We start from the raw sequence: 58,844 nt of genomic DNA on the forward strand, positions 1-58,844 counted from the left end.
GGAGGCAGAGAGAGTTTTTAAAATCATTAAGATAGTTTATGTTACACTTAGAGCCAAAAGTGAGAACAATTCAGTAAAAATAATTTAAAAAATAAGAATTGGGGGAAGAAATGATTGTTGAAAAATTATATGAATTCTTTACTAAGGAAATTAAGGCAAATAAATGAAATACCCGATGGTTGACTGCACATCAGTCTCCCAGGAGCATCTACAGAGGCGCTCCAACCTAATCTGGAAAATTATTTCTGCCCTAATCTGAGACAGGGGGCACTATACCAGGACTCATCTAAACATTGGTTCTAAAAGACCGAGGGAAGCCAAGGCTGGGGAGCAGCAAAAACAGATGAGGGGCCACTCTTGTAGTTGTGCTTCCAAGGATGCCGAAAGGACTCAGGAGCCTGACTCTGCCAAAGGGCACACAGTCCAAGTGTGGAAGGCAACATGAGAAGGTTCTCAGAACATTCTATTCTCTGGGTTTGGGAGACTGATCGTTTTTAAGAAATATTTGTAAGCTGTCAGATATCAGATATCCTGTTATAATGATGATAACTCAATAGATTTGGTGTGCTTCAAGGAGGAGGTAAGAACCCGACTTATATAGTGAATTATACAACTTGTTACATTTCTCCAAAGTACCTTCCTACTTTGACTCTGATAGACTTTTTTGTTTTGTGTCACGAAAACTGATTTCATGTGTCCAAATTTTAGAGGCAACTTTAGAGGCAACATAAAATATGTCTGAAACTTCTTTGCATAGTCGCATTTTATGTTTTAATTAAAGAGCTTATTTTTCTTCTCCTTGATCTTATAATAGATTGCCAGGTTATCTTTTTCAGATTCCCAGGTTACCTTTTTTGGTAATGTTTATTTATGATGCCATGTAATCTTAGTGTTAGGGAACCTTGCTAGCACAATGGTTAAGCTTCTGGCTGCAAATCAAAGGTTGGCAGTTTGAACTCACCATCTGTGAGCAGGTGAAAAGGCAGAGCGGTCTTCTCCCATACGTATTCCACCCTAGACCACCACCTAGGATGGTACAGTTCTGTCCTATGGGGTCACTAGGGGAGAAAGCACTGTCCACAACAGATGGCAAGAAAAATATTAGTTCTTTTGACAATTTCTCCGTATTCTTTGAGGGTATGAACATATTTGTGTTTTACATTTCATATAGTCAAAGACTGTAGGTTTCTTATGAGTTTCTGATAGATGTCTTAAACTGTCGATGACGAATCATTGTAAACGTGAAGTAGAGATTTTGAGCAGGTTTCTATTTAAACAAATGCAGGTAATATTTAAGTTGAATGAACATAGTATTAAAGATGTAGAAAACAAGCATGTCTACTTGTTTTTAAGTTCCTGAACTTGAACTCTTCATTAACTAATCAAAGACTCTCTGGGGCATTACTGCAGCTTACATTAATGAGGGTGTGGCAAACTCTTACAGATTAATGGGTACTTTGGGTCATTTATCTCTAAACCACACAGAGTGCTTTCAACAAGGTTTTGACTTACTTAACCAATAAAAGGTACAGAAAACTGTAGGTGGCAGGAGGGCATTTTACTGCATCACACAGGTCCCTTGGCGTGTTCCTTCTAAGGCAGTTCTGCATGTTCTACTGTAAAACAGAGCGGGGATCGGTACAAGCATCATGGACTGAGGCTTAGTGACCACAGACTTGAGTCACAGGACACAAGGCCTGTGTACCTTTGGCCAAAGCCCTCAACTTCTTAAGGTCTCACAATTCTCCATCTGAGGATGAATAGTTAGACATGATGGAGACTTCCTGTACTGTGGAAACCCTATGATTCTATCATCATCTCTGCTCAGCTCGTGAATATTATTTTTATACCTTTGCTTGGAGAATCTAAAGATTTGGGGATGCTATAGAGTCTACTCCTTTCATTAGGAAAGAATGCCATCAAGCAGCTTTAAAGGGCCTATGTTTTATGGAGTCAGAACAGCCACGCAACTTTGATCACTTGAGAAATCTTGTCCACATATGGGAGCATTTATGCTGTGTGTAAGCTTTCAATCCTTCAATTAATTACTCTGAATCTCAGAAAGTTAAAAAAAAATACTTAGGCATATAAATGTTTTGCCAGTGCAAGTCCAAAACCAGCAACAAATTTTTAAATGTATGAAAAATTAACCACTTACCAATTTACTTTCCACATATCAATATGTTAATTCTGGCATGTAGAATAAAAATTTGTTTTCATTCATTTTATGGACAATTTCTACAAGTATCGACTGATAGAGACACAAACCCCACTTTATCTAATTGGACTTTTTATTTGTACTAAACAGAGCACATTGGATAGCAGAGAGCTTAGTTTCTATACTGCTTGTTACAGAAACCACTGATCTCATCATACCAAGATTTCATATAGGTGGACGCAAATCTTAATTCTATTATTTTAATGTACAAATGGCTGGGTCATTGCACAATGTATCTTAAGCCAAATGGACACATTTACAGTTTTGTCTTCAAACCCCTGCAAAGCTCCTGATGGGAACTTCGCCTAAAAAAGTTTTATAACCCAAAAGAGGCCTAAAATTATTACTAAATCATGGCGTGTAACTTTATTATCATTTTCTCAATAATATCTATCTATAGAGTTGTAGGATTTAAAATATATATATTTTGTCCTAAAAAGACATCATGAATTGATTCTTCTCAATTTCTAAAAGATACGTCTTGGTTTTAGAAATTTGGGGAGTACTGAATACATAGGGTAATGCTTCTTTCTCACCCTTAAATAGCCAGGGAGTGGTCTAACAAATACGTGGGGCTGTAAGTCAAGTAAGACATGGGAAAGAGGAGTCAGAGAGGTCATTAAAAATAACTAGGTTTATTATGCTCACAGTTCCCAGAAACAAGGAAGTATAAAAAGCCACGCTGCCAGGCTCCACTGGGGTTTGTACTGGGTGGGCGGAGGATGGGGATCAGGGGAGTTAACAACAGTTTGGAATTATAGAAGAAGGTTTATGTGTGGCAAATGGATTGGGACTACCTGGGTTATGAAGGCATCCTGGGAGTTGGGCATTTTGATTAATCCCTGGGTGCTGAGGGGGCATAGGTACCATCCTGAGTTCCTGGGTCCCTTTTCTTAGGTGAATAATGGCATGGGAGCATAGAAACCTGACAAAAGGAGTGATTGGAGCATGGTCTCCATCCGCTGTTTGAAAAGGCCAATAGATCAGCCTCCAGACACGACTTCAAAACTGGGTCAGGAGAGCACTTAATGCCATGGGTGTTGCAGGAAGGGGCTCCGACTAGAGCAAGGACTCCTTGTTTGAGTCACAGCATGGTTTCCCCTTCCCTTTCCCAAGTGGAATTCCCCACTCAGGGACCGCAGCTCTGATGACAGGGTGTGTGGAAGGAGTGACGGGAGTGAAACCTGCAGGGACTGCATGCATGAGAAATGCCTGTCTTTTCTTTCTGTGCAGAAAATTATAAGGCTGAACTAAAGTGCCATCACTTGATAGACCTTCAATTATAAATAAAAAAGTGGTATAATTAGTCTTGAACCTGGCATCTCTATGAGGGTGGCATTTGCTTTACTCGATTATTTTTATAAGTATTTTTCAGCAGAGAACTGCTTATTAATAAGTTGGTCCTAGGGGTGCAAATAGCTTCAAAAACTGACATCAAAAAGGTATGTTGTGGAGAGGAAAAGTCAACTTGTTCAGTAGCTAATACTTTAAATACTGTTCACCTGTGAGAAAGTAACAAGTATTCTAACATTGAGAAAGGGCATACAATAATTAGATCTCATATGCTTCATATAAGATCCTCACATTCTTTCTCAGAGCAAGGATTTAAAGAGAAAACGAGGCTCAAAATGTTTCCGCAATTTCCTAAAGGTTACATGGAAATAGAGTATCAAATACCTATTATCTCCCTTAGAACATACACTTCGTGATCTGTAGGAATGTAGAGAGAGAGAACAGAGCCTGTCACATATTTATGAATGAAACTTTTTGAATGAATATATGTATTTAGTTTCCAACTCATCTCTCTTATCCCGTCACGTCACTATATAATTCCTGCTTACACACTGACCTGGCTGTAATTATTGGGTGCTGCTGAGACAGCTCCCACACAGAATGACCAGTGTACAACAGAACAAAACCCTGCCCGCTCCCATGCCAGCCTCGCCATTGTTCTTATGTGTGAGCGCATTGTGACAACCACTGTACCCATCTATCTTTTCAAGGGTGTTCGGGATGTCTTTTCCAGAGACTAGTCTCTCCTGATGACATGTCCAGAGTATGTAAGATGACGCTTCACCATCCTCCCTTTAAAGAGCATTCTGGCTGTATGTTCAGGACACTACACATCTCTCCAGGTTGCTTTTGCGCCCTCAAAAGCACATTTTTCTAACTCCCCTTTGCTAGTACTCTCCATTATGGTGGCTGATTTAGCCACTTGCATTTTGTGTGGCTATCTTTCACTAGACTCTCAGACCAAGTCACAGAACACAGTGATGCCTAGCCCACGGTGTGCTCTAAAAAGTAACTCTGATGGACAACCGGTTTCCAAGGGCCCATAGCTATTCTTCACAGCTTGCATAACACTCAGACAGTTGGGCTACTTTGTACAATTCATGGGAAGATAGTGTTTCTTCCCAAACACTCATGCATCGGTGTTCCTTGGACTGTGAAGTGCTTCCTGGCAATGTTTGATATATCTTGGATCCAGGGATTCAAATAAAAAAGAAAAGCATTGTCCCTCCCTGCAGAGCTCCTTCAGGGGGATCTGCATATAAAGTGAGGCATTTGAGAGGGCCTGGTGTTTGTCGCCCTCCTTCAGCTCAGTCAGCTGAGCTGCAAGTGGAAATGTCAGAAAGGTGTCTTCGGAGGCTGAGCTGCAAGTGGAAATGTCAGAAAGGTGTCTTCGGAGGCCCCATCTGCTCAATCTAAGTTCTGCTAGAGAACAAAGTCCTGCTGGTCTGACAGGGCCATGGCCATGGTCTTGAAAACAAACTGTGTCGAGTATGAGAAAATGACACGTAGCTTAGGCTCAAGAATCCCTAGGGTTCTCTTCAGTCTGAGAGCAACCTTTTAGAAGTCATGAACAAGGTCAAAAGAACTTAGCACACACACATACACACAAAGAAAGATAACTTAAGTAGAACTTATATAGCACACACACATACACATACATACAAAGAGAGATAACTTTATATATAAAGAGAGAGAGAGAGCACTGGGAGCACAGTCAGTTAAGCATTGGGCTTCTAACCACACAAGGTCAGCAGTTCAAGGCCACCAGCAGCTCTCTGGGAGAAAGGTTTGACTGCTTCTGTAAAGGTTTAGAGTTTTGGAAATCTCAGGGAACAGCCTTATGCTGTCCTACGATGTCACTACAACTTGGAACTGACTTGATAGCTGGGCAGAGGGAGATGGTATTTTGCAAATTAATCTGTGTATATGAAGCTAATTTTTCTCTGCCAACTCTCATTTTAAAGGGGAAAAATGTCCCTCTCCCAGGGCAGACACACTTGGCTGCACGACAATACCAAAGAAGGGCCACTGCTGTTGTGTCAGCTCCTACAGGACAGGGTAGAACTTCCCTGGGAGGTTTCCAGGAGGGGAACTCTTCCTAGGAGTAAAAAGTCTTGTCTTGGCCCCCGGGAGCAGCTAGTGACTTCAAACTGCTGACCTGGAGACCCACAGCCCAACAGGCAATCACTGCACCGCCGGCCCTCCTTTGAGAGGCTTTAGAGACTTACAGTAATAGACATTTTAATAAAGGAGAATGTCCACACATATACATAGTTTTGTTAGACAGAAGTTTGGTACACTGCTTAATAAAAGTAGGAAAATACTTTTAAAAGAATACAAAGTTTCAAAATATGTTCAAGTAGAATGAACCTGTGAAGACTATGACTTATTGAATGGCCATCGGACATAAGAGTTCAAAGAGAAATCAAGGTGAACTCCTGGTTGTTACAGAGGAACTATTCATCTTGATTTTAATTAAATAGATGGCATTGTGTATCTAATGACTATGCTATTTAGAGTCTGTTGGCTGCATTTAATTGTGTCACAGAGTTTTTTTAGATGCCAATATTTACAGAATTCTATAATGTCATCCTCTGAAACATCACATGTATATTATGGCATTTTTTAGACACCACTATGGAAAAATGGAGAAAGCACATAGTTGCACAATTTTTTTTTTTTAGGCTTTCATGAGTAAATGCTTGGAAGACCACTGTCAAATAGTATTAGGGGTAATCAGGAGAAACGCCTACATTTCTCTAGTGCCATGACTACCATTATATGAAGTACAAGCAAAATCATAACCAGGAGTGAAATAATATCAGCTGATACAAAAGAAGCGGTAGGTACTGAGCCAATAAACCGGTCGGTAGAACGGTGACTTGGGTCCACTCTCACGTCGCTGAGTAGACATAATCCTATCCTGGCAGACCATTTGCACGCAGGGAGAAACAAGGGTGACAATGCTTACCACTGATACCTGGAAATGACTGACGCATTCTCTGGTAGAACTATGAACAGAATCCCAGTTAGGACTTGCTATAATTTCTTTGGGGTTAAAATTAAGTTATTGAGTTGATTACAGCTTTGAGATTCTGCAGCTACACTCGTCCTTACTGATTGTGGGGGTGGGGGGTGAGCAACACAGTGCAGCTATTTGTGATTCTCTGTCAGACACCGCACAAGTAACAAACACATAGTTGGCGCCCTGGTAGGGTAGTGGTCACCAGTTGGGCTGTGAGCTGAAGAGTAGGCTGTTGAAAACCACCGGCAGTTCCAAGAAAGAACAATGGGGCTTTCTATTCTCTTAAAACATTACAGTCTTGGGAACCCACGGGGGCAGTTCTACCCTGTCCTATAGGGTTGCTATGAGTTGACTCCGTGGCAGTGAGTGGTAAGACATCATAGAACCTGAACATAGGTGATGAGGTAGCCACGGAAAAAGAGAGAATGCAAACATTAGGAAATAAGTGATAGGATGTACAGATGGTAGTAAAGTAACCCCTAGGGGAGAAAGAACTAGATGATTCAGCAGGTACTGGTACTAGAAGCAGAGAATTCAGCAAAAGGCTTGCATATTTTATTTGATGACTCAAGTCAAATGGTGACTCAGGGATTTTATTTGTTTAATGTCAATGTGTTTCTAAATTTTGGGATAGATAGAAAGGATGAAGATGTGAAGCTGGTCCAAACAAGATTGTTATTTCCTGTAGAAGGAAATGAAGCTATTCAAGGTAATAGGTCAGGAAAAGAAGTGTGAAGGGCAGAACACAGACTCTGGTGGCTATTTGCTGACATTGACGGAGGGGGCAGAAGACAGATAACTAAAGCAAGGACTCTCTACCAGGCCAAGGCTCAGGAGAAATTGAGAGACCAGGGCTGGGGTGCAGAGCAGATTCTGTCAGTAGGAGAAGGGTAAGAAAAGGGACAAGCAAGAAGTGTTGGTGGTGATGAAGTTAGTGGTATGTAGTTGTGGCAGAAGTTGGTCATGAGCCAAGGTTCCGAAAGAGGAGATTAGATACGGTGGTGGAAGTGAAGTAGCGAGAAAGGAGACCGAATGGTATGTTTGGCAAAGAGGGAAGCTTTAATCGTTTAAATGTAGTAGCAAGACGAAGGCACATAGGAACCAAGAAGGCGGTGGCATCCTCCAATAAGCAGGTAACATGCTGCTTTTGAGAAGGTAGAACTAATCATCTTTGTTCAAGTTTTAAGACACAAGGAGGTCAAAGGAATGTGAGACCGGTGATAAGATCGAGGTTCCCCAGTGGCACGGTTGTTCAGCCCTTGACCAAATGGGCATGTTGACAGTTTGACTCACTGGCCACTCCTCCCAGGTAGAAGACGTGGGTGTCTGTCTCCATCAATAGTTGCTGGTGTTGTGAAGGAACCTCGAGTCAGTTCTAACTCCTGTCTACAACAGAAGCAGACACTGCTCAGGCTTGTACCACCCTCACGACTCTTGTCAGGGCTGAGCCCATGGCTGCGGCCACCCGGTCAATCCATCTTGTCCAAGGGCACCCTCTTGGTCCTTGCCCTTCTACTTTGCCAAGCATGGCGTTTTTCTCCAGGGAACGGTCTCTCCTCATAACCTGTCCAAGGCACGTAGATGAGCTTTGCTATCCTGTGTCCAAGACACATGCTGCCTGTGCTTCTCTTAAGACACACTGGTTTGCTTGGATCGGTCCACGGTACTTTCAATAGCCTTTGGAGCACCATCATTCAAATGCACCGACTCTTTGTCAGTCTTTCTTATTCAATGTCTACCTTTCGCCTGCATATGAGGTGATGGAAATGCCATGACTTAGGGCCAATGTAGTTCTCAAGTGTCACCCTTCTCTTTAACACTTTAAAGATCTCTCATGCGTCCATGCAATACGTCCTTTGATTTCTTGGCTGCTGCTCCCAGGAGCATCGATGAAATCTTTGATTACTTCCATCTTTTCCAAGCAAGATGAAATCTTTGATAACTTCCATCTTTTCTCCATGTATCATGGGCCACCTGTACAGGAAACCATGTGTGGCAGGTCCACTCTGTCATTTAGGGTTAGTGTGATTTAGAATCACCTCAATGGCAACAGGTCTGACGGGGACCGAAGGGTTAGTGATTTCATGAAATATTTTTATAAGTAATATCTTATTATGTTTCAGGTGAAAGTTCACATATCAAATTAGACTTCCCCTTTACAATTTTTAAACACATTGTTCTGTGTATGGGTGACAATTTTTATAAGGTATCGGCATTACCCTCACTTTATTTATCTTCTGTTACACTATTTCCATTGATCTAAATTCTCTTTCCCTCTTTGCTTTTTGGTAAAGGTTGACCATTTTGCCTCTCACAGTCAATTGTTTAAGGATTATTATATCACTCATGGGTGATATTTAGTTTATAATCTGTTCTATTATTTGGCTGAATGGTGATTAGGAGAAAGAATTTCAATTCCAAAGCTGATATATATATATATATATATATATTGACAACCATGTTCAAATGACCAATTTAGAAGCAAAGAGAAGAAGGTTTATGGTGGAAGTAGACAGAGGAGATGAAAGGGAAAAGTCAGGGGGAAAGGAGGAAAAATTATAATCAAGTGGTGGGGGGGTGGATGAAAGATTAGAAATGGCTGAATCAAAATTACAGGTACAAGAGTTCAACGGACCTGATCATATGGAAGATTATTTCTTGGTCTTCTTCAAAGGAGCAGGTTGTTCATCAGAACCTCCCTGCCCTAGTATTCAGCTTTGTGCTTTCCTTTTTCCCTCCCCCCGCTCCCCTTCTCTTTGTTACTCTCTTCCTCTGGTTCCGTTCGTTCTCACAGGCTTTGCTGAAAGCACAGTCCAAACTCCTTCATCCCAAACACAAAGCACTTCATGATCTGACATTGCAAACTTCGTCTCCATACTCTTCACATTGCCTCCACCTTTCAATGCACACGATCATTCACTCCTCCCTGATGATCTCGAGTGCCTTTGCGTCTCTGGACAGGTTTGACTCTGGTGGAAAAGTCTTTCCCCACCAATGGTTTCTCTCAAAACAAACTCCCCCTGCAGAATCCTTCCAAACCCCTCCTCTTCTTGGAGGTCTCAAAATTTAACTTTGATCATTTCAATTATCTGCCCACCCTTTCCACTGAACACACTGTTACCTCAGTTACAGCAGTTATCCCAACTGACATGCTTTAAAGTTGTATGTTTATCTTCCTTCATGGTTTAAAAGCCTTTGTAAGGTAAAAGTCTCTACTGTTCATTTTTAGTACCCACATTTCCCACAAAATTAACAAACTATATATATATATTTAAGAACTTTGGTGTCTATCCACAAAAGATAGGCAGGATAAGCAATCCCAAAGAGACAGCAACTCGACTGATGGTCCCAGAGCAGGTGGGGGTGGGGGTCAGCATGGGAGGGAAGGAGGTGGGGAGGGGAGCATGAGCCATTGATGGCATGGACAGGGATGAAAAATAAAGGTTCTAAAATAGATGATGAGGAGGGTGGAGCACTTTGGGTCATGTTTAATCAATAGAAATGTATCCAAGAGAAATTGCTGAGAGGTGAATGATGGGTAAACATGATAGTGGGGCAGAAGGAAAGAAGAAAAAATATATATTTATGGATATATAGAGAGATGCATATATGTAAAGATGTAAAGATAGGTGTATTTGTGTGTGTCTGTGTGTGTGTGTGTAAATACAACAAGGAAGCAGATGGACTTTGGACCTCTACTTAAATCTTACCTCAGGACAAAAATGGTTTATGCTTACAATGTGGCACTACATGTAGACTGGTCACCTTCACTACACAAACACTGAAGACAAATGGGTGCATAAGCCAATGTGGTGAAGAACGTGGATGGTGCCCATCTATTAAAAGATATAGCATCTGGGGTCTTAAAGTCTTGAAGTTAAACAAATGGCCATCTATCAGGAAAGCAACAAAGCCCATGTTGAAGAAGCACACAGCCTGTGTGATCATGAAGTGTTGATGAGATTAGGTATCAGGTGAAAAATAAGCAACCAAATTCATGTGAAGGAGTGTGATATAGTGGAGACCCAAAACCCACCTGTTAAATAATTAGTCCCTCACAGAAGGGCCAAAAGGAAGGGATAATATATCCAGGGTACGGTATAGCACTGATGAAACATGTAACTATCCTCTAGTTCTTTAACATTTCTTCACCCTACTATTATGATTTCAGTTCTACCTCATTAACCTTGTTAGACTTGCATATGGTCATTGGTAAAATTAAGATCATTCAATTCTAGAAAACCAATATAGGTAAGCCCCCAGAAAAAGTAATAGGAGTAACGGTTTCCTGAGGGTACAGAAAGAGAGGGTGCAGAGGGAGAGAAGGGGAAGCTGATAGCAATGATCACTGTATAACCTCACCCAAGGGGAATGAACAACAGGATTATAGGTGAATGGATATATTAGACAGTGTAAGATATGGCTCTTGATAGATAGATATAGATATAAATAATAATATAAAGCTAATTCTGTGCTTTCTTTAACAGGTGGTGCTGGAAGTTAACAGTGAATTTATTGTTGAGGTAATGTATAATAAAATTATTTTCTAAATGCAAAATCAAATGAAAAAATTAATTTTGTAATGCATCATATATCAAGATTCAGAATGCATATCACCATAGTCATTCAGATAAAAGTTAGAGAAATAACCTCCACTTAACTAAAATTGTAATAGTAAGACCTTCAGACTTCTAATTCCCCTGCTTGTACAGTAGTTTTTGACAATTTCATCATTTAGCAACTCTTACATCTCTAGCTATCCTAGCCGTTTATTGATGTGTGTCCCAACCTATTGCAAAGCAAAGGAAGCAAGATAAAGACTTAGAATAAAAAAGAAAGAGAATTTCTTACATTAGTAAGACAGATAATTCATGCTTTATCCATAGGAAAAGATAGAAAATCCTAAATATGAAAATATATATGTGCTCATAATTAAATAGAACAGAGAATCTGGTTCCTATTAGAGTAGTATCAGAAAAGAAATCTACCGAACTCTTTGGGAGGGCTTTTTTGTTATTGTTGTTAAACAATCATTATGATCACCTTAAATCATTTGAAAAAACAAAATTATTATTGTTGACAAGAAGAGAGCATGTGTGTTGTATTTCAGAACTTTCGTATCATTATTTCAAAGGGTGGGTTCCATTCGCATGGGACCTCTGCTCTGCCCAGGTGGGTTTAAAATAAAGCCTGAGCTTCAACATGCTATCAGTGTACTTGGCAAGCGCATCAGCACTTACACATACACGTATGTGATGGCCGTGCACGTCGTGACATTTCTAAACTCTTTCATAGTGAGAATTCATAGACAACCTCCAACGGCAGCATATAAACCTACCATGGGAAAACGTATCTCCAGCAGAGATGCACATGTGCAACACTGAGAAGCCATATCAGTGGCTATGAGATGATTGTAGGCGTCATCGATTCAGCCAGTACTTTATCTTGCAAGGATTTACTTGGATGCTAACGCTCTGTGGTGTCCTCACGAACAACACAACTTTTGTTTTGTGTGGCATGTGCTCACATGAGACGCCAGCAATCTTTTAAACTCTAGAAGCTGTGAAGTCTAGTCATGTCTCAATGAGAAATAAGGTAGGCAAGGCGAAGCTAGTTTAAAGAAGAAAAATTACAACAAATTGCACAGTATTACATATATCCTTATTACCTTTATATATAACTAATCACATTTGTTTCAACAAAATCAAGTAGTTAGAAGTGAAATCATTTAAAAAAAAAATAGCTAATCTGGGGATGGCCAGGCTACATTTTTCTTCAGTAGTAGATTAGTTAAAAGATTTTATTGGTTGATGTCTAATATCATTGTTTCTTCTGGGTATATCTACAATGTTAAATTAATATGATTATGCGCTATAAGAAAAAAAATCCTAAGACTATAAGAACTTTATTTTTTTTCTAAAGGTGAAAGAATTAGACATGGAAAATGGTACAACCACATGGCAAACTGTCAGAAGACAAAAAAGGGAGTGGATCAAGTTTGCTGCAGCTTGTAGAGAAGGAGAAGACAACTCAAAGAGGAATCCAATTGCCAAAGTAAGTGATGAAACAAGGGGGAATTTCCTAAGTGCAGGACCGGAAAGCACACCCCACTCTAGAATGGTTCTGAAAGATGGGGTGTAGTCATTTGTTCATGTTGCTGAAGTATAAATGTTATTAAAAGTTCTTACGAGGTCCTCACATCCAAAATCTAAGAAACTCCTAAAAGATCTTCACAAAGATAGAGAAATTAGAAATAAAGAAAGAGAGTTAAAAGAAACAGGTAATAAACAAAGATATGAAAACTTCTTAGACATAACCAAATACCTTGGAGGAATGAGTTTCTGGTTTCAGGGGACACTAAGGTCAATTGGCATGACCTAGTCCACAAAGACAATGTTCTACATCCTACTCGGGTGAGTACTGACTGGAGTCTTAAAAACGTTTGAGTATCCATGTAAGGTGCAATGATTAGTCTCTCCCTGTCTGGAAGGAAGAGAATAAATATAATTGAATATGCATGGAAACAGTTGCTCCAATGGAGGAATGGACCATGCAGACTTCAGTCTCCACAACCTGAGACAAGCTTATCACTACCAACTGCCCTGAAACAGATCCAGAGTCCTGGAGAGAGCGGGAGACAAACGTGGAACTATACTCAAAATCTTTAAATGACCAGATTTGCCCGTTCAGGTAGAAATTGGTAGAACCTCTAAGACTATGCCCTTTAATTACCATTCATATATGGAAATTAATCCCATGAGTCAATTTTTAGCCAAAGAATAATCAAGTCTGTTAGGGGAACAACACTTTAGGGAGGTATGCAGATCTTAAAACTGAAACAACAACAACAAACTTAAACTGATCCATGTAGCTTGCACATTCACAGCTCAACCTGTTCTTTTGGGGCACATTGACCTGGACCACTAGTACATCAACAGTATCTTTTTTTATGATAGAGTGGGCAAATAGAATTTCCTCCTTGCATGAAAGGAGTACAGGGGGGTGCCAAAGAAAAAAACCTGTAAAAAAGTTTCCCTGGGTGGATCTTCAAAGTACACATTTCTTCCTGCTAGACCAGCATCGAACAACTCACTCTGATTTAGTGCACCCAGTGGCTTCGACTGGGAAGTTTCTCTCTGGTCACTGAATTTTTTTGTCGCTCAATTTAAGAGAATAGCATGCCGCTGTGAAATTTTGTTTCCTGCTCAGGAAAAATGCTGCAGAAACTGTGGTGGTGATCAACACAGCTTACAAGGGCAGCACTTTGAAAAAAGCTTAAGTATACAAGAGGTTTTCTCATTTCAAAAAGATAAAATGTTAACTGATGACAAACTGGGTTCTTGACATCAGTCAACTTCCCGAATGGACAAAAATTCATACACTTGTGCTGAAAGACTGACAACGGACCATTGAAGAGATGAAGAAGTTATCCAGACTATCTTGGAGCTTAGTTCAGCAAATTTTAACAGAAGGGTTGCTGTAAAATTTGTGCCTTGGGTTCTGACTGTCCAGCAAAAAGTGCCTGGACTGGAAACATGCCATGCTTTGAAAGAACAGCTCCAAAGGGACCCAAACTTTTTTTCCCAAGGTCATTACTGGTGAGAAGACATGGTGTTATTGTTATGATCCCGAAAGCAAACATCAATCAAGCCAGTGGAAGACTCCATCATCACCTCCCTACCCCTACCCCCCAAAAAAGCTCTTCAAATGGAATAAATGATCAAGGTCAAGAGGATGCTCATTTGTGGGTTTTTCATGTGAGGGGGATAGTATATTTAGAGTTCGTTCCACCAAGCCAGACTGTTAATCGAGCCTTTGATTTAGAGGTTCTGAAAAGATTGTGTAACAGTGTGCAAAAGAAAAGGTCTAATTTGTGGCAGACGGGGGACTGGTTTTGTAATACTCTAGGAACAAAGAGATAGTCTCTCTCAGAAGGTCTCAAAATTTTTTAAATCTTTAAAATTTCTATTGTTTCCATGCAAGTCACAGTCATGATTTATTGTTATTGCACTCATAGTGCATATTTTATTTAAACATTTTTACTTGGGGGGTTTCCTGGATTATTGTCTATATAAAAATTATCTTTGGATTAGAATGGAGCTTTGGAAACTTGGTCACACAACAGTTAAGCACTGCATTACTAACAAAAACTTTAGTAGTTCAAATCCACCCAGTAGCTCTGCAGGAAAGAGACCTGTTTGTCTGCTCCCATAGAGATTACAGTCAGGAAACCCTTCAAAAAGTTCAATTCCGTTATCTGAAGCCCCTATCAATTGGAATTGGCAGCTATGATAAAAACAATGAAAGTGCAAATTTCCAGATGTTTTTCTTTAATTATAGGTACTCAAGTAACAAACCATGACATTTAACTGAATGCATTAATCTTCCATTTATAAGTGAAATTTAAAATTTTGAAATTAAATTAAATTGAGATTAAATTTATGAATAATGAATATAAACTATAAAATAAAATCCAAATGACAGACTTTTGTCATAAAATCTATTTGACAGAGCAATATGGTGGGTTTTGATTTATAAAAATATTACCCATACTTACAAACACTCTATTTCCTTATGTAATCCACCATTTTAACTGAATCTCAAGTCGAAGCAAGGTAATATGAATATGACATAATTTTTAAAATAGTATTGGCTGCGATCTCTTCTGTCAAATTCTTTCTCTTTTGTCAAATTCTTTCTCTTTATGCAATAACATCAGAGAATTAATTATGTCTTGTTTGTTAACAACAAATCTAGCATCAAGGAATTGGAATGAGCTATATGTAATTTACCTCCTATATTCCCTACAGTAACCCTATGAGACTTTACAGTACAATTCTAACTCAGAGAGATTATATAAGCACTATCATAGCCATTTTAAGTTGGTGCTTGGTGGAGTTAAGCAAATTTTCCAAGGTGGAGTTAAGCAAATTTTCCAAGGTCACCTAAGGACTAAATCATGGTACCTGGTTCTATTCCAAGTGCATCTGGCTATGATGAGGTACACTCTCTACCCTATTGTCTAACATTCGTGGTGAGCTGGAAATCAGGTCACAATCTTAGCGATTTTCCATGCAGATTCGATCAGACTGTGAAGTGAACCAGAAGATTACATATCGCATCTCTGGGGTGGGCATCGACCGACCACCTTATGGAGTATTCACCATTAATCCGCGGACTGGGGAAATTAACATCACTTCAGTGGTGGATAGAGAGATAACTCCAATTTTTTTGGTAAGTCACAGAAGTATATTTTAATTTATTCATATTAGTGTTCTTCCTTTTAAAAAGACGTATTATCTCAGGAGAATTACTTGATTTGTATAAAACCAAGCAAAACCTTGAAGGAATGGAAAGAATGTGGACGTGTAAGATTTTATACGTTAGGACCTCTGGTGTGCACGTCATTGAATGGTTTGGTCATATATACATTACTAGATGGGAATAGAGTGGGGTTTACAGAAAATGTGTCTGCACATTCCCTTCTATATTTCATTTCTGTTGGCTGAGAAAGACATTCTTCCCCTAACTTCCCACAGATCTACTGCCGGGCTTTAAATTCACGGGGTGAAGACTTAGAAAGACCTCTTGAACTTAGAGTCAAAGTGATGGACATAAATGACAATCCACCAGTCTTTACCCAAAATGTCTACACAGCCAGTATTGAAGAAAACTGCGATGCGAGTAAGTCCGATGGCAATCATACTAGTAAAGCTAGTCTGAGCGATGACAGAGACGTCACTGGCAGCCTCGCTAGAGCTCCTCCTTGGAGGGCAGTTTCTGAACAAGTGCATTAGCCATGCTTCTTTCGGTTTGCAGGGTATCCCTGGTTCTCTGTACGAAGATTTTAAAAATTATTTTTATTATTTGAAGCCTGGCTAGGAAGCAAAGAACACCAGGGAACTATTCCAGCTGGAAAACATGCCATGTGGACTAGTGTTCTTGGGGAGTTGCCTATTTTTTGTTCCTATAAGTAATTGAAAGCCTTTTTCTGTGAAGACAGAAAAAACTTCTTTTCAATAATTATATATGTGTGGCTGTTGAGTAAAGTGGTGTTATTCTACAATGCTTTCTGGATACATGGAAATAAAGAATATAGATGCTCAATAAACAATTTCAATGTTAAATTTACTTAAACTATAGTTTATCTTAAGCCTCGTTTTTAAGAATATCCATAGCAAGACCTTGCCGATAACAAGCTGACAATATTGGTTTTCCTCGGCTTTATGTTGATACAGAGAGGCTATTGAGCTGCTTTTTTTTTTTCACATATTGAAAATCACTAAATTTTGCTACTAATTTATCCTATGGCTAAGAGGATATTATCTGTACAACATCTTTCATAGAAATGCAAGAATTAAATGATTAAGGGATGCAAGCACACTTTACACGGCTATGCAAACCACAATTGTTTTTTAAACAATGGTGTCCTTGAAACTTGTGGTAGGTAATGCATTCTCGTGGAGAACTAGAACAGAGAGAAAAGAGAAGGCCAACTAGTTGCCTTCCTGTGTTGGATGTTTGCTGAGCTAATTCTAACACAGCCCCCAAACATTCTCCATCCCCGTCTTCATGTTTAGACACACTGGTAGTAAAGTTAAGCGCCACAGATGCAGATGAAGACAACCACCTGAATTCTAAAATCGCCTACAAGATCATCTCGCAGGAGCCTGCAGGGGCACCCATGTTCATTCTGAACAGATACACGGGAGAAGTCCGCACGATGTCCAGTTTTCTTGACAGAGAGGTAAAGCCCTTGATGAATGAAAGATAAGAAATAAAAGATCCCAATTTTAAAAAGGGATGATGAAATTATCTGTGGGCGTGCTTACTCTAATGTAAAGGAAGGAAGGAGAGAATGAAACTGATTCTTCAATGAAAATTTAATTCAATCTCAATTTCACTTGAGATGTGCACATATAAAACATAAGAGCGTCGGAATGTGTCACATTTTATTCAACACAGGACCAAACTCTTATGATTCTTTTTCATCCCAACTCAGGAACACAGCATGTATACTCTCTTTGTGAGTGGATCAGATCGGGATGGTGCCCCAGATGGGTTGTCTGCCAACTGTGACTGTCGAATCAAGGTTTTAGACGTCAACGATAATTTCCCCACCTTGGAGAAAACGGCAGTAAGTGTCTACTCCTAGAATCCATCCTCGTGGGTAAGGGGCAAGAGTCCCCTTGTTTTCCTGCTAGTTGGTGATCTTGGCTCTGTTACATATCTGGAAGTACTCAGCTTTACTTTATAGATTCTTATTTATAATCTTAGAAAGTTGAATGTGTTCGTCATCGCACGTACTCTGGGTATGTTATCAGGAGAGATCCGTCCCGGGGGGAACATCATGATTGGTAGAGTGAAAAGAGAGGAAGACGCTCAATGAGATGGGTTGGCCCAGTGACTGCAACAATGACGTCAAGCATAACAACAATTGCGAATAGGGCACAGAACCAAGCAGTGTTTCGCTCTGTTACACATGAGGCTTCCATGAGTCAGAGCCAACTCAATAAGCGTCAAGCATAACAACCTTGATTTTGCTCGTTTGTCTTTGAGAAGCGATTCTCTACAAATGCTCTCTGTAAAAGCTGTTGATATCTGCACAGACTCGAATCTCCTTGTTGATATTGTTAAGTGCCATTGAGTTGGTTCCCATAAGAACCCTCTGCACAACAGAACAAACATTGCCACGTCCTGCACCATCCCCATATTGTTCCTATGCCTGGGCCTGTTGTTGCAGCCACTATGTCAATCCATCTCCTTAAAGGCCTTCCTCTCTTTTGCTCCCTTTCCACTATACCAAGCATGATGCCCTTCTCCAGGGACTGGTCTCTCCTGACAACATGTCTAAAGTATGTAAGATGAAGTCTTGCCATTCTTATCTCTGGAGCATCCTTGTCTAAGTGCTCTGGCCATACTTCTTCCCAGAGAGAACCGTTGTCCTTTTAGCAATCCATGGTACTTTCAATATTCTTCACCAGCACCACAGATCTAATGCATCAATTCTTCTTCGGTCTACTTTATTCAATGTCCAATTTTCAATGCACGTGAGGCAATTGAAAATACCATGGCTTGGGTAACAAACCCTAGTCTTTTAAGTAACATCTTGCCTTTCAATGCTCTGAAGAGGTCTTATGAGCAGATATACCTAATGCAACATGTCTTTTGATCTCTTGACTTCTGCTTCCATGAGCACTAATTGTGGATTGAAGCAAGACACAGTGCTGGACAACTTCACCCTTTTCTCCATTTTGCCAGGATGTTACCCATTGGTCCAGTTGTGAGGATTTGGGTCTTCTTTACATTGAGTGGTAATCCATACTGAAGACTCAAATCCTTGATTTGTATCAGCAGGTGTGTCAGGGCCTTTCAGAAAGCAAAATGTTATTATCCGCATACCACCAATTTGTGGAAATGTGTTCATACACCTCTGAGAACACTGTCACACCACCAGTGCACATTTTTTATGCCTGATGGTTTGACAAATTAATTCCAACAGCATTCTCAACTTCCATTTTCCTCTTTAGATGAAAAGAACCATAAACCCCGGCCCAGGGCAAATCAGGGCCTGCCATCAATTTTAGTTTAAAAAAAAAAAAAGTTGGGCTTTAGCCATGCTCATTTCTAATGCTGGTGTTATTGGTTATTTTCTTACACTGCTGTCTGTGGAGAGTTTTCTGCTACGATAGTAGACTTAACAACAGGGAGAGGGACACTCTGTCCCATAAAGCCTAGTACATTTACTATCTGACTCTGCTCTGAAAAAGTCGAATCTTTCACCTAAAAGGAGAGAGTAACTTAAAGAAACATAATTTCATATAGAGCTCATGCAAATGAGTTTGATTAACTTATATGCATTTTTGTCTTACACTTATTATTAAATTTATGGCCTTTATTAATAACGATGGGGAAAGAAGAGGCTTTCTACTCCCGTAATGAGTTATAGCCTCAGAAAACCCCAGGGGCAGGTCTACCCTGTCGAATAGGGTCCCTAGGAGTCAAAATCAACTCAATGGCAGGGAGTTTGGTTTTGGTTTAAAATAATTGTTGATTTGAGTATTTTAAATGATAACTATGCATTAATAACATCATTTCTGTTTTGAAAAACCTCTGATTATAAAATTATTATTTTAGTACTCAGCAAGTATTGAAGAAAACTGTTTAAATTCAGAACTGATGCGATTGAAAGCAATTGATCTGGATGAAGAAGGCACTGCCAATTGGTTGGCAGAATATTTAATTCTCTCTGGAAATGATGGAAATTGGTTCGATATTCAAACAGACCCACAAACTAATGAAGGCATTTTGAAAGTTGTCAAGGTACAGTATGAGAGCTGCCAAATTTTCTTCCAAGAAGTTTTAAGTCACTCTAAGAGGCAGAATCTGTCTTTAAAAATAACTCTCTAACCATGAAAAGTCTTTATAACGGCATTGGTTTAAGGAATCGTGCTGCCCAAATCTGAGCTCCCAGCCCCGCAACTCTATCAGAGACATAGAAGGCTGCTTTGCTCTCTCCGTTCTCAAAATCAGGTTGAGAAGACAAGACAGACGCCCCAAATCAGATACTGATAGGAGAAATACAACACATGGAATAGTGCTATAGGTGTTATAAAACAAAACAAGCAAATTACCAAATGGATGAGACATAAAATAATTAATGAGATAAGAAAAGCTTCATGCAATAAAGGGGATTGAAACAAGAGGCAAATATTTTTTCATTGGAATTAGCACGGGCACTGAGGTGAGACACCATCAAGCCTGTGCAGTGCCGGGAGAACACGCGTGTAGGGCGGTAGCAGGGATGAAAACAATCAGATGCCAGAAAGAACCTGGAGGATTGGACTCCTGCTGGGAACCCAGCCCTTAACCCAATGCTACTGCTGGCTCCCTCTCCATCGGGCTTTTGGCTAAACTTTTTAAAACCCTTTTCTTAGCTTGAGGACATTGCTCCCAACCCCCACTCCCAATGGAATTTAATTTTCCTTTAGCTTCTATATGCTTTTGCTTCTTGGGCTACAATAATACCTAATAAATTGACAAATCAGTGGCAAACCTGAAAACTATTAAGGCAATGGGAACATTACAGCAACGAGCTAAATTATTAAATTTTCTCAAATAAAATTCTCAAACAATACAAATGGCATTTAGAGCTATGAAAACCTATGCCCTAATGAAATAATACAAGTAGAAGTGGTTTTTAAGGTTTTTTTTAAATCAGTTTGTAGCTGTTATTTATAATGATACTTTTTATGTTAAGAATTAAATTTGCTATTTAGATCCTTAAAAAAAAAAAGAAAATATATGCCCATAGCTACACACAGAGAGAGATTCAAATATTTTGTTTGACATACACTGTGAATTGTGCTTATTGATCTTAGTGACTACTTTTTTCTATCCACACCTTCCAGTCCTTACCTAATGCAAATATATCATTTCTATCTTGAGTCTTTCTACATGGTTGCTTTTTTCTGTTGTGTAGATAAATCCAAAGCATTACTGTTTGTCCGCAAAATACAACAGCCATGAGTGTTGACATCATGCCATGTGTTAATGTGTGTGGTGGTTGTTAAAATTAGGGAACCTACGCATGTATACTTTTTAAGATTGCCCTTCAAATAATTTCCAGATTTTTAAAATTCCTAATGGGCACGCAAGGACAGCAAGCATAGACACTGTACTTTCCATTTGAGAAGCATTGCTCAGGGTCAGGAAGCCACAAACTATGACCTGCAGGTCCAGTCTGCTCCGTCACTTGTGTCTGTAACCAAAGTTTTATTCGAACATTTACTCATGTATGTGTTGTCTATAGCTGCATCGACACTCCAGTTGCAGAGTTGAATGTTTGTAACAGAGACAAAATAGGGCACAGAAATCACAATATATGTACTATCTGGCCTTTAACAGAAAAAGATGTCAAACACTAATACCGATCAAGAAAAGCACCGGGATATTAAGAATAAAAGTAACACTGGGAGTTCAGTGTAGGGAAGATTAACGGTAAGGAAATAAGATATTGATCAAGTTAAAAATATGATCTAAGGTGACAGCAGTGAAAATGGAAACGAAGGAATGGGTAGAAGAGCCAGTGTCTAACAGAGCATGGATAGGAGGGCAGGGATCACAAGAGGTCACCTACCACGAGAGCAAATGCTGACTATTCAGTCACATTTTTATCTCAGGGATCAGAATTCTTTTCAATCTTGCTTTTTTTTATATTTATTTTTTTCTAATCATTTTATTAGGGGCTCATACAACTCTTATCACAATCCATACATACATCAATTGTATAAAGCGCATTTGTACATTCATTGCCCTCATCATTCTCAAAACATTTCCTCTCCACGTAAGCCCCCGGCATCAGGCCCTCATTTTTTCCCCTCCTTCCCCACTCCCCCCTCTCTCATGAGCCCTTGATAATTTATAAATTATTATTTTGTCATATCTTGCCCTGTCTGACGTCTCCCTCCACCCACTTTTCTGTTGTCCGTCCCCCAGGGAGAGGTCACATATAGTTCCTTGTAATCGGTTCCCTCTTTCCTACCCACTCTCCCTCTACCCTCCCAGTATCACCACTCACACCACTGGTCCTGTAGGGATCATCCGCCCTGGATTCCCTGTATTTCCAGTTCCTAACTGTACCAGTGTACATCCTCTGGTCTAGCCAGACTTGCAAGGTCAAATCCGAGTCATGGTAGTGGGAGCGGGGAGGAAACATTTAGGAACTAGAAGAAAGTTGTATTTTTCATTGTTGCTACATCACACACTGACTGGCTCGTCTCCTCCCCGAGACCCCTCTGCAAGGGGATCTCCAGTGGCCTACTAATGGGCTTTGGGTCTCTACTCCACACCCCACACCCCCTTCATTGTGGTAAGATTTTATCCCTTCGACACCTCGTGGTTGCATCGGCTGGTGTGCTTCTTCCATGTGGGCTTTGTTGCTTCTGAGCTTGATGGTCACTTGATTACCTTCAAGCCTTTAAGACCCCAGACACTATACTTTTTGATAGGCAGGCACCATCAGCTTTCTTCGCCACATTTGCTTATGCACCCATTTGTCTTCAGTGATCCCTGCATTTTGGTTGACGCTCAAACGAGAAGCAGAATACAGTCCTTATCAGTCTTTTTACCATTTAATCACTGAGCTTTGCATCTTGCCTTGTAATATGTAGCTGTTCTTTGTGATCTGCTTTCAAAACTACTGAAGTACTAAGACCTTTGTGCATCAACAATGTGTTCTAAATATCTTTGTATCTCTAACACCTGTTGTAATTTCAGAATGTCACATAGACTCACAAAACATTGAAGGTGGTGTTGCTGATAAGATTATCTGACACCAGTGGTATAGATGTGGGAGGCATGGGGCTTGATGTAGTTCATGACTTCCATATAAAAATGTTCTTTAATTGGTAAATGTTAATATTGCAAGCAATGTATTCTCTATGATGTGATGTTTAGTCTGTGATGAGTAAGGGCCTTTGAAACATAAACTTACTTTATGGGGGAAATGATTGGCATGTCAAGCTCATGAAAAACTGGTCCAAGTAATATCAGATATTTTAGAAATAAATTATATATTTGATGGATGGCAATTTTTCAAGTGCCTTAGGCTAGCAGGGGAAAAGTATGTTTAAAAATACCAAAATGACCCAGAAAGTGTAATTAATATTAAATTTAAAGTCTTAGTGATAGATAGCAAGAAGAGGTATCTATTTTAGAAAATATTTTCATTTCCTCTGCTTTCAGTCTATTTTGATTCATAGCAACCCGATAAGACAAAGTGGCGCTATTCCATAGGGTTTCAGAAACCCCATCTCCAGGAAGCAGATACCCACACCTTTCCCCCTAGAGAGCCTGGTGGGTTTGAACCCCCAGCTTTGCTGTTAGAAGCTAAACACTTGAACCACTATACTACCACTGGTCCGCCAGTCATAGGCGATAGACTAAGTCTTATAGAACTCTATTGTTAGCTTGAGGATATAACCAAGAATTCACAGTTAAATTTAAATGTATTCATAACTGAGATGGGCTGAGAATATGCTGGTGAGTGAGACATGCTCCCAGTTCTTAAGAAACTTACTGTCTAACAAGAGAGACTCTGAGAAAATTCAAGACTTTCTATGAATGTCAATAAGAAATTTTTTGTGATATTTACTGGATAATGTACATAGAAGTACTAATAAGGTAGTCACAAAACACTAACTATTGTACCCTGGGCTTTCCACCTATCTCATTTAATTGTCCCATTGTTGGGAAGAAAATATTTTGATTCCTTTTTTACAGAAAATATTACTGGGAATCAAAGGCAAATTGGCTTGTCTAAGTTCACACAGAAGGCTAATGCCAAAGACAAGATTCAACTCACATCTCTCTAATGCCAAAATCACCCTTAACTGCCGCCCCGCAGTGCATCCCCATGTAATCAGGGACCAGCAAAACAGGTTTCAAACAGGGACTCGCACCCTCCGAATCTGTTCACCTCCACAAGCTCCTTCCCCACCTTCTGTGCTTTTGTAGTCCATTCAGCTCCATGGATACTAGAAAATATCCCTTCCTGGAAAGGAGGGCCTGCACAAACCAGCAGATAGTTGACCATTTGTTCTGTCATGGAAAAATATCCATCTGCAATCCATCCTTCTTTTACATGGACGTTTCTAATGTCCTCTTTCTTACTTTTAAAATGAACTAATGATCTCACCTCCCTGGCCCAGAACCCAGGTGATGCAGTGGTTACGTGTTGGGCTATTAGTGCAAGGTCAGCAGCTCAAAACCACCAGCTACTCCAAGGGAGAAAGATAGGGCTTCCTACTCCCCTAAAGAGTTCCACTATGCAAACCCACAGAACCAGTTCTACACTGTCAGCACCGATTCAAAAGCAGTGAGTTTTGAGTTGTTGACTAACACCACCACCCCAAGAATTAACAGTGTTGTATTAAATTGAAAAAAATCAATGTATGGTTCTAACAGCTTACCTTTGATACTAAAATGATCTGAAGCAAAAGATCAGCAAGAGTCAAATCCACTTCTGAAGGGGCCATCTTCATCCCCTCCTGAGCCTCATGCCAAAGCCTAACACACACAGGTTTCCACTCATTCCTGGGTTTCCAGCCTCTCTATCCAACTCCAAGAAGAGACACTATCAGACACAGCGCTCTCCCTATGACGCTGAAATCTGAGCACAATCAGAAAACCTTGGCAGATGGGTTCCACTGGCAAAGAAGAAATGAATGACTTTCTTTCTTCATCTTTCTCTCTGCTGGAGGGCCGTTCCCCACAGACTGACCCTCAGTCAACTTCCTTGTCCTAGATCTTATGAATAGGGAATGTATACAATTGTATGCCCACAGTCACATAGCTCCATCGCTGCCAATTCAAGAGGGCGGGAACTATTCTGACAAGCAAACGGCACATTTGCATGTATGCACAAGAGAACCTCATGAGATTTCTCTAATGACCAGAATGGATATTCTCTTTCTTTCTTTTTTCATTTACTTGAGATTTTAGAAAGTGAAAACTCCATTTTGAGTGCATACTTCCTTTCCAGCGCTGTGCCAGGTGTTATGTGGCCTGGGGTAGGGGACACATGTGCAAAAGAAATACCAATGCTGAGCTCAAGGGTTTTAGCTAAAATTCAGGTCAGGCATATTAAGGCAGCCCCAAACAAAACACCAAGCAAGTCCCAGCAAAATGTTCTGTCATGTCAACGCTTCTGAAGAATGTGGCTCTAAAACCTCAAAAACAGTCCTGACATCATGGGGTTTCCCTGGGAGGCCGAGATATAGCCCAGTCTTACTGATGCCCCTGCTAATCTTGGCCTCTGTTGTTGATAAGTGTGTTGCAAGAGGTGCTTCCATTAACCCCCAGAGACATTATCCAGTGCTCGGCTTGTTTACAACTGCTTTTGAACTTGTGTCTTTTCATGTCACCACATCCATCACTCTGGGTTAAAAGGCAGCACTCATCTTTTATCCAGGACGCCCATTTCAGGGGGACTTTTCCCTGAGAGTGGTATTGATTTATGTGATTGTGTCCTGAGACCGAGTCGTCTAGTCCACCAAGCCCAGCGCAATGAAATTATAGCGCAGGGCTGACTGTAATCATCATGAATTCTCCTTCAGAAGTTGTTTGCATCGTTTTTAAAAATAATTACAGGTCAGCTTACATCATATATGCTGGCTCCTCTCGTCTCCTGATTATACTTTTGAGAGATTCTCAGATGTGAACTCCACAAGGAAATCTGGGCCTTATTTGCTAATGCATTTCCTAGTTGTGAATATATTTTTTTTAATGTATGCCGTTTATTTTTCCTGAAAACCTCATTCTGGAAGAACTGTCGTTCGTTATTCCGGGGTTTCATATAAGAAACTTAAAACGTCCACAATCTGAGTTGAATATAAAGTCATAGACACAAATGACCTTTATGCCCAGTCAGAACAGCAGATACGAAGAATAACATGTCGGAAACACCCAATGCACTAATCCTGTTTCGTGAATTTGAAATCTGAACGGCACAGCCTCGGGGCTTCATTTGTCTTGGAAACTTTAGATTACTTGCTTGTTGTGACTTCTCCTTCTAGCATGACTGCTCTTTCAAGGGGTGTTCTGTGTTCTCTCGCCCCACCCCCACCATTTCAGATGCTGGATTATGAACAAATGCCCAATATTCAGCTCAGTATCGGGGTTAAAAACCAGGCTGAATTTCACCACTCAGTGGCCTCTCAGTTCCGAATGCACTCTACTCCTGTGCGGATTCAGGTTGTTAATGTCAGAGAAGGGCCCACATTCCATCCAAGCTCCATGACCTTCAGTGTGCGAGAAGGATTAAGGGGAGACTCCTTACTGAATTATGTGCTTGGCACATACACCGCTGTGGACTTGGACACAGGAAACCCAGCAACGAATGTCAGGTACTAAAGCAGAGTTCTGCTCAGTGCAGCAGACAGTATATAATTCATGTGTTATATACTACGTTCAGAGTTTTGTTTTCCTCTTCTTGTTGGTTTTCTGATCTACTTTAGGAGGCACTTATATCGTTTGCCTTTTCTTAAACTTTGAACTGTTTTAAAAGCTGTAAATGCTCTGAGTGGATAGGAAGAATAAGTTGGTCCTGGAAGTCATTATAAACATCAAAAAACCACCTACAGTTACCCTGGGGGGTCTCTTTGATCTTTAGTGACCATCTGTACTATGCTGGACTGGGCTGATTAAGTCAAATTGTAAACAGTAAGATATCATAAAAGATGAGTCACTGCTTATTCGTTTTACCTGTGACTTTGGGCTAATTTCAATGCTCTGATTCACCTGAAAGAGGAGAAAGATAATGGAAGAAGCTAAAACACAGGTGTTTCTGGGGTCTTATGAGCATAAAGAGAGAGAGCTAGACTTGAGATCGAGAGGTAGGTATTTATTTCAGGCACTAGGACATAGATCATACATGAATTAGATCTATGTAAGAACTACCTTACATAGCTGGGAAAGAACTATCATGAACGATATAGGTCATCTGTCTCTCCTTCCCTTCCCTCTATTTCTCCCCAATAATCTTTGGAGTGAACAAAATCTACTGACTTAGATATTACAATGATATTAACAATTTTAACATTCAGTCAGCTGGAAAGTTGGCAGACTTCAAAAGCTTTATGAAATCTTTCAGTATGGAATGGAGGAAAGGCCATGTGAGATAAATGGTACCATTGTGCTGAAATGGTACCTCGGGTAAAGACCAGCTCTTTCAACAAAGTGAAGAAGCAGCACTTTCCATTCATCAGAGGTAGCAAGACCCACATACACAAGCTGAACAGAGGACACCATGGCCCTGAGCAGGCCCACAACAAAGCGCTCTGGGCTGACACGGCTAAAATCTAGGACATGTGAAAATGAACAAATAACAGTCCCTCGATATTGTGATGATTTAATCAATAGACACGAAATAAATGCATACATTTATACTGAGAATTATAATAGCCAAAGGAGTAAGAATTATGACATTTCTAAACTCTTTTGTGAACATGTGTATTAATATGTTCAATGGAGTATATAATTACACATATTTTTTTATAAGCCAAGATAATTCTCACATAAGGCATGAAGGCACATCGCTAAGTTCAACATACTATAGCTCTTATGTGATGTTAAATGACCAACTTTCACAAAATCCTAATGAAGAATTTATTTATTTCAAAACAGATATATCATAGGACATGATGCAGGCAGCTGGTTAAAAGTTGATTCAAGGACTGGTGAAATACAATTTTCTAGGGAATTGGACAAGAAATCAAAATATGTTACCAATGGAATATACACAGCAGAAATCCTGGCTATCGATGGTAAGAAAGCTCACTGTCAACATTTAAAGAAAAGCTTTACTTTATAAAATAATACATTCTTATTTTGTTGGTAGTGAATTGGCTGAAATAAGATAAGACATTTAGTGGTGTTATAGGGACTTATGGAGAGTTCTAAACATCTTGGATCAAGAATCAAATTTATTACATTTAGCACCATCATTTATTCTCAAGCTATAATTTGTTTGGCCTACTTCCAAAAAGAATTGTATGTGGCATACAATAAAATGATTCTGAAGTGTAACAGTTAAAACAGACACAGTATCGATAAAATGTGGTTTCTGTTTAAGACCTCATCTCCTGCGGATGGCTGACCGGGCTTAGGGAGTGTCGGGCATCTTCCCTTACACTTCGTATGGCACAGGGTCGGTGGGGAGACGGTATAGTTATTTCAGAGCCAGGATGGTTGCTCAGATGTACTATGTAAAGTAAACAATGGATACGGCCCAAGAAAACACGCGGTTGTCCCAAACATAAGATCCAAAGCCAATGAAAAGTATGAGACACTGAACTGACCTAAATCGAACCACCTCTCATGTGGGAATATTGATTTGTACTTCTTGGTGAGGAGCAACAGGAATTTGTTTATTTGTCTATAGTTAATGATTCTCTGAGCAATGTCTGAAAACCCAGCCGCTGGAGAACCAAACAACAGAGAAAGGTCAGTCACCAGGAAAGAATGGAAAAACTAGGTAGCTCAGTTACATACACAGCTCATACAAAATACATACCACAGGATTGCAATGGGTTTATTTCTGAGCTTTCTGGTAGCCAAAGAAAGAGAATGTAACAATGAAAAGCTTAAGATTTAGAACAAAAGCAAAAAATAAACACATGATGATGCCCAGGACATTCGATTCTATATATGTTGGTCTTGGTCTTCATCCTGTGGGTATAACTTTTAATAGCTACTTTAATTGTATAACCATTCACCCAGACACTCATGATGTTTTACTGCGTGGTAGATTTGTTTACATGTGTTCATATCCTAGAAGGACTATTTGAAGAATGAATTCTAACCCTTTTGAGCACACATGATATTTGTATATTGGCCATATATGAATTCCATTAAAAACCAGAGTAAAAGCTAGTCATTTAGAGTGAATGAAGGGTGGAAGGGAAAGTACTTTCAAAACGAACTGAGAGAAAGCTGAAATCAAGGGTCAAAGTTTATTAAACTGGGCACAGGATCTGCCTAGCACAAAGCCATCCAATGATCAGATGAGCTAGACAAAGGGGGCGTGGCCATGAAGTGAGAGGCAAAGCAAGACAGCAAATGCCACAGGGGCAAACGCTGTCAACCACAGCCTAAGGGGCTGGCTGCCACATGGCAGGATTAAAAAGTCGCAAAAGCTCAAAACATTTCAAATAAAACCATCTATGGGATAATCTGATTCTTCCTTAAAGAGAGCCCACATGAAAGGGACACTTTAGTACCAAAGTCAAGTGCTAGATCAAATCTAAGTTGCACAAAATCATGTCAGAGATGTTTAGGCTCTCGTTTCCTCTTATTCCATTCATTCCATTAGCATTCATTATATAAATGACTATTAATTTGACTTTTAGAAATCACCTGTAAAGTGTGCTTTAATTATTTTTAAAATGACATAATAAAATACCCTAGAGATAATGTTCAAATAAAAAAAAACATGAAGACTCCTTGCAATTTAAAAATAAAAATAAGCAGACAAAAACAAACAAAACTTTACTCACACTAAATTTAAAAAGTAGAAATAGAGACTACAAACCAGAACTCCTGGTTTTGGTCCTGTTACCTTTAGAATAAACCATATTAAACTAACAATTGTCTCAGATCAACTAAGGAGAAAATGCTAATTGATTTATACTTCTTTTCAGAAATGCATTTCAAGGAAGTATTCAAAATAAACAGAAGAATCGGAACAACATGCATACACAATTCTTTAATTCCAATGAATGAACACTCTAAATAAAGAGCTTGAAGCTAGCCTAAAAGTCTAGTTACAGGGACAAAACGGGACTAGAGGACATTCAATTTTCTTTGAGGAAAAAACATTTAAACTTGCACCTTAAGATGCATAAGTTAACAGAACGAGAGGAGATAAAAAACATTTTATGTTAGAAAGAGTGAATGGAATGAGCGAGGGGCACAAGTCAGGAAAGCGTTGGTTCAAAGAACTAAGAAGAAGCCAGTACAGCTGTCAAAGGCCATCGTGGCTTTAGGCTGTTGATGAACTAGGAGCACTTCTTCACCTCCTCGCTCATGCTCTGATGACAACAGCATGGGCTATGAAAAAGAATGGTCCCCCTGCCACCATTTACCCCAACCTGCACGATGCTTTCTGTTTCAGATGGCTCTGGAAAAACAGCCACAGGAACCATATGCATTGAGATTCCTGATGTCAGTGACTACTGTCCGGTCGTTTTTACTGAAGGCAGGACCATCTGCATTGCCTCACCATCAATCCTTATCTCGGCAAGAGGTATTAACGACAATGCGTATGGGGCTCCCTTTACTTTCTGTGTTGTGGATGAGCCGCCAGGGACCGCGGACTTATGGGATGCCAGAACCATCAATGGTAAGTAGAATGTAAACTTGCCCATAATATAAGTCCAAAAAGCAAAAGAATTATCAAAATGGCAAATTATTTAATAATGTTTTCTGATGCTATTTCCATGTATCTTTCCGTAGTTATATTAAATGGAAAAGAAGTATCACATTTATATTTATGGTAGGGAATCCTGAGAGTTAGTGGTTAAGTGCTCAGCCGCTAACTGAAAGGTTGGCAGTTCAAACCCTGCCAGCAGCCGGAAGGACAAAGATGTGACAGCTGGCTTTTTGCAGCATTTGAAACCTTATGGGCAGTTCTACTCTTCCCTATAGGGTCACTATGAGTGGAGACTGATTGGATGGCAATGAATTTGAGGTGTTTTTGTATCTAAGGCATTAGGGAAATTTTTTGAATAGAAATCAAAATCATTAATCAATACTGCAATTACAAAGAACAGTATGCAAAAAGCCGTTTATCCATCACTTTTTATAAGTGAATCCAAAAACAATATTTGGCCAGCTTGAGTTAGACCCTTGACTAACTCAATAGATGTCAAAATTCACTATCCGGAACACTTTCAGACATGTGAGTTAAAGGCCCCTGAACCACAGGTAGCCTGTAAATAGATTTCATTTTTCACTCACTTACACGCGCCTTGTTGTTATCGTTATATCTCACTGAGTCCATTCCAACTCATAGTGACCCCAGTACAATAGAAAGAAACCCTCCCGGTCCTGCGCCAGCCTCACAATTGTTCTCCTGTTAGAGGCCCCGGTCACAGCCACTGTGTTAACCCACCTCAAGAGCCTTCCTCTTTTTCCCCGGCCTTCCACTTTGCCAAGCATGATGTCCAGTTACTGGTCTCTCCTGACAACATGTTCAAAGCACATGAGATGAAATCTCACCATCCTTGCAGCTAAGGAGCATATTGACAGTACCTCTGCACGACATGTATTTGTCCTCTTGGCAGTCCACAGTACTTTCAATATTTTTCACCAGGACGTAGGTCAGCTACATTGCATTTGCTGAGCCCACCCTCTGATTAAGCTCCCATTGAACTCCTTCAGACCACTACTAGGGATGTGACAGTTTGGTTCTCAGACAACTGCCAAGTGGATGGTTGCAGACTTGTCAACCCACGAACCAAACTCACAGTCCTCAAGGCCATTCCAACTCACAGCCACCCAAGAAGGCAGCGTAGAACTGCCCCTTTGGGTTTCTGAGGCTGTGACTCTTGGTGGGAGTAGAAACCCTCCTCGTTCTGTGACTGAGTGACCAGCAGTTTCTAACTGTGGGTCTGGAGGCCAGCAGTCCAACTCATCAGCACTATCCCCACCCCCCCAGGAATAATTAATTAGCATTTAACATATTTCTTTCCCCTTTGGACCTGATTTTTATTTGTTCTTGTTTCTGTTTTCTTTGGCTTTCTCTTGGATTTTGGTTTTTCTGTGTTTTATTTGGTTGCTATTATTGAGGGTTTTTTGTTTTGTTTTGTTGTTGGGGGGTCGTTTTATTTTGCTTTGTTTTGCATGATTTTGTTTAAATGAAATCCAGGATAGGCAATCCAATAGAGATAGTAACTAGATTAGTAGTTCCTTAGGGTTATGGTAGGGGAGGTAGGAGGGAAATGGGGCACAGATAATAATGGGGCAAGAATGAAGAAAATGTTCTAATATTGATTATAGTAATGATTGCACAACTTATTTTAATACATTTAAACCATTGAATGGTATGGTATGTGGATTATATGCCAATCAAACTGTTTTTAAAATTAAAATCAATAAATGGAATCATCCAGGTTGCTAACCTAAAGGTTGGTAGCTCAAATTCACTTCAGAGGCCTCTCAAAACCTCCAACTCAGAGTCCTTGACCCCTCCCCCCCAGCGCAATTCTACTCAGGGGCTCCACGAGTTAGAATCATCTGGCATGTCAACAAGTGTGTTTTGTTTTGTTTTAACCATTTTTCCAAAATCAGAAAGATGATTCCTACATACTTGGTGAAAGAACAATCTTATAAGAAGCCAGCATTGCACGGTGAATTATAAATGTTAGGGGGACCAAAAGCACCCGGCCTCTGTTTAATGCAGCCTACAAAGAAGGCCTGAAAGTAGTTTGGGGTGTTCAAGAGGTTACCCTGCAAAGAATTTTCATTTATTATTTTTGGCTCCCTCTCGTCCTTTGTAGGGACCTCCGCAATCCTTACAGCCAAGCAACCTTTGTTTCCGGGCTCTTACCAAATCCCCATCTTAGTGACGGACAGCTTCAACCGAGCGTGTGAACTGCCGCAGATCGTGCACTTAGATGCCTGCGACTGTGACAGCGACCACACGTGCCTGTACTATAGTACCACCAGCATATACACGGGGGACGTCGTCTCTGCTACTAGTGACGGAGGAGATGGCTTTGTCACCGGTGACCGACTCGGGGAATCGAACGTCAGGCTGGGCCCCGGGGGGATCGCCATGATTGTGCTGAGCCTCTTAATGCTGCTCCGTAAGTGCCCCGTCCTGCGATTGGGCAGGCTCGTGAGATGACTGGGTTGAAGGGGCAGCTTCGTGCTGATACAGAAAAGGCTTTGCGTGCCTTGGCAACACCAACGGAGGGGCAGGTCAAGGTGTGCACTTCCCCAGGGATGATAGATGAGAAGGTCTAAGGGTTCATGCGAGCCATATCGATGGCGCCCACACACAAATCGCCGGTTATCATAAAGCATAAGATAAATGTGCAATGAGAATTTTCAGCCAAATGCTGTAAGAGTGGAGAGGCAGAAGCCATGAATTCAAACTGGTAAGTTTCAGAAGGGTGTCGTGCAAGAAGTGGCTTTTGAACTGGGTCCTGAACAGCGAGGCTCTTTCTCCTGAGGTAGGAAAAAATAGGTATGGAGAAATCCAAAAGACCAGTGGTTCGCAACCTTCCTCATGCCGCGACCCTTTCATGCAGTTCCTCGTGTGGTGACCGCGCCCCCCACCCCAACCATACAATGATTTTCTTTGATACTGCATCACTGTCATTTTGCTACTGTTATGAATCAGGTGACCCCTGTGAAAGGGTTGTTCGACCCCCAGGTTGAGAACCGCTGTGGAAAGACTATCTGGAGCAAAGCAGCAGCACAGACGCAGGCGAGGAGAGGTGCAGGTGGGGATGGCCCACCCAGGAGTGGACAGTGGAAGGAGAGACTTGGAAAAGCATCCTGGACCCCGCCAGGAGCTGCTCTGGTCCTCCAGGAACAGGCAGGGAGGAATCAGTGGGGTCTTGAGAAGTCAGGTGACCCTGTTCGCTCTGGTGTCTTTGTAAGTGGGAAGAAGAGTGTGGGGGAAGTGACCTCCCCCGGGCTCTTGATCGAAGTCCTGGGGTCACACAGATGGTTAAGCGCCCGTTGCACGCCAAAGGTTAGTGGCTCAACCATTCTGAGATGCCTGGGAAGAAAGGCCTGGCGATCTGGCTCCCGAAGATGAAACCTTGAAAACTCCCTGGAGTGACCTTGGGCTCTGTCCTGAGTCGAAACCAGCTCCCCAGCAACATGTGTGCTTTTAAGATTGGGGCTCTTCCAGCACATCTGAAGTCAGGCCTTCCTCGGAGACACGTCAAGGACATCACACAAAAATCTCAGAGAGGGGCCCCCTCCCTCGTGTGAGTGCAAAATGTGTAGCCCCTCAGACAAAACATTCCATGCAGTTTAGCTTCCCCTGAGGCTTCTTAGACCCCAGAGGGGTCTGAAAACTGGTTTCTAAATACAACAATGAGTCCGTTTCCAAAGTGAATTGTTAATGTGGATGAGGGCAAAGGAAAAGGCCATCCGTTGGGGCTAGAAAAGTACCAAGAGGCTTTTCTGACAGGCTTTCCTGGCTTTTCTCACTTTAAACAGTCTGTGCCCCTCGAAATGCTTCTAGAGGTATAGTTCCTGAACACAGCTCCTGCCCACTTTGTTGCAATAGGAATTGATCAGACAGGTAGCATTGACAGTAATGAGTGGAGGAGTCAGCAGACCCCTCGGTCAGTGGTCCCCCGCCTGGCAACCCCTTAACTCTTCCTGGTCCCTTTCATGAACAGTGGCACCCCTCTTGCTGCTCATATGCTGCTGCAAACGAAGACAGCCCGAAGGGCTGGGGACCAGGTTTGCACCTGTGCCGGAAGGGGGAGAAGGAGTGATACAGTCTTGGAGGATCGAAGGGGCGCATCCTGAGGACCGGGTGAGTAGACTGCTGCTTTCCAGGGAAACACACTGTTTCGACGGGACTCCAGCACTTCTTATCAACTATAGGTTGCACAAAATTAGCAGATGTCGATGTTTAAATAATATAAAACGTTTATCTTAAATTGTACTTCTTTGTTTCAGGATGTCTCAAATATATGTGTACCAGTGACAGCCTCTAATACCCAGGATCGGATAGATTCTTCTGGTCAGTAGATACTAACATCTATTTGTCTTTTAAAAACTTTCAAAATTTCCCAAGACCCACCTCATGAAGAAGTGCTTTATAGACTCATGGCTACACTCCCGGCCTGGGCAGAATGGCCGGTAGCGTGTCCAAGGCTGTGATTTGAAGGAAGCAGACAGCCACACCTTTGTAGTTCAGTGACCAGTAGCTGAGTGCCTTTAACCTGGGTGCCACCAGGGCTCGCTCCTAAGTGCTGATGATGGAAAGGAAAAGGGTCAACAAATTTTGGTATTCCTATATCAAAATTGGCATGTTCTCTGGTTTGACCACACAGCTTTATTCACAGCCAGTGCTTTATAAAGAAATCTGGCTGGTGAGCTTGCGACATTCCTACTACATTAGTGCCTTGGGAGGAATTGGAACCCTTACTGATTTTTGGAAGGACTTGTCCATTCATTTCCTCGGGTAACAATCATAGAAGATAATAATGAAGAAGCTGAATGTCTGAAGTGGGCACTTCATTTTCCTGTCTTAAACTACTGAAGTATTATAGAGGCCTTAAAGGGAGGGATTCTGGAATGCTTGGGATTGTTTTCCAGATCTGCATGTGCTAGTACTTAGTCCTTGGATGGGATGCTTGACTGATTTAAGCCTTGATGTCCTTGTCTTTGTAAGTGAACTACTGACAGCACCTCCTTCAAAGCATTGTTGTATGGTCTGAAAGTGTGTGTGTTTGTGTGTGTGTGTGTGTGTGTTCATCACACAATACACACACTGCCTGATGGAGTGTTACTTAAGGATACTGTTGCTCTTACAGGTAATGTTGTTAGGTTCTGGCAAGGGAGTGCTGACTCATAGCGGCCCTCTGGGCAACAGAATGAAACACTGCCTTGTACGGAGCCATCCTTATGTTTGAGCCCATTGCTGCAGCCACTGGATCGATTACTTATGTTATGAAGAGATAAGCTATTTGTAAAAATGAATGGAAAGATAAGGAGAAGAAGAGAAAGAGGAATAGGGAGAGGAAAAAGAGGAGAAGGGAAAAGTAAAAGAAACACATGGTCTCCTAAGATTATTTATTGAATTGAAGATTATTTATTAAATGCACACATGCATTCACCCAAACAATCCTATACTCTCCTAGTTTACTAATCCATGACTGTCTAAGAATCGAGGAAAACACTTGGCGATAGTTAAACATAGTAGAGAGGATGTCAATTCTAGGGCAGACATGAGACGTCTTAATAATGGCTCCTTAATCTCCCAATGAAAACCAGACAAGGTTACTATCCCTTACAACGCCCAGCTCTCCCTTCCAATGCTGAGGTGAATGAGGCCTGAGTTTTGGTTTCTGCAAATGAGGATCGGTCTTGCTTGGAAGGATCAAGTGGGTTAATGGGCCCCGGTTTCCCTGGCAGAGACTGTCATGGAAGGAACACACTGGCCCCAGCTCCACTTCTCAAGTTGCGCACCTTGAAGGGGGGGGGGAGTTTGTGCCTGTGTGCGAAGGCAAAGCCCTGTCGCTGACTCCCTTGATATCACTTACATAAGTTTTGTGTTATTGTGGTTTTCATCCCACAGCCTAGCGATTAGGGGTTGCCTGTGTTTGGCTGTTTGCCGAGTTGTCGGGCACCTCTCTGTGCTGTGTCACGGTGCTGGTACGCCGTGGATGGGTCTGCAGAGCGTTGTGAAGAAGCTCAGTGCGTGAGAACCCTGTCTTTTCAGAAATCTACACGAACACCTATGCAGGCGGGGCAATCGCTGAAGGAGGTGCATCCGGCGTGGAGCTCAACTCCGCTCTGGGAACAGCTGCGGGCCTTGTAGCGCCGGGGGCTGCGGGGGCTACAAGGAGGCGGAGTTCAACGATAGGAACCCTGCGGGAATATGCCGAGTCAGGCGTGAGCATGGCTTTTTTGGACAGCTATTTCTCCGAGGTAATCCCTTACCCACAAGTAGATCTGACTTGCTGTTAGGTGCCAGCCAGTCGGTTCCAACCCATGGCAACCTTTGGCATAGCAGAACGCAATTCTGCCCTGTCCTGCCCCATCCTCACATCTATTCCCATGCCTGAGCCCATTGCTACCGCCACCGTGCCCATCCATCTCCTCCATCTCTCACACTGCCCTTCTCCTTTACTCAGACACGATGCCCTTCTCCAGGGACCGGTGGCTCCTGACAACATGTCCAATGTAAGGTGACTTCTTGTCATCCCTCCACGGAGCCCTCTGGCCATACTTCTTCCAAGACAGATCAGTTTGCAGTCTGTGGTACTTTCAGTATTCTTCTCCAGCACCACAATTCAAATGCACTGATACTTTGGTCCTCTTTATTCAATGGCCAACTTTCACATGCATATGAGTAAACAAAATAATTATAATAATGACAGCCAATATTCTTTAAAATATATTCCATTGTTCTTAAGCCTATTCAAATCCTGAATGAAAATAAAAATGCATGCCTCTGGAAAATATATACATAAAGCCAATTTGTGGCAGGATCCTTTTCCGGATCCCACTATGATGCTCATTCTATTCAATTGATGCAACAGGTCTTAACTCTGTGAAAAAGGGTTAGGATTTCAGTCTCCATTTTGATCAATTTTAAGAATCTTTCTCTCTTCCATTTTCTTCTGCTTTTTTATTTACTTTGCTTCCCACAGCGAGAGCAAAGCCAGGAGAATCCTAATCCAATAGGGCATGAAGTAAGTCTCCAACAGGAAGGAAGGAAAAGAAACTAAGGAGATGGGATGGAGAGGGAAGGGAGTTAAGCCTCAGGAACACAGCCTTCCTACGTAGATTTTAAAACACCTGGAGAACTAATTCTTCCCACTAAATCATCAGAACTGGACAGCACAAGCCGTGCGGAGATGGACAGGCACAGAAAGGAATAAGAATAAGAAGACTGAGAGAATAGAAGGATGAGAAAATGATGAGAAAGTTACATAGAAACTCCACTGTGAGAAAGACAGAAATATTGGCTCAATTTGTAAAATTCCTAAGCTTCACATAGCATCATGATTTAGCAAGGCTGTCCCTCTCAAAATTGTGTTGTTGTTAAGAGAAACATCAGCCACCAACTAACCATAAAATATTGATTGGGGGTGGGGGGTGGCGAGTAGTGCAGTATTTTGAATTTCTTTTAAGTAATCAATTTGGGTATTTTTATTTTCATCACTATCTCTCCCCAAACAGCAAATCAAATAGAAGTTCCTGAAACCAGGCCTGTGGACCTACCCATCTCCTCCCAGGTCCCATACACCTTCACTGAGCATGTTGGCATAATTCGTGGATCCTTAGCAATATTGACATCTTTTTATATGCTTTCAGTCAGTTGACCAAATGTCTCTACTTAAGAAAACGGTTAATATTTGAACATACATCAATAGATTACTTATTATTTCTGGACCATCTTACAAACTAAGCCTATAAATTCAAAAGCTTAGAAATGTGTCACCATTTCAAAATATGAACCAAATGTAGACATCATCATGGTTTGCTTGTCAAGTAAGAGATATGCATTTATTAAAACTTCATGCAATGTTAATCCTAAAAGGCAAATCAAAGTACTACGTTTTTCCTCTGTACATTCCATAAAATCATTCTGGATCAGAGGGTTCTTAATTGTTGTAGAGAATCTTCTTTCATTATTTGAAAGAGACAGAAAAAAAACCCCTCCTAATTGCCTATTTTTCTTCCGTTTTTAGAAAGCATATGCTTATGCGGATGAAGATGAAGGTCGACCAGCAAATGACTGCTTGCTCATTTATGACCACGAGGGAGTAGGCTCTCCTGTGGGCTCCATTGGTTGTTGCAGTTGGATTGTGGATGACTTAGATGAGAGTTGCATGGAAACTTTAGATCCAAAATTCAGGACCCTTGCTGAAATCTGCTTAGACACAGAGATTGAGCCATTTCCTTCCCACTTGGCCTGTATACCTATCAATACTGACCTCCCTTTGATTGGCCCTAACTACTTTGTTAATGAATCTTCAGGAAAGACTCTTTCAGAGGCTGAGTTCCAGGCAGAAATGGCAATGCCTGACCCCATAGCTCATGGGGACATTATAGTAACTGAGACTTACACTACTGCCGATCAGTGTGTTCCGCCCACTACAATTGTTTTTGATCCTCAGCTTCCACCCAATGTTGTCGTAACTGAAACAGTAATGGCACCCGTCTATGATGTTCAGGGGAATATTTGCATACCCGCTGAGTTGACCAACACACACAATGTAATCTATACTGAGAGGGTGCTGTCCAGTCCTGGTGTGCCTGCTATGAGCACCGGTAGTATGGCTGATGGTTGTTTGGGGCCATTGATGAGTGGTAGCATTTTGCTAGGGCCTGAAATTCAAGTGGTGACTCCAGATGTTCGTATAACCCAAACCACTGGTTCTACATCCCCAGTGACCTCTCAACGTAGGGTCACACAATACAGCAACATACATTACACCCCACAGTAAGTGCTTTATGATCAGCATTCTATATGGAGATCTTTTATCCAGTAATCACAAACATACATCAAAGATGCATAATGATTGTGCCACACTTAACACATTAATAGTCGATAAACCCTCTAGGTTCAACCCTGCTCTTTATCATGCCTTTTTGGAAGGTTAATATGACAGTATTTTAAAACAGTCTATTTTAATTTTTTCTAATTTTGCATCATATGCCAAAAAGTTTTAAGAAAAATATGGTACATCCTTTGACATTCTGCCTAATAGCACACAATTCGTGGGGAACCTTGAGGTCCATAAAATGAGCCATATAAACCGTTGTGACTTTATGCTTGAAGGTTTAGAAAAACCAACATTCTCTTCATTTACAAGTTATACTTATCTTTAAAGAGGCATTTCTAGTAAAAATGTTTAATTGAAAACGAATGAAATGTTCATTTCTAAAAGAAGATGACACTCCAATCAATAGAGGCATTGATCTCTTTTTAAAGTTTCTCAAAATATGCAATACTTATGGAAAAGAGTTTATCAGCTGAATTCATCTCTGGAAATGTTCCATCCAAAGGAATGATATATTATATATGCACATATGCATATAAATCAATATGGATGAGTTTTTATTGCATTTTATTGTGTTATATCATTAAATGTAAATTAATTTAGAATAGAAAAAAAATTACATGACAACCCTCTAGCAGGAACAGCTCTTGAGGGAAGAATTGGAGTTTTTCTCCCTTACAGGGGATTTTTCCCATACTCATGCTAATTATGCCAGATATATATGATATATGGTTGAATCCCTTTCATTGTCCTGAGTCACTGAACTTTCCTTTAGCAAGCAGATAATTCCCAAATGCTATTCTATATTTATTCACATGTTCAACAAATATTTAGTTAGAAGCTCCTATTTAATAAGTGCTGGCCTCGGCCCTGTGACTTTATAGGTGAAGAATACAGGATTCCTGACTACATAGACCTTTTATTTCTGTTCTGTACCTGAAACGAGACTTTGGGGGTGATAGCTTCAAGTTCCTACCAAGAAAAAACAACAAAATATGCGGTTCATTAGCAAAGATTCTTTTTCTAATGTTACTATTTCTGTTGAGTGAATGAGATGAAAATCTGCACGTAGATTTCTTATTTTTAGTAGGCACAAGGCTGGCTTGAAATAAATTCTAGCAAGAGTTTTATTTATTTCTGTAAAATATGTAAACTATATAGCAGTAACTATAATGTCCTAGTAGGGAAATGTAAATGAAATAAATATGTCAGGGCTCCATTCTTTTGGAAAGAAATAATTGTGCTGTTTCTGCTTATTTTATTTTGTTCCTTTATGAATAAAACTACCATAGAATTTGAGGCATCTCAATCATATGTGTCCAACTCTCATTTTACAGATAAGGAATTTAGAGAGTGAGAAACTGAATGGCCTAAATCCCTTAGCTGCGGTTCCCGAGCTGGGGCCCGTTACTGAAGTCCCCTCTGCTCATATGACTAGTGCACTGAGTTCCATGCTGGAACTTCATCTGACATTGAAAGAACAGGGTTTTGCCCTTTGTATAGGTTTTGCTACTTCCCAATGGGCAGGAGAAGTATTTTTCCAAAAAGTGGGTTTTGTGACATGTGAATGTAGAATACGGAGCCCCGGGATGGTGCAAATGGTTAAACCCTCAGCCACTAGTTGCAAAGCTGGCAATTCAAATTCACCCAGAGTGCCTTTTTCACTCTAGAAGACCACCTATATCCTTCTATAGAGAACAGTGGGACCCAAGACTCATTGGTGGAACTATACAGGAAATAAACCCCCGGTGAACTCCCTCTCTCCACAATTGAGGGAGAGGAGGAAAGTGGTCACTCAAAAGAGGGCATGGGTGAGTTGAGTTAGAAGGTCAAAGGCAGAAGCCTGACTTACTTGTCAGCAAATTCCCCCTAGGATGCATGCTGGACCTGATCCGGTTTCCAAAGTCTTATGCATTCTAGGGTTGTATTGTTTTGTTTGGCTTTTGATGGGACATATTAGGGGGGGTTCTCATCAGGAGTGCTATTCATTGGGGGCCACCCCCTTGAAGTTGCAGTATGTGTTTTTCAATTTTTTGGAGTATGAAAACCAGGACCGATGAGCCTATAAAGTCAGCAAGTGGAATAAGGAATAGTTTGGGGGGGCGGGGGACACAGAGGTGGTGGCGGGGTAAAGGGGTGATGACATCATGGGTCCTTATAGAAAAAGAATGTTTAGAAACTGTGGTAGCAAATGTACAATTCTGCTGGATATGACTGAAATATGGAATGATTTGATATATGTATTAATCCCAATTGATGAAATTAATAATTAAAAATTTTTTAAATCTTTTCCAAATTATGTGCGCTGGTAGTTCTTATCATGTTAATTATTTAAAACCAAGATTCCACTATATTTCACTACTCTTTAATGTGAGGAGATTCACAGGGAAGGCCAGAGAGTCCTGGTGCCACCGTCATTTTAACTCTCACTCGACAGCCAACCACATAGCACTTTTCATGTATGCGCCTCTGTGACATATCATGATGTCGTATTTCTCTCTTAAAGAATGCATTCTGTTAGAGCAAATAGTCTAAGACTTCTGTACAGTAAACAATTAACTATATAGCACTCAAACACCCTCTGAGGCTGTCCATCTTTTACAGGAGCAGAGAGTCTCAACCTTCTCCCTTAGAATAACTGGTGGGTTTAAACTTCTGGCCTTGCTGTCATCAGTCCAACACATAATCTACTATGCCACTAACACTCCATAAAGTCCGTAATGCAATTTTAAAATGAAAAGATACAATGAGAAGTGAGTAATAACAGCACTAAGCATTGAACTAAGAGACTTTAGAGGAGGTGAAACTACTTGTAAAAAGAGTAAGAACATTTTCTGTGCATTTTTGTTCTAACTCTAAGTCAATACACACAGGGTGCTGCCCCAAAAAAGGAGATCTACCTCTGACAGATGGGTCTCTAGTGATGTAGCGCAGTGGTTCTCAACCTGTGGGTTGCGCCCCCTTTGGTGATCAAAGGATCCTTTCACAGGGGTTGCCCAAGACCATCGGAAACACCCCTCCTCTATTGTCTCCAGGCGGCTCCTCCCACATGCAGATACACCCACTTACAAGTACCCAGCGTGAAGACTGTTCCCCATGCTACACCATGCTTCAAGACAAAATTTCATTTATTTGTCATTAGAAATAAATATTTCACAATACATAATTACATATTGTTTTTGTAATTTATCACTATGTTTTAATTATGTTCAATTTGTAACAATGAAAATACATCCTGCCTATCAGATATTTACATTACGATTCATAACAGTAGCAAAATTACAGTTATGAAGTAGCAACAAAAATAATTTTCTGGTTGGGGCTTACCACAACCTAAGGAACTGTAGGAAAGGGTCGCAGCATTTGGAAGGTTGAGAACCACTGAACTACCTAGACACAAATTATGCATCCCTCCTGCAGCAAAGACAGAAAATAAATTAAATTACATGTATGTTACATATATGGCTGCTAAACACAAGGTCAGTAGTTCGAACCCACCTGCTGCTCTGAAGGAGAACAATATGGCAGTCTATTCCCATAAAGATTCACAGTCTCCAAAACTCCAGGTTGCTGTTCTTCTGGATCATATGGGGTCATTATGAGTCCGAATCAAGGGGCCCTGGGGGCCCTGGGGGATAGGCAATGGGCGGGTAACTGCAAGGTCAGCCATTCAAGCCCACCAGCACATGGTCCTGGTTTTCTGTTCCCTTATCTACCTACAGTCTCACACCTTAAAATAATCAGCCAAAAAAATGAAAATGAAAAGAATAGCATTTCACCCGTAGCAAAACTCAGAAAGGGATGGAAAGAAGGAGGCATAAAAACAGGAAGCACGAGAAGTAGGAGAAGTGGCAGAACATCGTAGAGATTGCAATGAATAAGAGAAAGCAAAAAAGTGTAAGAATTTGGTGAATGCAAAACTGGTGATCTGCTCTGTATACCATCCAATTAGCAATAAAAGTTAAAAATAAAACACTTTAAAGGATTTATAGTCCCACAACCCCTTTAAAGGGCTGCTGATGGTATAGTGGTTACCCGTTGGGTTGCTAACTGCAAGGTCAGCAGTTTGAAACCACCAGCAGCTCTTTGGGAGAAAGACAGGACTTTCTACTCCCATAAAGAGGTACAGTCTCAGAAACCCACAGGGGCAGTTCTACCCTGTCCTATAGGGTGGCTATGACTCAGGACCCACTCGGCATTTAGTTTGGTTTGGTTTGGATCAGCTGGAATCCACTCGCTGGCAGTGGATACCTCCAGTGGATGCCATCCCTTGCTGTATCAGTGGAAACAAGATCAGAGCCAGTTCATTATTTCTCAGCGTGATCACCGAAGGGGAAACTGTCCATCCTGCCTAGGTTGACGTGACTACCCTGTGATATCTCAAGCCTCTGACACCAGCATATTGTTTACCTCATTTCCAACAATATAGGAAGCATAAAGCAAGGTTTCCCCTTCCTGCTTCACAGATAGGGCTTTGATTTGAATAGGAAGTAAAGGTGACCTACAGTTCATGCTAGTCATAGTCGTGTATCTCACCCCATAGAATTACTGGAGGGGAGATTATTATTAAATGAATGAAAGAATTCTCTGGAAAAGTCTTATCAGGTAAAAAGGAAGAAAATACAAATGTGTCCCAAATGGTTTTCTTTTTAATTCCCTCCTTTGAACTCAATATTTCTCATTGTGAAGTATGACTTAATGAAATATTATTGTATGAATTTCTTCAATAAAAATATATATAATGAGGAGCTGATGCCAGGGGCTTAAGTGGAGAGCATATATGTTCTGAAAATGATGAGGGTAACGAATGTACAAATGTGCTCTACACAATTGATGTATGTATGGATTGTGATAAGAGTTGTATGAGCCCCCAGTAAAAAGATTTTAAAAAATAATTTTAAAATGTTTTTTTAAATCAATTATAAATATATATATATATGATAGGGAAAAAAGCTTCACTTTTTCTTTGGTACATGCACAAACACAGACACATATACATAACATCTTTTCCCAGAGGATTTCTTAAACACAGAACTGTATGACTGTGGAATTGTCATCTTTCATTATACATAGGTAGAAAATCATACTCCAGTGACCGTGTTTATTTATAAACTGAAATTCAGAATACTTTATTTGTTTATATTGGTAGAATTTCTCCATTAAAAAAAACAAACCCCCTGCCTTCAAGTGAGCTTCAATGCATAGTGACCTGATAGAACACAGTAGTTTCTGAGGTTGTAAACCGTTTCTGCCCCAGAGTGCCTGGTAAGTTCAAACAGCCTGCTTAATCCACTGAGCCACTAGAGCTCCTAATACACAAGTAGATGAATAAATAAGCATATTTTATGAAGTGAGAATTAATTGAATCATTATTTTTTTAGTAAACACTTTTTATAAAATAAAATCCATTTAATAAACTCTAGGTCAGCGATTCTCAACCTGTGGGTCGTGACCCCTTTGGGGGTCAAACTACCCTTTCACAGGGGTCCCCCGATTCATAACAGTAACAAAATTACGGTTATGAAGTAGCAACAAAAATAATTTTATGGTGGGGTGGGGGGTAACCACAACATGAAGAACTGTATTAAAGGGTCGCGGCATGAGGACGGTTGAGAACCACTGCTCTTGGTACTGTTCCAGTAGTATCTAGAAAATGGCATTGTAAGACCCCTGGTGGTGTAATGGTTTCTCCTTAGGCTAACTGTAAGGTTAATACTTCAAAACCACCAGCTGCTCCGCAGGAGAAAGATGGAGCTTTCTACTCCCAATAGTTAGTCTCAGAAGCTCACAGGAGCAGTTTCACTTTGAGATCATACTTCTGGGCCTGGTTCTTAATCTGGCAGCGTGTCCATTCTCTTCATTTACATCGGTTATTTTTTTCCTACTCCTCCCTCAAAAGTCATCTAACCAACCCTGCTTCTTGGAAATATTCGGTAATATCTCTTCTACTGCCCCCACCTATTTGCCTAGCTCCCTGACTCCCTTTAGTAATCACCACATTCATTTGTCCTACGCCGGTCAGCCTGTGAGCCTCCTGATAACAGAATGCTTTTCTCTTTTCTCCACGTGCAGCGTTGTTAGGGTCTCTTGCCCACAGCCAGCACGCATCCATTTTCCAAGGTGATTCAGTCGGATTTTCTTAGCACCCAAAAGCAAGTGTCTGTAGTTCAACAAAGTTGCCTCTAGGGAGCAGTCTTTCTAAAAAATCATGGACCGTTTGCATAAATATCACCCTGAGCAAGAAAATGCAAGTGCTGCATGGAACTCCAGAAGACTACTACGTTTTAGGAGAAAATTACATTTTGAAGGAAGAATTGTAAAATAAAGCTATAAAAAACAACTGTACGTGCTTTTTGAAATACAGAGTAGAGATGAAAAAGCATGAATTCTAAACTGGTACAAGGAAGGATCTGGGAATGAGTTTCCCTGGTCGATTGTAGGAGATGACAGTGATAACAAAGCTGACAACTGGCATTCCAACAGAGGGAGTTCTCTAAGCAACCTGCTTTGAAAGCAGCCAAAGCTGACTTGCTTTCCTAGAGTGTACAGTGGATCAAAATGAAGGTATTGAGATGAGATTTTATCACTTTCATTGACTGTTTTCTATTACATTCTTCCATCACTTGGTTTTCTCATTTCTACTTGAATGTGAACCACTTTACATGTCAGCAAATCTCCTATATGCCTTATTCTTTCAAAAAGCTGTATAACATTTCTAAATTAAAAAACCAGCCTCAGTACCATGAAGTCCGTGTCTAATTCATAGCGCCCCTAGAGGACAGGGTAGAACTGCCCCTGCAGGTTTCCAAGCTTTGCCGGAGTAGAAAGCCCCATCTTTCTCCTGAACATTCATAACTGGGTAACATATATAAATAACCATTCTTATTGCTACAGAATTAATTCGCTTGGTTGCAGTTTTCCTGTGACTAACATCAAATGTTTAATGATGTCTGGCCATGGCGGTGCCAGCTGTGTGGCATCTTAACAAGAGCAGACCACCGAGTCTTTTCTGCTGCTGAAGGGCTGGTGGGTTCAACCTTTCTGTTTACTAGCCCAATGCTGTTGCCCCACCCACCCACCCCCGCCCGCCCCGGTTCTTAATCGCATGTATGCATACATATGCACTTGCTGCCATGGAGTGGGCAGTGCTTGGGAGTGATCCCAGAAGACAGAGCAGCACTGGCCACCCCAGGGCTTCATCATTACAAACAGAAGCCTACTGCCATGTCTTTCCTGGGGGTGGGGGATGAGGTGGGGGAGGGAAGGCTGAAGAGTTTGTACCAGCAACCTTTTGGTTAACAGATTTTTGAGGAAATAATTCATCTTGCTGGTGCCTATCTGAAGATGACTCATGATTAACAATAGTCACCCTATGGAAATGCCCATTGGTTCTGTTTCCACAATTCTGATTGAAAAAGTAAAATGCCCCCTGGATGGGTGCCAATACTGTTGCACCCAGACCAGCGACCCACAAGAGCAGAGCCTTGTATGGAAAATTTTAACAAGTGGGATCAAGAACCTAAAGCATTTCTTGGAAGAATTGTAGCAAGAGGTGGAACATAGCATTTCTGTTCGATCTGAAGACAAAGCACAATCTAAGCAATGACTACCAAGAGGTGGAAGTGGCACTTCCAGGCTAAGCAATGGATTTGGGGATGCTCAAGGAATTTTGCTTTTTGACTTTCATGAAGGTCCAAGAACAATAACATTGATTTATTATGAGTGTTTTAAGAAAGCAGCCAAAGCTTCAGCAAAACAATGTCGAGGAAATTCTCACGGGAGAGTCCTCTCCACCACAGCAGAGCCCCTGCTCCTCATGCTCATCAAACAAGGGCAAGCTTGTGAGAGTTTCAGTGGAAGATCATTGGGTACTCACCTTACAGTCGGATTTGGCTCCTCCTGACTTCTTTTGTTGCCAAACCTTAAAAAAAAAAGTTTAAGAGGCACTTATTTTCTATCAATTAAAGAAAGATTCACTGACATGGTTAAATTCCAAGAAACCTCTGTTCTTCAGGGATGATAATCACTGCTTACAAAAGTGCCTTGACCTTGACCCAACTTATGTTGAGAAATAGCATTCATATGTTTTTAATTTTTATCTTTTAATTCCATTTTTCACACACTTTTGAAACCCTTTGAAAAGTCCTTGTATTGAATAGCCCATAGGATGCCAGAAGAATAAGCGAATCTGTCTTGAAGTATGCTTCTTAGAGGAAGGCTGCTCAGACTTCATCCCCCATACCTCAAACATGTCATCAGGGGGGACTGGCCCCTGGAGAAAGACGTCATACTTGGCAAAGCAGCATTTCAGTAAAAAAGAATAAGACCTTCCATTAAAAAGATTGGCATGGTGGTTGCACCAATGGGCTCAAACATGGCAAATATTGTGAGGATAGTATAAAACATGGCAATGACTACAAGGATGGTGTTTCTCTGGTACATAAGGCCACTATGAGTCAGAAGTGACTCTGATGCCTAGCAACAACAACAACAAAGAAAGTTGAATTGAATGAAAGTGGGACAAATGAAAATCAGGACTACCTGTACCTGATTTTTAACTTACAGGATCAACCCCAGCAAAGAAACGTGTTTTCTTTTAAAGCGGACTATAATTTGGTTAGTAATCGATAGAACTGAACTGCTCAGTGATTACTAAGATGACTGAGTTAAAGGCAGGAGAGATGCTTAACTGTGGACTCAATGGGAAGGGAGTGACGGTATGAAGTGAATGATGATGAGGTGTTAGGACAAAAGTCACAATGTGCATGTCATCAGCATAAATATTGGTTGACCAGGAATCTTAATTGTGTACCTAACAGGGAAACTCTGACTGAGTGAGAACTTAGTATCAATGAAGCATGAGCCACCAGGTGTGGGCACATGAAACCAGGTAGAGGTTGTAAAGAAAAAAAGACTGATATCGTACTGTTCACTATTATGTGTCAAACACTATACTAGTTGCTATGGAAATATTTTCTCAGTTAATTCACTTTAAAATTTTCCTTCTCTAACAGAAACAAATTGAGAAGAGGAAAGATGATATGAGAGACACTATGACCTAGTCGAATGTTCGTTCATTCATCCAATCAACTTTTCTTGAGCATTTTACTATCTGCCTGTGAACACACAGAGGGATAAGAGTTAAAATTCAGTATGATATCCAACGTATATTGGGTACAGCAAAGACCTTTGAGCTGAACTGGAAAGACTCAGGAAATAGCCAAATAAAGCAATAGGAAGACCATAGAAAGCGGAAAGCGAAGAGAGAATGAGGTTGGCTTCTTGTAAAACTGAAAGTAGTTTAGTAAATCTGGAGAAAGAAGGAAAAAAGATTAAGATGATAAATCTCCAAGAGACAGGATCTTAAAATGTATGACACGCTAAAGATTTTCACCGAAGTACTTAAAGGTGAATAACGCAAAAACCCAGACGGTGCTATGGATTTGGCGTCAGGCTGCAAACCACAAGGTTGGCGGTTCAAATGAGCCTCTCCTCAGGAGAAAGCTATGGTGATCCGCACCGGTTACAAATAAACAGACCGATTTACTCTAAATTGGGTCACTAAGGGTCAGAATCAACTCGATGGCAGTGGGTTTGGCTTGTTGGTTGTTAGTGAAGTTCGCATCATTGAAACATTTGCTCGAGCATGGATAAGAGGGCATGAGACTGTTGGTAAGAGAGGAAATACTTGTAATGAATCACAGCAACGAAGAAATCACTTCAGTCTCATCCACATGTCATAATCTTGGGGATAACGAGCTAACTACTGGGCCATTTTACAAGGTCACATAATTGTTCATTTTACAGCATCAGAAAATGGAGGCAAGTGGTTATATCAGCTATGTCCCAAAGATGGCACTGTAACCTAAAAGCACTGGGACCCATACTATTAACACCGTCCAACTCTCCATAGGACTGAAGGTCGGGAATATGGAACTCATTCCTCCATCTCAGTAATAACAAAGATAGTTTCTAAGTTCTTAAGGAATGGAATTTTTAATTAAGGTAGTATTAAGATTTTTTTAAGCAATTTTGTTTGTTATTAGTGAGGCAGTGCTTATTTTCTGTGCTTATTGTAGACATTTTTAAAATAAATATATAAAAAGAAAATTAAAATCATACCCCCTTCCCCAGAAGCAAATACTGCTAACACTGTCCTATGTTTAGTCTCAAGTAACAATAATAAGCTCAACTCCTCTGCTGACAGTTGATACCTAAGAAATCCAGATGTGTGATTATTATATGGTCCTCCTCTGCAACGGTACTCTTTGAATGTACCTATATACATTTGACTTGGATTATTATACATAAAAGTTTTTGCCTACTTTTTACATGTAATATTCTTTGTAAAATTATTTTCAAAAATAATATTTCCATCGGAATTGGAATTTCACGGTCAAAGACAATGCACATATTTAAGAATATATGGATTCCAACACATTAATAAAAGATTCCTTGATCTTATTAAGAACACGTTATACAATAACATGCAACTTGAACATATTTAAGAATATATGGATTCCAACACATTAATAAAAGATTCTGTGATCTTATAAGAACACTTTACACAAAAACATGCAATAACTGTAGCCATGATATTCTCTTTTTAAGCCTCTGGAGTCATATTTTCTTTACCAGTTTTAAAATCCTTTGGCTAAATAAATACAATAGATGTATCGATAAGGATGCCAACATTATAGACACATCTGAGGAGCTTTCCAAAAATGTATGGAAAATGGAATAAAAGGATAATGGATTTTTCCACAAACCTTGTATTTAGATAGATGCCCCTACTATCCATCAAATTTGTCTCGGGTTATTTGGGATGTTCATAATGTTTTTCTTAATTAAAGGAAAGTAGGCCCTATGGTCTCAGATGTGTCGAGGTCTGGTCTATGTCTAGAGGGTCTATGCCACTGAGGGTCATTTTCTAAAGAAGTATCATTACCTAAAAATCTGATCTCTGATAAAAAAAAACATTCTTAAAAAAAAAAAAAGCTTGAGAAAATGTGAACCTTGGGTCATATTAGCATCTCTCAGATACTGTTCTTATTTTTGTTGTTAGTGGACACCGTCGAGTCAGGTCTAACCCATAATGACAACAGAAGGACGCACTGCCCGCTCCTGTGCTGTCTTAGCAATGGTTCTTGTGTTTGAGGCCTTTGTTGGAACCACTGTGTCAATCCACCTCATTGAAGCCCTTTTTCTTTTTCTTTTGTTTTCCAAATCATTTCATTGGGGGCTCATACAGCTCTTATCACAATCCATACATACATCAATTGTGTAAAGCACATTTGTACTTCGTTGCCCTCATCATTCCCAAAACATTTGCTCTCCACTTAAGCCCTTGGCATCAGCTCCTCGTTTTCCCCTCCCTCCCCATTCTCCACTCCCTCATGAACCCTTGATAATTTATAAATTATTATTTTGTCATATCTTACAGTGTCCAACATCTCCCTTCAGCCACTTTTCTGTTGTCTATCCCCCAGGGAGGAGGTTATATATAGATCCTTGTCATCAGTTCCCCCTTTCCACCCCATCCTCCCTCCACACCTTTTTCTTTTTTAATGCTTACCAAGCATGAAATTTTTCCCCAGGAAGAAAGATCTTTAGATATAGGTATGTGCTTCAGATGGGGGGTGGGAGAGATATACATACATATTCCCCATAAAGAAAGAGCAAAATCTGGCATGAAAGTGGTAAATCTCACGCAGAAATGGCATTTAATGCTTATTTTTGTTTCTCATTGGGCCCTAGTGGTATAGCGGTTAAGTTCCAAGTCACTCCATGGAAGAAATACTCCCAAAAGGAAGTTAGTTTCAGAAACCTGCGGGAGCAGGTTTATCCTGTCTGATGGGGTCACGATGAGTCTGGACTGACTCGGTGACAGTGAGTTTGATTTTAGTTTTGTCATAAAAATACTAGGACAAGTCAAAAAGTAATGCTACCGGGGATCCTAGTTCATACATATGCTGGTTTATCTCAAACAAAATGCTGTTTTGGATGTCTCTGTAATCAGTGGATGACTGCAGACAGGTTGTCCCAGTAACACACTTGTCTTATTTTCCTTGTGGTCCCTTCCCCCCAAAAGATACATCTTATACCATGGGGGAAAATATATTCTGAGGTCAGGGCTAATGCCAAACGGTTGATAAAATTCAAGCGCACATTCTTCTCAGTGAGGATTTGCAGCAAGTGTGTAGAAACGCAGCCCTTCATAAAAACAACAGTTTTCAGAGGAACCAAGTATTCTAAGGAATGTGGAAAGACCTCAACGATGAGCCACCAGAGGGAAGACTGTCAGCTTCAACAAATGAATAAAACTAAAGCTGCATTCCAGAAACCAGGGAAAGAACACTAGAGAATTACCATGAAGTGATGCACTATTTAATAAAGATAAGAGCTCCCTCCTTCAGCATTTCCCGTTTTAAATGGACATCTTGGCCTCAGCAAGTGCTCAGTTTAATGAGAGCCAAAAGCCCCGCACAAGTGGGTCCAAGAGCTCCTCCTTCCATCGGTCTGTGGCGATTTTCTGGAATGAGTTGTACCTGAGAATGAGTGTGGGGTTACTGGTGGAATACAGAGAGCAGGTTCCAAAGAAAACTGTCATCGGGAGGGGAGCTACTGGACCAACTAAACTCGAGGCATAGAGATCAGCTCAAACAGTTACTGGGATCCCAAGGGGGGCACTCTTAACAGATTTTCTCAAAGCACACAGGACGGATACAGAGGCTTATTAGGAAGTTTCCAGGAAATTAAGAACTTCACTGGTGAGAAAAAGACTCAGAAAAAATTTTACCAAACATTATTTTTTCCATTATGACAATGCATCTGCTCTTCCTTCAAAGGTCGCAACCGTTGTCCTCTGAGAATTCCCCCTGGGAAACCTGATGCATCCACCTTGTCACCCTGGTCGTGGCCCCTCAGACTTCCTTTTGCTCCCCCGAACTCAACGAATACTGAAAAGGGCGATGATTTGTATCCTTTGAGGATGTCAAAAATGCTATGATGTGGCATAAATTGGAAAGCCCAGAATTCTACAAAAGAGAGGAAGAGAAATGGAAACCACCCTGACAAGTGTACAGCCCAGATGAACAAGGTGTCCAGAAACAATCGCCTCCCCTTTTCAAAAATGATTATTCCTATGATTTTGTAGCTATATGTGTGTGTATGTGTGTGTGTGTATGTGTGTGTGTATAAATGTTGTACACGGTGTGTCTATGAATTGGACCGGGCTTATCAGCACCTAACAAGAACTCTACAGAAGCACATTGTCACATTTTCCTCCTATAGAATGGCTGTGGGTTCAAATCCCCAACCCTGTACTTAGGAGTTGAGTTCTTTAATCAGGGTGACTGAAGGTGGCTTCAAATTGTAAAATGGAGATAAATGTCAATATCCGGAGAAGTCCTTTCTTAACATTAGAGCCAGTAATCAAAGTAGGGTATAAGGGCAGAAGCCATCGGAATCAGGGGCTCGAGGTTTAGGACTAGCAGGTGTGAGAGAAGAAAAACCTGGGAAATGGCATACAAATCAGGGACATGGCTTCATAAACCGGAACAGACACTTAGCAGGTTACCCAACTCCTGTCCAGGAAATGGCTGTGATTCCTCGAGCAGGAACTTTGCCCGAGCCTCACTTTGAGGCAGGCTTCCTGGTGCAGCCAGGCTTTCGGGGTGTGGTAGCTTCTGGCAGGGCAGGCTCCCTGCAGGCTTATAATCCTGCAACCTAAGGTGTGTCTCCTCTCCTGTCTCTGCAGGCAGCCTCCCTTTCTCCCTGCTTCCTGCTAGCTCTGCTTCCCTCCCGGGAAGTCTGCTTCTTTGATATGCTTTTACTTTTTTCTCTCCGTCTATCCAATCTTTCTTCTACTTCTCTATCTTTGTCTTTTTATTAAAAAAACATTTGCTGTGTTTTGAGAATGACAGTGGCAACAAATGTACATATGTGCTTGACAGGATGGATGGATGGATTGTGGTAAGAATTGTACGAGCACCCAATAAAATGATTTTAAAAAAATATTTCCTGTGGAATTGATTCTTCTGACTCCCTGGTGGCCCCATGCATATCTGCGTAGAACTATGCGTTCTCAGTTTCCGTTACTGAGAAGTGGACTGCCAGGTCTTTCTGCCCAGGCCCCTCTAGATGAGCTCAAAACTGCTAAGTGTTCAGTTCCCAGCTGAGCACTTCACCCTGTTGGTCAGCCAGGGGTTCCTTTTAGTACTTTCCCCTCTTTTCCTTTCTTTCCTCCTCACTACTTCTGGCAGAACGTACTGCTCAAATGCCAAAGTAAGCTTGATATTTTTGCTCAGGCAACGTGGGTGACGCAGATGACCTGTCTTGGGTAAATTAATTAGCGAGATAGAGGTGGAAGAGAAAGCTAGAGTGTTTGTCGAACACTAGTATGCAAGGAAAGACAGTGTATCTTGTTGAACAACATCTGCCTCCTTGAGCCGCGTGTCAATGGGTGTTTTACAGGCAATGCTTAGGGAGGGGTCTTCGGTTTCTCCCGTGGTTTTCTTCCTTTGGAAGGGAATGTCCACATTCCAGCTGCAGGCCTTCTTCGGGAGTCTATCCTTCAACTGGGTGGGGGTTACTGTTTGGTTTTCGTTCTAAAGGGAAACAGCAAAGGTCTGTCGATGTACCATGGAATCTAATGGAATTGCAAGGTTGAGGAAAAGCGGTGCAGGGCGGCCCAGTGGGATGCCGGAGCCCAGTGTGGCATCGTCTTCACTTGAAAAAGGAAATGTCTGTAACTTCCCCCCCGCTCTTTGTAGATAAATTAAATACATTGCTTAGTATTTGCTTAGATCTCACTGAAATCCACTATGCTCAAGTTGGTGGTGTAGTGGGTCACATTTTGGGTTGCTAACCGCAGGTCAACAGTTTGAATCCACCAGCCACCAGCCACTCCATGGGGAAAAGATGAGGCTTTCTACTCCCACACAGAATTACCATCTTGGAAATTCAAAGGCGGCCGTTCTACCTTGCCCCGTCCAGTGCTGTGAGAAGGTATGGACTTGATGGCAGAGGGAGTTCTGTTTTTGTTTCTTTAAGAGTTGTGGGAAGAAGCAAACTACTTCACGAGGGGGGGCGGGTTGTGTAAGGCAGACGCACTTACTGTCCATCCCCCGTCCCCCACGCCAATCAAAGAGATGGCCCTGGAATCCCAGCCCTCTCTCCATCCTTCAACAGGAGCCCTGGTATGGAGCTATTCTGGGGCAAAGTCGTTTGCTCCTTCAGCCAACAGGACAGGATCACCATCTTCCACAGTCCAAGGCCTTGGGAAGCGCTGATGGCTCAACCGTGGGAGCTGATGCTGCAGCATCTGGTCTGACTCTGCCTGAGATGAGACGGACACTTTGCCTGTTCCCGGGCGAAGCTGGTGAAGCACAGCCGTCTGCAAAATATCAGTTACTCCCCATTCCTGACTTTACCCTCCCCTCCTGTCTGGGAACAGCTTGGCTAATATATTCATGTTTCTCTGTGGGCCCTCAAATAATTGTCAACTGTCCCTTTGTGTAGAAGCCTGTCACAAGATGCCACTAGGTGACAGGCTGTGTATATAAACCTTTCTCAAATAAAGTTCTGGACCCTGGAGTGACTGTGCTTCAGGGTCCCCTGATGCTCCAACTTTTGCTATCCCATTAGCTCTTATCAATAAATGTTCCCTTTGCAGATCATGCCCTCTGATCTGTAAGAGCTGGACTCATTAATCTCACAGACTGTCAGCCGCAAGGGCAGCAATTCGAAACCACCAGCTGCTCTGTGGGAGAAAGAGGGAACATTCTAGCCTGTCAAGAGTTACACTCTCAGAAACTCACAGGCGCACTTTCACCCAGCCCATAGGGTTCCTATGAATTGGCATTGACTCAATGACATTACATTTGGCTGTTTTGGGGTGTTTTGTTTCCCCTCCATCTCTCATCAGGGCAGGCTCACAGAGAAAGTTGAGCCCAGGGAGTTGTGAGGTTCGCTCTGAGGAAAAGTGAACCCTGGGGAAACAATGGTTGATTTCTCTCCAGAAAGGAGAGAGCTGATCCGTAGCCTCCTCCCTTGGTCATAAAAGGACTCAGGGCAATGGTGTCATATAGCGTGGGTTTTCAGCTCAGAGATGGTCCTTTTTACTGAAACGTCGAGTGCCTCAGGTCCTGACCGTTTGGAGAAACAATTAGTATCCAGGTTGGGTACACCTCTTTAAATAGGAGAAGGTGAATAATGGACAATTTCATACCTAGAAAGAGAGCCCAAGCAACTTCTTCATATTCCATTTTATTTATTAATTTTTGAAGATGATGACTTTGAAGACCAGAGAGGCTAAGGTCTCATCTGCCCTCACATGGTTCCTCATTCCCACAGTTTTCAGGCCAGACTCACAGGTTGCCACTGACCTGCAATTATGAGTACCTATTTCATACTCCCAAAATGGATGATTTAAGCAAAAAAGAGGCAAACGTTGATCTGCAAGGTTTAATTCAAATAAATGAAGTAATATGATACCCCTACAACCCATTACCCTATCTCCATGTACTTGAAGGGCCCCTCCTCGGGAATAACGAACAATGGCCTACGGTGGCATAGTTGGTTCCTAACAGCAAGGTCACCAGTTTGAAACCACCAGCCGCTCTGTGAGAGAAAGACTAGGCTTTCTATTCCCACAAAGAGTTGCAGTCTTGGAAACCCACAGGGGCAGATCTACTCTGTCCTCCGGGCTTGCTATAGGTCAGAATTAACTCCATAGGAGTGAGAAATGAAGATCACTCATTTTTACAAAATCTCCCATAGTACTCCAGGGATTTGATGACTCCCTTTATCTTCCCCATTTTCATGCTGCATGCAGGCTTTTCCCACAGCTTCTCTTCTTATGCTATCAATACTAAGGGCACTGGGATAGATCTCCCATGCCTTCGTGTCCTCCTCCAAGCGGCACTCGCACTAGCTTCCCCAACAAGGCCCAACAACAAGACCTTCCTCTCTACCAGGACCCTGGTGGCATGGTGCTAAGTGTTGAGCTGTGAACCAACAGATTGGTGGTTGACACCCAGCAGCTGCTCTGTGAGGGAAAGATGAGACGGCTCCTTTCTATAGGGGGCCCCTGAGCTGAGGTTGACTCCCTGGCAGTAGGTTTGGTGTTTTGGAGATCTCTCAATTTATTCATAGAACTCAAACATTGAGAGCCTACGTCTTCTTGTTTTTATAATGGGCTGTCAAATCGGATCCAACTTATTTATGTACCACCACCCTCACAATTGTTATTTGGTTAGAGCCCCTTGTTACAGCATTTGATCAGCCTCCGGGTCTCTGTTTCACTGCCCTGCTACTTTACAAGCATGATGTCCTTTTCCAGGGACTGGTCTCTCTTGATATTTAAAGTGTGTGAGATGAAGTCTCACCATCCTCACTTCTAAGGAGCATTCTGGCTGTAGTCTACCAAGCCAGATCCGTTTGTTCTTTTGGCAGTCTGTTGTATTTTCAATACCCTGAACCAACATCACGATTCAAACGCATCAATTCTTCTTCATTTTTTTTCTTCAATGTCCAACTTTCTGAACATACCATGGCTGAGGTCAGACACACCTTAGTATTTTCAAGAGTAAGGACTCTTCCACACTGGAAATGGATCTCCTGTCGCTGATTTGCACAATGCAACACGGTTTGGTTTCTTGACCACTCCTTCTCTGAGCACTGAGTGTGGATCCAAGCAGGATGAAATCGTGACAACTTCAAACTTTTCTCTGTTTATCATAATGTAGTCCACTGATCAATCCCATTGTGAGAATTTTGCTTTTCATTACATTGAACTGTAATAGATACCAAAGGCCCTTGATAAACCTTGATCTTCAACAAGTGCCCCAAATGCTTCTTGCTTTCAGCAAGCAAGGTGTGTCATCTGCATATGAATAGCAACAGAACTCCAGTCTTGTAGCTTTCAAACTTCTGTTAACTACAACTCAACAACATACTTTATGTTACCAACCAATACACAATCACAGTAACAGAAAACAGAACGGAAGTTCATGCAACAATGCTTACTCTTTCGACATGGGGTGTTCTCTGATATTTCTTTCTTTATATGGTGTATGATTCCATTTATTTATTTATTAATAGTTTAATTGACAGTTATATAATTCATGTACCATACAGTTCAATGGTTCAAATATATTAAAAAGAGTTGTGCAATCATCACTACAATCAATTTTAGAAACTTGTCTTCATGGGTGTTTTTCCATTGTGATTAGCTTGCCATTTCCTGTCAACCTCCCCTATCATAACCCCAAGAAATTATTAATCTAGTTACTATCTCTATGGATTTACCTATCCTGGATTTCAAGTAAAGAAAATAATACCACAAAAACAACAACAACAAAATAAAATACATAAAATCCTTCATATTCAATTTAATTCCATTGGAAGAGTTGATCTAAATAGACATAGAATTTACTTCAAGCTTCATTAAGATAATATGAACCATGGTTTGAAAACAATGATTTAATCAAATTCCCTAATTTTATATATATGCAAAATAAAGTTAACAGGTTATAATGACTTACACAAACCTAAGAGAGCCCTGGTGGCCTTGTGGGTTAGGTGTTGGGCTGGTAACCACAAGGTCAGCAGTTTAAACCCAACAGCTGATCAAAGCTTTCTGAGCTGGTAAAGATTTACTGATTCACTGCCAGCAAGTTGATGCTGACTCATAGCAACCCTATAGGACAAGTTAAAACTGCTCTGTGCATTTCCAAAGACTAACTCTTTACAGAAATAGAAAGCCTTGTCGTTCTGTCTCAGAGCAGCTGGTGGTATTGAACTGCTGACCTTACAGTTAGCAGCTCAGTGTCCTGCATGGACAGTTACAATTCTACACTGAGCCTCCCCTGTGTCCCCTGTGAATCACCCATTGCTGAAAATTTCAAAACTCATCATAATAGGTTCCCTTATATCCTCCAGAATTGCTATTTGACACAGTGCTCGATGCTGTCTCTTTTCATGCCTCCCTGCTCAATGGCATGACTGCCAGGGGGCTTAGTGGTTTGAAACTCGTATTTCATGTCTCAACCTTTTTCCTGCTAAGCTACTTGCTTTTCTATCTCAGCTGAGGGTGCTTGACAAGTACTTTGCCAAAACATGCAATTAATTAGACACACCCTGTCTTCATCGAAAGGGCACCTTTTTCTATTACACAACAACCATAATTCTTTCAACTGATTTCTTTGTGGTCATTCCTTCTCTCCTTCCATTTGGGAGGGAAGAGAGTGAAAGCAAACATTGGCAAGGGGTTTTGTACTCTCTGGATTTGTTGGATTTTTCTTTTGAAATCAGCCTGAGCCACTGGGTGTGGTCATGGTGGTGGTGTGGTGGTGGTGATTGTGAGAGTGGTGGTGTGGTAGTGGTGGTGTGGTGGTGGTATGGGAATGGTGGTGTGGTGGTGGTGGTGGTGGTGATTGTGGGAGTGGTGGTGTGGTGGTGGTGGTGATGGTGGTAGTGATAGTGGTGTGGTGGTGATTGTGGGAGTGGTGGTGTGGTTGTGATGGTATGA

General features: G+C 41.1%; 1 protein-coding gene across 1 annotated transcript; it reads left to right on the forward strand.

Moving 5' to 3' along the window:
• Positions 1 to 9,131: 9,131 nt before the first annotated feature.
• On the forward strand, positions 9,132 to 40,619 carry DSG4 (desmoglein 4). Its single transcript, XM_004703075.2, is given in 16 exon segments — positions 9,132 to 9,216; positions 10,980 to 11,059; positions 12,459 to 12,590; positions 15,615 to 15,770; positions 16,076 to 16,220; positions 17,117 to 17,283; positions 17,539 to 17,673; positions 19,674 to 19,859; positions 26,172 to 26,443; positions 27,723 to 27,862; positions 30,211 to 30,438; positions 32,597 to 32,905; positions 34,463 to 34,602; positions 34,749 to 34,812; positions 36,517 to 36,725; positions 38,495 to 40,619. Coding segments are annotated over 16 exon segments (3,207 nt in total). The 3' UTR covers positions 39,254 to 40,619.
• Positions 40,620 to 58,844: the final 18,225 nt, after the last annotated feature.

The sequence above is a fragment of the Echinops telfairi genome, unplaced genomic scaffold (genome assembly GCF_000313985.2).
Source record: "Echinops telfairi isolate 266 unplaced genomic scaffold, ASM31398v2 ScPeMD7_7400;HRSCAF=8409, whole genome shotgun sequence".
NCBI classification, from domain to species: Eukaryota; Metazoa; Chordata; class Mammalia; order Afrosoricida; family Tenrecidae; genus Echinops; species Echinops telfairi.